This window comes from Podarcis gaigeae, assembly GCF_964106915.1.
Source record: "Podarcis gaigeae genome assembly, chromosome: 14".
Classification (NCBI taxonomy): Eukaryota; Metazoa; Chordata; class Lepidosauria; order Squamata; family Lacertidae; genus Podarcis; species Podarcis gaigeae.
Genome location: NC_139690.1, coordinates 54,204,743 through 54,276,831, shown reverse-complemented (window position 1 = coordinate 54,276,831; position 72,089 = coordinate 54,204,743). Strand labels below are relative to the sequence as shown.

At 48.3% G+C, this 72,089-nt stretch overlaps 1 protein-coding gene across 1 annotated transcript; it reads right to left on the bottom strand.

Moving 5' to 3' along the window:
* Nucleotides 1-20,722: 20,722 nt before the first annotated feature.
* Nucleotides 20,723-33,881, bottom strand: LOC310831530 (vomeronasal type-2 receptor 116-like; the record flags this gene model as incomplete). Its single annotated transcript, XM_083712142.1, has 5 exons — nt 20,723-21,624; nt 23,442-23,568; nt 24,370-24,597; nt 32,389-32,680; nt 33,724-33,881. The coding sequence occupies 5 exons, from the start codon at nt 33,879-33,881 to the stop codon at nt 20,723-20,725; spliced, it is 1,707 nt and encodes a 568-aa protein (XP_083568268.1).
* Nucleotides 33,882-72,089: the final 38,208 nt, after the last annotated feature.

The window sequence follows — 72,089 nt, the reverse complement described above, 5'->3', positions numbered from 1 at the left end:
AAAGCGAGGAAGGGGTGCCTAGCCGGTCTACCTGGCGGAAGGCAGGCAGGCAGGCGGGGGACAAACGCCCCGACTTCCTCCCTCCCTGCTGCTCGGCGCTTCTAAATCAAGGGACAGGATCCTGCCCGGTCTATCTGGGGGAGGGCAGGCAGGCAGGGGAACGGGAACCCTACCCCTCAACGGAGCCAAGCATGGCCATGCTGCCCCACCCGCCTGCCTGCCCGCGCAGCCGGGCGCCGGGCCAGTGGACGCAGCACTTGGTGGGCATGACCAGAGCCGTAGCTAGGTAATCTTGCGCCCCTGGCAGAACCATCCAGATTGCGCCCCCTAGCCACGGACAAGTTGGCTCTTCTTTCCGCCTCTCCCCTTTATTGCGAGGAGAACGAGGTTACTAGGCTACCAGGTTTTTTTGGGGGGGGAGCCACACACACAGTGGCGGAGGAAGTGGGGTGCGGTGGGGTTTTTCCACCCTGGGTGTCATGGGGGGGTGACATCGCCGCGCCTCCCACGGTCGCTGCAGGAAGAAGATTAACTGCAGAGTAGAAAGATTGAGAATGAGAGGTAGTCATTCTTTAGATAAAGATTGTGGCAAAATTAACTCTATAAAGAAAAAATCACACAAAAGAATGCCTGCAGTGTAAATAGGGTTCTCAAGATCATGAAGATTTTATATATTTTTAATCAAATGTCGATAACTGATGGCACTAACAGGCTCTAGGTGTACTCTGTATAAGAGAATGAAAACCAGTAATTTTCATAATTGTCAGGGGCTCAGGAGCAGAGGCACAGGAGAGGGAGGAAATGGAGAGCGAGGGGGAGGAATCCAAGGGGAGCGTAGGCGGTGACAGTGGTCAGAGGGATTCCATGAGCCTCTCCAGCGAATCGGAAGATTCACAGAAGGGAGCGCCGATGGCCAGGGCAAGGGGGGTGCCAAGGGGGAAACCCCAGAAGGAAGGGGCCAGCGGGGACTCCCAGAGCAGCAGTTGGAAATCAGGACCAGCTTCCCCACCAGAGCGCAGTGGGGGGGGAGGAGTCCCAGGCATCGGGACCAGTGTTCTCACCACCAGCGAGAGGAGATGAGTCAGGATTGACCACACCTCCATCGGAGAGCGGGGAAACGGTCAAGAGGAAAGTTACCGGCTGGGCGCGTGCGCCAAGTTCAAATGTACAGGCGAGCGGCACAGCAGGTAGCCCCGATAGGGAGCCAGGTCCTAAAGCCCGCCGGAAGGAGGGGCAAGACTCGGGGGGTCAGCGTCAGAAGAGTCCAGAAAGGAGGAAACCCCAGGAGGCAGAAGGACCCAGAGGAGGAAAGAACAACGGAAGAGGTGGAGTAAGGCTAGAGTCTTAAACTGGTGTCTAGGAGGCGGAGACTCAGATGGAGCTTCGCCGGTCTAGGTTCTAAGACGTAGAGTTGCACGCTGCGGTTTGGAAATGGAAACTAATCTTCAATAAAGACTTTTATACGTTATTACTGACTAGCGTTGGTCCTCTGTGAGCTGGGACCTAGAGGCAACTCTGACAATAATGATAGGGGTTGTAATTTTCCTAGTGTGTTTTTGACTTCTGAATTTCCCTCACACATGAAAAAACTGTTAAGAGTCAACACACACATGTAATTCCTATATCCCAGTAAGTCCAGGTTAGCTCTGCCAAGAAGTGAAATTATGTTCACCCACAAATCATAACAGAATTGTTAGGAGATCCCTGTTCCTCTGCTAGAGCTTTAGTTCCCAGGATGGTTTAGCAATCAATCTCTCTTTATGAGTAACTCTGGGGATTGTAGGTTTCAAATGAAGGGCCAGTTCACACTTGATTTATCCTATACATTTTATAATTAGCAACTTTATCCAATGGTGCTCAAGTAGGTTGGAGCAAAGAATAACTGTTTCCAAAAAGGAAACAAAATCAAAACCCTGTGCTGCTATTGTAATAAATTTGATTTCATTGAAACAGCAGGATAACTTCCTGGCTAGGAAAGATGATTATGAAGATGATGAAGAGAAAGGCTTCGTTGCCCAATATGCACTAAATTAAGCAGCTGAACCTGCAGTATACTTCATAATAATTTTACTGTTTAGTGACTGCACACCCAAACTTTTTTCCCACCTATTTCCTGCTTTTTGGATTTTTATTATATCTTCAAACAGTCTTGTTTCTCCTGAGCACTGAATTGTTTCTGGGGTTCACATGATGTGAATCCAAGCTCCATTAGCACATCAGTTCCCATCGCCCTCAAAAGCAACGAAAGGGCAGTATCTGGCAAGAAGGTTAAAAGAGGAATAGTATATCCTCCAAGTGTCCTGATTTTCCAGGGACAGTTCCCTAATTCCAAAACCCATCATGGCTTCTGATTTGATCCTGGATTGTCCCTATTTCCCAAGCCAGTTCTGCCAGCACCAATGCAGGGAGGAAGATGAGCCAGGGCTTGTCCTGAGTGGTGGCAACAGTGGAGGTGGCCAGGAAGCCTCCTCTGGCCTCTCCATGGCTGCCACTGCTGGCCTCCTCCCTTGGGCAGCTCATAGCAGCTGCTGGGGAGCAGGTGGGGAAGAGAGGCTGTCACTGCCCAGGCCAACCCCAACAAGACACACTGACTTTGAGGGGCAAGTAGAAGCAGGACTCCCCTGGGTTGGGAGAAAGGGGAAGGGGAGCAGAGGGGAGCACAAGGAGTCTTGATTTTTTTTTAATAACAAAAATGCCTTGTTCATCCGCATCTAATCTTGTCCCTTTCTAACATTTATTTTTGGGTGTGTGCTTTTCTTTTGAGGCTGCCCAAATACCTTGATTCTAAATCTCCATTTTGTCCAGGAAAGCATAGAAAGTGATAAATCTGGAGACCAGGGAAGTTGTATTCTATACCAGCTGACTTCATTTTACATTGATCAATCAGAGGGACTCTTGCTCCATATATAAAAAGTGTAAGAAATCCAGATCCTGGAAATGTTTCTCTGACATCATGATCCACTGTCCGATTTAGCCAACCACAGCTACAACCTCAATTTGACTTATTTAGAACCCTACACTGTGTACTGAAGCAATGGCCACTACTTAGGGCTGCCATACATATGGGTTTTCCAAAACTTGTCCGGGAATTGGGCAGCAAAATGGCGTCCAGACTGATTTCCACTGAATTGGCAAAAATACCTAATACCATATTCTGACAATTCAGAATATGTACAGTTAATGACTTCACTGTGCCTGTGGTTTTATTGCATGTAATTGATGTTCGTGAAACTGAGGTTTTATGTCTTAAGATTTTATAGTTTTATGGCAGGATGCATGGTTGGTTTGAGATGAGAAAGCCTGAGTAACAGAATGCAGGCCTGGCCTCTGATGCTGCCTTCAGGATTTGAGATGCCTTTCACTCCTAATTTATTCCCAACATAAATTGAGCTATATGAGGATAAGGAAAACCCTGAATAGAAGAATCAGCTTTGGGTCGTATTCCAATCTCTCTGGAAACTGCCAAAATAGAAGTAGGAATGGGGGTATTTGTGGCACATTGACTGAGTCAAGAACCATGGTGTCAGAGCCGCCCCTAGGTCCCAGCTCACAGAGGACCAACGCCCGGCTGTAGTTATGTACAAAAGTCTTTATTGAAGTTCAGTTTCCATTTCAAAGCCACGGCGCACAGCTCTACGTCTTAAACCCTAGACCGGCGAAGCTCCGTCTGAATCTCCTCCCCTTCCACACCAGTTTAAGACTCTAGCCTTGCTCCACCTCTTCCTTAGCTCCTTCCTCCTCTGGGCCCTGCTGCCCGCTGGGTTTTACCCTTTCTGGACTCTTCTGACGCTGACCCCCCTGATTCTTGCCCCTCCTTCCGGCGGGCTTTAGGACCTGGTTCCCTATCCGGGCTACCTGCTGTGCCGCTCGCCTGTACATTTGAACTTGGCGCGCGCGCCCAGCCGGCAACCTTCCTCCTGACCGTTCCCCCGCTCTCCGATGGAGGCGTGGTCAATCCTGACTCATCTTCTCTCGCTGGTGGTGAATGCGCTGGCCCCGATACCTGGGACTCCTCCCCCCCACTACGCTCTGGTGGGGAAGCTGGTCCTGATTTCCAACTGCTGCTCTGGGAATCCCCGCTGGCCCCTTGCTCCTGGGGTGTCCCCCTTGGGGCCCCCCTTGCCCTGGCCACCGGCGCCCCCTTCTGTGAATCTTCCGATTCGCTGGAGAGGCTCATGGAATCTCTCGAGCTACTGTCATCTTCTCCTACACTGCCCTCGGATTGCTCCACCTCGCTCTCCATCTCCTCCCCTCCCTGCGCTTCCGCTGCGTCCCTGACATCCATCCCCCCTCGAAGCCCCCTTCCCCCCTCTCCCTCTTCTGGCGTGGGTTCCGGGTGCTCCAATGCTGTGGGGGTGAGTGCCGGATACAGTTCTTCCCCCCTGGCATGCTGCCAGTCCGTGACGGGCACATCGACGTCGATCTCCTCCGCTTCCATTTCTTTGCAGGTGTGCTCGAACCCAGGGTCCTCCCCCAACCCGTCCATGCCCTCCTGTCCCCCCATCTCCTCGGGTGAGGCTGCGTGCCAGGGCCCTCTTAGCAGTTCCCTGCGCCACTCCTCCTCGGGTTGAGTGTCCCACCAATAAGAGCGGTCCGTACCAAAGCCTGAGATCGACCCCTCCGGAGAGGTAGTCTCTGGCGCCATTTCCTCAGCTGAGGAGAACCCCTGAAACGTGCTGGCTGAGAGTGTGGGTGTGAAAAGATATTCATCAAAATAATCTGCCGGCATGGGTCTGTGTGGGAAAAGTGCATGGAATTCGTCTTTGAGCAATTGCTCTTCCACGGCATAGTCCGGTACCCATCTGTTGGCGCTGTCCGGGGTGTCTTCCCTGGCGAGGAGATATTCAATCCCTTCCTCCCCCCCATCTCGAGTCTAAAATCTCTGTGGCCTCGTTGAGTGGCTCCACCCTCGGCGACCTCCCCGTCTTGGGCGCTTCCCTGAGCGGGTCTGGTGCTGTCCCTGGCGCCTGAAACCTGTGAGGTGCCTTGTAGGGCGTGAGCACTGATCTATGAAAGACTGGGTGCATTCTGGATCCCTCCGGGAGTGTCAACCAGAAGGCCACTGGATTGATCTGTGCCTCGACTTGGTAAGGCCCTAGCTGCTTGTGTCCGAGCTTCTTCTTAGCTAACGATCTGGCCGGTACTGCCTGGGCTGCTAACCAGACCCAGTCTCCCACCTGGATGTCTTCCCCAACCCTTCTGTGTCTGTCTGCCTGCATCTTGTAGGTGTGTTTCGCTAGGTCTAACTGCCTTCGGAGTTGCTCGTGGTCCTCCTGCAACTCCGTTGCCAAGGCCTCTGCTCCCTGCAGTTCATCCTCAGACATGGAATACAGTTTCCCCGTCGGCAGCGTCGCCCCCGGCAGGAGGTCAATCTTGCAGTCGTAGGGCCTGTGGGGAGGCAGCTTGTCCGCTTCCTTCTCGCAGAAGACCTCCAAAAACTCCTTGTACTTGTTGGGTACCGCTTGCAACATGCCTAAGTGTAGCTGTGGTCCATCCTCGTGCCCCTCATCTTCCTGGTTAGCGAGGATGCAGTGTTCTGCGCAGTAGGAGGAGCAGAAGGTCAATTGACGCTGGTACCATGCTAATGCCGGGCTGTGCCTGTCCAGCCAACTCATGCCCAATACTATGGGCGTGTCCGACAGGTGTGTGACGTTGAAGCTGATGACTTCGCGGTGATTTCCAATTTACATCACCATTGGCGGTGTTTGCTGCACCACTTGTCCTCCCAGTAGCTCTCTGCCGTCTACCGTGACGATGTTCAGGGGCATCGTGGCTGGTAGGAGCGCTACGTTATGTTGCTTGAGAAAATCCACTCCTATAAAGTCCGCATTACTACCCGAGTCAATGGTGATAGGGACTTCCATGGTGAGCCCATTGGGAAGCTGGAATGATGCGGTGAGCTGCACCACTGGTTTGGGTGGGAGGGGGTCTGTGGGCTGTAAAATTCCTGGGGACTGCTTCACTGACTCGTCTGGCTGGGCCCCAGTGCCTCCGCTTCCAGCCAGACTCCGTCGTTTCCCTGCAGTGGTTCTCCCTGCTGAACTGCTTCTTTTACTGTTGCTGAGGCTGCAATGTGCTTGTGGAGCCTCTGGGGACACTCTTTCGCCATGTGCTGAGCACTGTCGCAGATGTAACACTTCCTGCTCCCTCTAGGAGGCTTCGCTTTGACTGCTCCTGGTGTTTGGGCTCTGGTTGCTGTCTGAGCCCTGGCACCACCTATCTCCATCGGCTCTTCTCCCCCTCCCAGTGGAGGCATGGACTGGGCGCGCGCTGTCTCTCTGGGAAAGAAAGGAGGTGATCTGGCTGGTGTGCGTCCAAGGGCGTTCTTCCAGACGCACCCCTATCGCCAGCGCTCTCCGGACGACTTCCTGTGTGGTCTGGGGTCTCTCCCCCCTCGCAATTTCATCTTTAACAGCCCCATCCAGCCCCTCCCAGAACAGGTCTCGGACGGCAGCTGAGTCTTTTTCCCACCCAAGCGCGTTGACCAAAGCAAAAAAGCGGGAGTGATATTGTCGCACAGTGGCTTTCCCTTGTTTCAGTCCATGTATCTCCCTTCTGGCCACATCTACATCCACCGCTGATAAAAAACAAGCGTCCATCGCCTTAATAAAGGCATCCGCATTTCGGAGGGCTGGGTCATTATCGCGCCATAGATTGCGCAGCCACGCTTTAGCTTCCCCATGGAGATGAGTCAGTATGAAGCCCACTTTTTCCTCCTCATCTCTAAAGTCCTTCTGCAGCAACTTGAGCGCGAAAACTACGTCTGCTCTGAAGTTAGGATACTGCTGCAGGCTCCCATCGAAATGAGACACGAGGCTGCCTCCCCTCTTTCCTAGACCAATCCCCTCTGGTCTGGCACCCGGTAGCCCCTGTTTGGTCAACACTTCCAACCTGGTTTGCAGATCCCGGCAGGCAGCGGCTGCATCATCCTCTCTCTTTCTGGATGCTCCTATTTCCGCGTTAAGCCTTGTGACTGCTTCTTGCAAGGCTGTTATTCTTTCATCGGTACTCATCCTTCCCGATCTTCGTGAGCTAGCAAAGCACCAAGCTTTGTCCCTCGCTGCGCCCCTCACGCTGCGAAGGTTTTTTAAGGAGACGGAGCTTACTGTCAGAGCCGCCCCTAGGTCCCAGCTCACAGAGGACCAACGCCCGGCTGTAGTTATGTACAAAAGTCTTTATTGAAGTTCAGTTTCCATTTCAAAGCCGCGGCGCGCAGCTCTATGTCTTAAACCCTAGACCGGCGAAGCTCCGTCTGAATCTCCTCCCCTTCCACACCAGTTTAAGACTCTAGCCTTGCTCCACCTCTTCCTTAGCTCCTTCCTCCTCTGGGCCCTCCTGCCCGCTGGGGTTTCACCCTTTCTGGACTCTTCTGACGCTGACCCCCCTGATTCTTGCCCCTCCTTCCGGCGGGCTTTAGGACCTGGTTCCCTATCCGGGCTACCTGCTGTGCCGCTCGCCTGTACATTTGAACTTGGCGCGCGCGCCCAGCCGGCAACCCTCCTCTTGACCGTTCCCTCTCTCTCCGATGGAGGCGTGGTCAGCCCTGACTCATCTTCTCTCACTGGTGGTGAATACGCTGGCCCCGATACCTGGGACTCCTCTCCCCCACTACGCTCTGGTGGGGAAGCTGGTCCTGATTTCCAACTGCTGCTCTGGGAATCCCCGCTGGCCCCTTGCTCCTGGGGTGTCCCCCTTGGGGCCCCCCTTGCCCTGGCCACCGGCGCCCCCTTCTGTGAATCTTCCGATTCGCTGGGAGAGGCTCATGGAATCTCTCGAGCTACTGTCATCTTCTCCTACACTGCCCTCGGATTGCTCCCCCTCGCTCTCCATCTCCTCCCCTCCCTGCGCTCCTGCTGCGTCCCTGACACATGGTGACAGGAGTTTCCCTAAGCAAATACGCATAGCCAAATTCTCTCGAGATCTCTATCATCAGCATTTGTCTAGATGCACAATGAAGAGATGGCCATACTCTTTCATTTTGCTTTTCTTATGAGCTGCTCCCTGTTGTTCAGCTCAGGCCTCAGCAGAACGATGTAGCATTTTGGAGAAAAGATGCAACCCAGTAATCCAGCACCGGATGATAAGATGGAGAAGATCTCCACAGCCACCATGTATTTCCCTTTAGTGCTTAGGTAAGTTGGGAGAAATGATAACCAAACACTGCAAAATGCCAACATGCTGAAGGTGATGAACTTGGCTTCATTGAAACTATCTGGCAACCTCCTGGCTAGGAAAGCCACAAAGAAGCTGACAAAGGCTAGCCAGCTCATAGAGCCCAAGACACAGTAAAACATGGTAACTGATCCCTCATTACATTCCAGTATGATTTTCCCTTTCAGTGAGTGTGTGTCCCTATCTGGGAATGGAGGGGAAGTGCTTAACCACAGAGCACAAATTCCGGTTTGAATGGAGGTGCACGAAAGGAGAAGAGCATTGGCCGGCCCTTTCCCCACCCATCTTCTCACCCAGGATCCTTTAAAAAAAAAAAAAAAAAAGTTTATTAAGATTTTCAGATACAATTGCAAAAATAATAAACAATATAACATGTATCATAACATAGTTTCAAGGCTTCTTTGGACTCCCTCACGTCTCCCGCTCCCACTTACATCGTTATAAATTTTTACCAGCAATTTATCATCTTGTTTACATTCTTGTGTCCCATTCATTTAATTATAATCCAATAATTCTCCAAAAAGTTTATATTTCCCTCAATCTCATTTATCATCCTGATTCCATCTAATTTAGTGGTGCACAGTTGTTTATGATCTAGCATCCTTCTTAACATTCAACCAAATTACAGTATTTTTGTAAGTAAATCTTAAATTTCTTCCAGTCTTCTTTAACCCTCACCTCTCCCAGGTCTCGGATTCTGCCGGTCATCTCAGCTAGTTCCATATAGTCTATCAGTTGCATCTGCCATTCTTCCAGTGTGGGTAGATCTTGAGTTTTCCAATGCTTAGCGATGAGTATCCTTGCTGCCGTTGTTGCATACAGGAAAAAAGTTCTGTCCTTCTTTATCACCCTCTGGCCGACGATACCCAGAAGGAAGGCCTCTGGTTTCTTAGAGAAGGTATACTTAAATACCTTTTTCAGCTCATTATATATCATTTCCCAAAAGGCCTTCACTTTAGGACAGGTCCACCAGAGGTGAAAGAATGTTCCTTCATTTCCTTTACATTTCCAGCATTTGTTATCAGACAAATGGTATATTTTGGCAAGTTTAACTGGGGTCATGTACCATCTATATATCATTTTCATTACATTTTCCTTCAAAGCATTACACGCAGTGAAGTTCAGCCCAGTGGTCCACAACCTTTCCCAGTCCTCAAACATGATATTATACCCAATGTCCTGTGCCCACTTTATCATAGCCGATTTAACCATTTCATCTTGTGTATTCCATTTTAACAGCAAGTTATACATTCTTGAAAGTACCTTAGTCTTAGGTTCTAACAGTTCAGTTTCCAATTTCGGTTTCTCCACCTGGAACCCTAACTTTTTGTCATTTTTAAAAACTTCTTTAATCTGAGTGTAGTGTAACCAGTCTCGCACTTTATCTTTCATTTTCTCCAAACTCTGTAATTTCCAATTGTCTCCATCTTTTTCTAATATTTCCCAATATTTTGGCCATTTGGTCTCCATATTGGGTCTTTTTCGGGCCTTAGCTTCCAGAGGTGATAGCCACCTTGGAGTTTTGTTTTCCAATAAGTCTTTATATTTTGTCCAGACATTAAACACTGCTTTTCTGACAATATGGTTCTTAAAGGCCTTATTGATCTTAACTTTGTCATACCATAAGTATGCATGCCAGCCAAAAGCATTGTTAAAACCTTCCAGATCCAGTACGTCAGTGTCTTCGAGAAGTAGCCAGTCTTTTAGCCAACAGAAAGCTGCGGCCTCGTAGTACAACTTTAGGTCTGGCAGGGCAAAGCCCCCTCTTTCTTTCGCATCAGTTAATATCTTAAACTTAATTCTGGGCTTTTTGCCCTGCCAGACGAATTTAGAGATGTCTCTCTGCCACTTCCGAAAGCACTCCATCTTGTCCACAATCTGTAGTGTTTGGAACAAAAACAACATTTTTGGCAATACATTCATCTTAATAGCAGCAATTCGGCCTAACAAAGAAAGTTTCAATTTTGTCCAACTGTCTAAGTCTCTCTTAATTTCTGACCAACATTTTTCATAGTTGTCCTTAAATAGACTCAGATTTTTTGCTATTATGTTTACCCCTAGGTACTTTACTTTTTTAACCACATTTAATTCTGTCTCTCTCTGAAACCGTTCTGACTCTGTATCTGTCAAAATTTTTTCCAATACTGTCAGAGCTGCCTCTAGGTCCCAGCTCACAGAGGACCAACGCCAGTTTGATGTAATGTACAAAAGTCTTTATTGAAGTTTAGTTTCCATTTCAACGCCAGAGCGTGCAGCCCTACGTCTTAGACCTTAGATCGGCAAAGTCCCGTCTGAATCACCTCCCCTTCTGCACCAGTTTAAGATCCTAGCCCTGCTCCACCTTCTACGCTGTTCTCTCCTCCTCTGGGTCCTCCTGCCCACCGGGGCATTGCCCTTTCTGGACTCCTCCGATGCTGAGTCGCTCAGCTCCTCCCCCTGCCTCCGGCGGGCTTTGGGACCCGGTTCCCAATCCTCATTCTCTGCTGTCCCGCGCTCCTGTACATTCGAACTTGTTTCTCGCGCCAACCCAGTGACCTTTCTCCTAACCGTTACACTGCTTCTATCACTGCTTCCCTCTTCCGTGACACTGGCCGGATCTGACCTCCCCTCCGTTGCCTGACTCTCCGATGGAGGCGTGGTCAGCTCTGCCTCGTCTCCTCTCCCTGGTGGGGAAAGCACTGGCCCCGATACCTGGGACTCTTCCCCCCCACTCTGCTCTGGTGGGGAAGCTGGTCCTGATTTCCAACTACTGCTCTGGGAGTCTCTGCTGCCCCCTTGCTCCTGGGGCGTTCCCCTTGGGAACCCCCTGCCCCTGGCCACTGGCGCCCCCTTTTGTGAATCTTCCGATTCGCTGGAGAGGCTCATGGAATCCCTCGGACCACTGTCCCCTCCTACGCTCCCCTCGGATTCCTCCCCCTCGCGCTCTATCTCCCCTCTTCCCTGTGCCTCTGCTCCTGAGCCCCTGACACATATGTAAAGGTTTGCAAGTGAATGTGGCAATAAGAGGCTGTTTGAGTGTTTAAGGCTAATGGGACTTTCAAATGGTCAGGTTCCTAGAACTATCAAGATACGGACTTCAGCAAGATGACAGTTCTTTTTATTTATTTTATTTAACAACAGCAAAATGAGCTGTTTAAACCAGGCCTGAACCAAGACTGGAATGTTTGCAGCCACCTTATGTGCATTCAGATCAAGCTTCTTCAAAACAAATCAAATAGAAACAGTCTGAATTATAATAATATTCATCGCATTGCATTTAAGGAAACTACTATTTAAGCAGAAAGCATAAACCATGATTTAATCAGGAATTTCCTGGTGTACCAGAGAATCAATCAGTCAGTCCAGTCCACCAGCTCAAGTTAAAAACATCAAGAGGTTTTTAAAGAGTATTTTTTTTAGACACTCTTTCATTGGCTGCTACAACAGATTCCATTTGATGGATGTTTGTCAATATCTTGAAGTATTAAAATTGTTGTCAGGGGTTCAGAAGGAGAGACACAGGAGGGGGAGCAAATGGAGAGTGAGGAGGAGGAGTACGAGGGGGGCGCAGGCAGTGACAGTGGCCAGAGTTATTCCACAAGCCTCTCTAGCGAATCGGAGGACTCACAGAAGGGAGCGCCGGTGGCCAGAGCGAAGGGGGGTCCAGGGGGGAAGCCCCAGGAGGAAGGGGCCAGCGGGGAGTCCCTGAGCAGCAGCTGGAGATCAGGACCAGCGTCTCCACCAGAGCGCAGTGGGGAGGGGGAGTCCCAGGAGTCGGGACCAGTGTCCTCACCACCAGAGGGAGGAGAGGAGTCAAGTTTGGCAACACCCACATCAGGAAGCGGGGAAACGGTCAGAAGGAAAGTCACCGGCTGGGCGCGCGCGCCAAGTTCAAATGTACAGGAGCGCGGCACAGCGGGGAGCCCGGGAAGGGAGCCAGGTCCTAAAGCCCGCCGGAGGGAGGGGCAAGACTCAGGAGGCTCAGCGTCAGAGGAGTCCAGGAAGGAGGGAACCCCAGAGGGCAGAAGGACCCAGCGCAGGAAAGAGCAGCGCAAGAGGTGGAGCCGGGCTAGAATCTTAAACTGGTGTGGGTGGAGCAGTGAGTCAGAGGGGACTTAGCCGGTCTAGCGTAGAGACGTGGGTCTGCGCGCCCAGAGCTTGGAAATGGAAACTAAACTTTAATAAAGACTTTTGTATATAACATCCACTGGGCGTTGGTCCTCTGTGAGCTGGGACCTAGCGGCAGTCCTGACAATTGTTTTTTCCCTTTTTCAGATGTGGATGTTTGTGCCAATTGTCCTGATGACAAGTATGCAAACAAGGGCCAAACTCAGTGCATTCCCAGGGTTCCAAGTTTCCTCTCTTACAAAGAAACTTTAGGATTCGTTTTAGCTATCTTTGCCATTTCTTTCTCTTTAATCACTCTTTTAGTACTTGGAACTTTTGTGAAGCACAAGGACACTCCCATCGTCAAAGCCAACAACCGCAGCCTCACCTACGTCCTCCTCATCTCCCTCCTTCTCTGCTTCCTCTGCTCCTTGCTCTTCATTGGTCAGCCCGGAAAGGTGGTCTGCCTTCTCCGGCAAGCAGCCTTTGGCATCATTTTCTTGGTGGCCCTTTCCAGCATTTTGGCCAAAACCATCACTATGGTTCTAGCATTCATGGCAACGGAACCAGGATCCTGGGTGAGAGACTTCCAAAGGCGGCGCGAACGGTAATGGCGGTCCTCTTCTACTAGTGAGGAGGAAGCTCCGCGGAAAAGGGTCGTCTGCTACGGTGAAGCGGAGACCCACTTTGGAAACCCACAGGCAGCAAGAGCCGGTGGTCTTGAGACTCGGTGGGCGCCAGAAGCGACCCCCAAAGCGCTGAAGGAACCCCGTAAGGGGCTCCGGAACGTGGAGGGGGTAGCGGCGCTGTGAGTCGTTTCGCAATCCGCTGAGTGAAGCCGCGCTGCTGTTGCCGGTGAGCGCTGACCTCTCTTCCTGGAAACTTTTGATTCGGAAAAGCAACAACCCGTGAGTAAAGAAGGACTTTATAAAATTTGAGACTAAAAATTACTGAATTTGGCTGAAAGCGGAGCGACGTAATACAGGAAGTCCGTCTTCCGCTGTCACTGAACTTCAAAGCAAAGAGCTGGAGGAGTGGAGGCAAAGAAAGAACTTTTAACTTAACTGATCTGAGCACCCACTGAACTTTCTTTTAAGTAAAATAAGGACTTTAAGCACTTGATTTCTTGCTTCCTATTTGCATTGTGATACCTTTCTTCTGTTGGAACTACAATTTGAGTAAGAAACCCAGGGGCTGGAGCTGCCTGAGCAACTGAGCAGTCAGTTTGCAGATCTGGCTACTGTGAATTAAAATTTGCAACAATCTGAGGGAGTTTGGACTTGCTACTTTGAAGCATCATTTGAAACACCAGTATGCACTGTTTGAAACAATGTGGCTGCTAATACTAACTCTGCTTAAAATCTGTTATTGAAGGTTCCTGGACATTAAACTTGATTTTAACAATTTTACCAGAATTGATTTCTTCCCTAAAGACATTTTAAGCTCCCCCTAGAGGATTTGGGATTTACAGCAGTGACATTATTTTACTTTCCTTTTCCCGGCCTCCTGTTTGACTGTCACCATCTGGGCTGCTGCTTTCTCATGGGAACAACTCAGCTTGACCTTGACTTTTAGATAACTTTGGAATGAGTGGCGCAAGAAAGAGGGGAAGAACTAGACAAACAACTTTAACAACTTTAACCTCAGCCTCACAGACACGCAGATCATCTGTACCTACTTTGCCTTCAGAGGAAGAAGCTGCTTCTCTGCCATACGCAGGGGAGGGAGAAACTGTGCAATTACAATTGGAAGATATGGCCTCAGGAGCAACTGCTTCTATTTTAGAGAAAATTTATGAAAAATTGGAATCTCTGGATAAGAGAGTGGAATCTCTGGATAAGAAAGCTGATGAGCAAACAGCTAAAATTGATCAAAACACAGAATGTTTAAATAGATTAACTGGACAAGTATCACAGAACGTGCAAGCAATTGGACAACTGATGGAGGCCACAGTAGAAAATCGGAAATTGGCTGAGGATACTAGCCAAAGACTTGGAAATTTAGAACAAGAGGTAAGACCACTCTGCAAACAAGTAGGTGAACACCAGACCTATCTTTCTATGATAGAACTGCGGAATCGGGAGAGTAACCTAAGGATAAGGTCGATACCAGAAGCGGAAGAAGGCAATTTAGCTGAGTTTTTGACTAAAGAATTTTCCAAGTTTTGGAACTTAGAGGAAAAGGACTTTAAAATTGTATCAGCTTTCAGGCTTGGAAGACTTGCAAAGAAAGAGAAGCCCAGAGACTGTTTGATAACATTGAGATCAAAGGAGGAAAGGGATAAGATTTTGGGCCTACACTACGATAAGTCACTGGACATTTTGGACAGAAGAATTGAAATTTACAAGGACATTCCTAAACAACTGTTGGAACTTAGATCTGCCTATCTTGAATTGGTCAGATTGCTGAGGAGCAACTCAATCATCTTTAGGTGGGAATTTCCCCAAGGACTATCCTTTACCTTCAGAGGGAAGAAGGTTAAAATTAGAACATTGGAAGATAGAGATAAATTTCTGACTGCATACGGAGAGGACCTTCAAAAAGGAATTGATTTACCTTCTGGGCCTGGAGCACCGGCGGTACCTGCACCCATTATTTGCTTACAAGAAACACATGTGACTAGGCTCCATAGAAAAGTGCTAATAAACAAAAGACTTGGCCAGGAATTTATATCTTCGGACAGAGTAAAGAAGAGAGGTGTGGTGATATATGCAAAAGAGAGCCTGTCACCTAAATTTTTATTTAAAGATGAACATGGAAGAATTTTGGCAATTGAGATACAGCATAAAGGAGAGAAGCTTTTGATATTAGGAATCTATGCACCAAACGAGGGGAAATCGGAATTTTATAAGAAGCTGCATGAGACTATGCTGGACTATCTGGATTACAACAACATCATTATGATGGGAGATATGAATGGGGTCGTATCAACTAACATGGATAAGTCACAAAGCCAAAATGTTACAAAAGACGGCAGACTACCAAAGACCTTTTTTGAAATGACAGACAATATGGACCTGATTGACATTTGGAGAACAAAGAACCCCTTGGGAAGAGAGGGAACATTTTTCTCTGAAGCCCAGCTGACTTGGACAAGAATCGACCAAATATGGATATCTAGAGGTCTGGCACCCAAGGCCAGAAAGGTGGAAATCTGCCCAAAGACCTGCTCCGACCATAATGCAGTAAAGATGGATATGACACTACTACCAACCGGCTCCTTTAGATGGAAGATGAATGACAATTTGTTTAGAGATCAGGAGATTATTAAGAAGGCCCAAAAAGCTTTGAAAGACTACTTTGAGATAAATATGAACACTACGGTGGAAAAAAGAATCATCTGGGACGCAAGCAAGGCTGTGATGAGGGGTTTTTTGATACAACAGAATGCTGTAAAGAAAAGGACACAAAATGAGAGGAAAGATAAGATCTTGGAGAAAATTAAAGAATTAGAGAAGAAGTTAAGATTAAACCCGAAGTCACAGCCGACTCTGAGAGAAATTAAACTTTATCAAGCACAATACTCTAAATTGATAAACCAGGAAATAGAGTGGATGATTAAATTAATGAAACAAAAAACTTTTGAATCGGCAAACAAATGTGGAAAACTGCTAGCTTGGCAGCTGAAGAGGAGACAAAAACTAAATACAGTTACAAATTTAGAGATTGAAGGAAGAAATATTCAGAACCCTGTGGATATTAGAAAGTGTTTCCAGAGATACTTCAAAAAATTATATACTCAAGGGCCGCAAGATGAGGTTGAGATTAAACCATTTTTGGAAAAAAAATGGATTACCAAAATTGTCACAAGAAAATAGATCAATCCTGAATTGTAAAATAACATGACAAGAGATTGAACAAGCCATTCAGAACATGCAATTGGGCAAATCCCCAGGGCCAGATGGGCTGACCTCCAAGTATTATAAGACATTAAAAGACTATTTGATACAACCACTGATGGAGGTTAGCAATGAAACTATGGAGGGGAAGAGGGCGCTGGAATCGTGGAAGGAAGCTTTTATCACATTGATACCAAAATCAGAAGCTGAAAAGACACAACTTAAGAACTATCGTCCCATTTCTCGTTTAAATGTGGATTACAAAATATTTGCAGACATTTTGGCAAGTAGACTTAAAAAAGTTTTAAATGAAGTAATTCACAAGGACCAGGCAGGCTTTCTCCCAGGTAGACACTTGTTTGCTAATACAAGGAACATTATTGACATCTTGGAACTTCTGCAAACAGATATAAATACAAAAGCAGTGTTAATTTTTATAGACGCAGAGAAGGCCTTTGACAAAATCTCCTGGAAATTTATGAAGGGAAATTTAAAAGAAATGGGAGTGGGACGGGGTTTTGAGAATGGGATTGACACAATATATTCAGAACAAAAGGCTAAACTGATAGTTAACAATGTGGTTACAGAAGAGTTTAAAATTGAAAAAGGAACACGACAAGGCTGCCCTATTTCCCCTTTGCTATTTATTTCGGTTCTGGAGGTGCTCTTGAATATGATTAGAGGGGACCGGTTGGTGGAAGGAATTCAGGTCGGAGCGAAACAATATAAACTTAAAGCTTTTGCAGATGACCTAGTTTTGACCCTGCAGGAGCCAGAATCTAGTACGAAAAGAGTATTGCAACTGATTCAAGACTTTGGTCGGGTGGCGGGATTTAAATTAAACAAACAGAAAACCAAGGTATTTGTCAGGGGCTCAGGAGCAGAGGCACAGGGAAGAGGGGAGATAGAGAGCGAGGGGGAAGAATCCGAGGGGAGCGTAGGAGGGGACAGTGGTCCGAGGGATTCCATGAGCCTCTCCAGCGAATCGGAAGATTCACAAAAGGGGGCGCCAGTGGCCAGGGGCAGGGGGTTCCCAAGGGGAACGCCCCAGGAGCAAGGGGGCAGCAGAGACTCCCAGAGCAGTAGTTGGAAATCAGGACCAGCTTCCCCACCAGAGCAGAGTGGGGGGGAAGAGTCCCAGGTATCGGGGCCAGTGCTTTCCCCACCAGGGAGAGGAGACGAGGCAGAGCTGACCACGCCTCCATCGGAGAGTCAGGCAACGGAGGGGAGGTCAGATCCGGCCAGTGTCACGGAAGAGGGAAGCAGTGATAGAAGCAGTGTAACGGTTAGGAGAAAGGTCACTGGGTTGGCGCGAGAAACAAGTTCGAATGTACAGGAGCGCGGGACAGCAGAGAATGAGGATTGGGAACCGGGTCCCAAAGCCCGCCGGAGGCAGGGGGAGGAGCTGAGCGACTCAGCATCGGAGGAGTCCAGAAAGGGCAATGCCCCGGTGGGCAGGAGGACCCAGAGGAGGAGAGAACAGCGCAGAAGGTGGAGCAGGGCTAGGATCTTAAACTGGTGCGGAAGGGGAGGTGATTCAGACGGGACTTTGCCGATCTAAGGTCTAAGACGTAGGGCTGCACGCTCTGGCGTTGAAATGGAAACTAAACTTTAATAAAGACTTTTGTATATAACATCCACTGGGCGTTGGTCCTCTGTGAGCTGGGACCTAGCGGCAGTCCTGACAAATGCATACAAGCATTGCATCCTATGCAAATTAAGCTGATATCTTTAACATCATGCTCCCTACCCTTTTTGTCAGAAATCATCCCTTCTGGACATGGAGCACAATCATAGAAGCAGACTTCTCTCCCTCCTTCTTTTTCCTGCTGTAACCTGGATTGCAGTTGTCATTGCACACAGAATGAGGCAGCACCTGCATGAAATAATAAAAGATAGATTAGCAATAAGAGAGTAAGGCTGGATCTTGACACATCCAAGAAGCATTTCAGTTAAACATGTTGCAAACTTTGTATGAGAAATCGGGTTGGAAAAAAATGGAACTCCACAGGGCCATCTGGTGCCACAGTTTTATAATGTATTAAAAAGCATATAAAGCACTTTTTCTTTGCCAATGTAGCTAAGTCCTAAGAGAGGATGTTGAGAATAGCAATGCCAGGAAATTTCTCCCCCACTAAGGCAAGATCTTCCAGCAAGGGCAGCGTAGGATGAAGCAGGTCTTGGCTTCAGACGATGCTCAGTCCCCAAACCCTCGGCCAAATATACAAGTAACTTTCTTAGCCAAGGCTCAGAGAACTGAAGCTGACTGAGTCCAAGGAAGTGTTGTCTCCTAAAAGGGCATTCTGGGGCAATGGAGGGGTAGGACCAGGCAGGCAGGACTTAAGCTGATTCCTAAGCTCAGTCTCAGAGTAGTGAAACCCTGTTCAAGGAAATGGGAATCCTGCCTAAACAGTACTCTATCTTCCCTTCTTAAAGTTCATTCGTTTGGTCTTCCATGAATAGCACAGAGAACCAAGCTGAGCTCAGGGAACCCCCATAGGATTGCTGCCATGGGGCAAAATAAAACCTCTCCACATTAGATGCTCTACAATTCAAGGTGTTTGGTGGGGGGCACAAAGGCCAAATGTTTTGGAACCAGGAGATCTCAAAGATGGTCTCATCCCTTGGATAACCAGCTGAACACTGCACTCGGGAGGAAAGGGTCTCCTGCAGATCCCATTTCTCGACGGGTTCATTTCTGTTGGCACCCACCCTTTGGCATCTCTCTTCTCTATTGAAGGCCTTCCTTTTTCAACAGACCTTTTCAGTGGGGATATTCATGTCAGTTTGCATTTCTTGGTACAGAAAGTACTGATCTGATATGTAGAGAAATTTCCTATTCTAATTAATTCAAGAGGGTTCTGGAAGCTTCTCTGTGTGAAAGAAACTGGTGCAATCTGTAAGTTTCTAGCTGACACGGAAGTTTCTATTCTCAAGATAACCTGCACAGAGGAAATGATGATGCAGGTGAATGACAGAGCCCTACCTGTGACCAGATCCACTGGTCAACAACACAAGGGTTTTATATCTTTCTTTCTTGTTCAGATTCTGACTGATGGTCTTGCCAATGACACACATTGTGTACGAGGATGGAAACCAGTAATTTTGACGATGAGAGGTGTGATGATAATTTCCCCTGAGTATTGATGTTCCTTGAAATTGCATCATGAGAGATTGAAGTAGTAGGGGTTTTTTCTATCTGAACTCTACTATTTTTTTCTTCCTTGAGTGAAATGCAGTTGGTTGCACTTAGCTAGGAAGGCTGCTTTGTCCCTGACTAGAGATAAATTATCACACGTGGCTCACACATACTTGGCATACATCAACATCATCATCTTTACCCAGCCTTCTCCATAAAGTTCCCAGGTGAGTTGTACACACACACTGTTAAAAATCTGGGCTTAAAGCAATGGGCACCCAAGTGGTGGCTGCAGACACCCAGGGTGTCATCAGTGCCTCCCATGGAGCCCATAAGGGATATTATTTTTCCAATTCTGATGGTTTATGACATTTGTTTGCATAATGCACAAGAATATCTAAACTAGCAATTTTGGCATGGATAGGTGTTATTATAATTTCCCTTGTGTGCTGATGACATTTGAAGTTGCATAATGAATGGCAAAATTTTTCCTTTCTTTTCTTTTTTGAACTCTACAACAATTATTTTCTTCTTTGAGATATATTTAGTCAGTGGCACTTGATGAGGAGGTTGAAGGCCGCTTCTGTCCTAAGGAGAGGTTGCAAGGTAAAGGTAAAGGTACCCCTGCCCGTATAGGCCAGTCTTGTCAGACTCTAGGGTTGTGCGCTCATCTCACTCTAGAGGCCGGGAGCCGGCGCCGTCCGCAGACACTTCCGGGTCATGTGGCCAGTGTCACATCGCTGCTCTGGCGAGCCTGCACCAGAGCAGCACACGGAACGCCGTTTACCTTCCCGCTATAAAGCGGTACCTATTTATCTACTTGCACTTTAAGGGTGCTTTCGAACTGCTAGGTGGGCAGGAGCTGGGACCGAAAGACGGGAGCTCACCCCGCCGCGGGGATTCAAACCACCGACCATACGATCGGCAAGTCCTAGGCACTGTGGTTTTACCCACAGCGCCGCCCGCGTCCCCTAGGAGAGGTTCTAGTTATTGCTAAATTTGTTCCCTGCATCACACCCTAAATTCCAGGGGTGCCAACTTGAATAAAATATGGGGGGGGGCAGGTAAGCCCCACCCCACATAATTGGTCACAAGAAGTGGCACACTCACAGCATTTGAATGGCAGTGCCCATTGATCTGAGGGGGCCTGGACCCCTCTAATATTTTTTGATCAATCTATGTTTTTGGCAGTTATGCACAGTTTCTGGCCCTGATTTATAAATCTGGATCAGACTCTATAGGGTCCAAACTAACCCAAACCTGATTTGCCCTGCCCTGCATCCACATCCAGATCATGATCATGGTCCAGAAAATAGAGTTCCCCCATCTGGAGGTGGTCAAGAATAAGACACCAACACAGAGGAAACTGATGAGACACAAATTTATTCAAAGATCAAGATCAGAGGTCAGAGTGAATGATATCCCAGGACTCCTCAAGCTCTAAGATATAGACACACACACACACACACACACACACACAAACACACTATTTTCTTCCCCTTATTAGGCTTTCCTTGTTGTTCAGGTCAGACCTCAGCACAATGATGTAGCATTTAGGGAAAAAGATGCAACCCAGTAGCCCAGCACTGGAGGACAAGATGGAGAAGACCTCCACGGCTACCATGTATTTCCCTTTGGTGCTCAGGTAGGTTGGAACAAAGGTCAGCCAAACACTGCAGAAAACCAACATGCTAAACGTGATAAATTTGGCCTCGTTAAAACTGTCAGGTAACTTTCTGGCCAGGAAAGCCACAAGGAAACTCACAACGGCCAGAAAACCCATATAGCCCAAAGCACAATAAAACATGGCAGCTGAACCCTCATTGCATTCCAGGATGATCTCACTCTTCAGTGACTGCATGTCTGTATCTGGGAATGGAGGGGAAGCACTTAGCCAAAGGGTGCAAATGCCAGCTTGAAGGAAAGAGCAGGAAAAGACCACGCAATTGGCCAGCCCCTTCCCCACCCATCTCCTCATTCTGGATCCTGGCTTGGTTGCCATGAATGCTAGAACCACAGTGATGGTTTTGGCCAGAATACTGGAAAGGGCCACCGAGAAGACGATGCTGAAAGTCATTTGTCGGAAGAGGCAGGTCCCTTTTCCAGGCTGACCAATGAAGAGCAAGGAGCAGAGGAAGCAGAGAAGGAGGGAGATGAGGAGGAGGTAGGTGAGGCTGCGGTTGTTTGCTTTGACGATGGGAGTGTCCTTGTGCTTCACAAAAGTCACCAGCACGAAGGTGGTGATCAGGGAGAAAGCCAGAGCGGAGACAGCTAAGCTGAGCCCTAACTTTTCTTGGTAGGAGAGGTAGCTCAGCCCCCTTGGAATACACCCTGTTTGGTCCTGGTTTGGGTAGTTTTCTTCTGCGCACTTGACACAGGCATCCATATCTGGAGGGTGGAGGGGGAGAAGATGGAACAATTAAAAATGTCAAGATAATGACCTACATCTACCTGAAAGAATCGGTTATGGCAGGCAGTGAAAGTGGTCTGGTTTGCCAGAGCTTGAATCTGGATTCTAAATAACCTTTATTATATGTAAATTTACATATAACTTAGACAATACATACAATACACACCACAACATAGACACACCATAGACACTAATTTCTGATTCCTCTCATTGTGCTATTTTACATTTTGTTAGTCTATACACATTTCATTGTTATTGTTTTCTTTCCCATTTATTATCAAGAAAAATTTACTATGTACTTTCTCTATAATTCAAGATTCATTCTAAGTCTGTCAGGAGATTAACATTGTCACAGTAGTTTTTAAGATATTCTTTAAATATTATCCAATCTTTATTAACTTTCTCTATTGAGTTTCCTCTTATTCTCCCTGTCATTTGGGCAAGTTGTAAATATTCTATCATTTTCTCTTGCCAATCCGTTTTTGTGGGAATGTTATCACCTTTCCAGTTCCTTGTTATCCAATTTCCAGCCGCTGTGGTTGCATACATAAAAAGAGGTCTAAGATTTTTCTTAATCTCCATGGACATGATACCTAACCGGAAGGTTCAGGTTTTTTTGAAATTGAGAATTTGAAAATCTTTTTGAGTTCATTATATATAACATCCCAAAACCCTCTTATCCTATTACACTCCTACCACGTGTGCATAAAGGTACCTACCTCATTTTTACACCTCCAACAAGCATTTGAACTATTCTTATACATCTTGGCCAATTGGGCTGGGGTTAGGTACCATCTGTATAACATCTTCATCACATTTTCTCTAAGATTATAACATGCATTGAACCTGATGTCCTTCTTCCGCAGCCTTTTCCATTCGTTCGTATATATATGGTGTCCAATATCTTGGGCCCACCATACCATAACCAATTTCTCCTCCTCCTCCAAGTCTGGAATAAGGCTTCTGAGCCCCTGTGTTCTGATTCAATACATGATATCCAATCACAGAACATTTCAGGATTTGGGCTACTGCCATTAGCCCTTAAACTCTAAATTATGATGCGTAGCTTGGGAGTTTAGACAGCCAATCACACTGAGAGTGGGAGTGGCCTAGCCCTTCAGAAATGTATAAAAGCAGTTGCTATGCCCCTGTTTGCCAGTTCTGTTAGTTCAATAAAGTTTCTTGCTGTTACCATTGTGTCTCGCTTCCCTGAGAATGAATCCCGCTTTCACAATTTTAAAATATTCATCTCATTGATCGCATTGCTGATGTGTGTGATTTAATGACCCCTTAATAGTCTGTGTTTTAATGGAAAATATATTGTTATTTAATGGAAAATATATTGGAAAATATATTGTTTAATGGAAAATATATTGTTATTTAATCCTATCTGTCAGGACCCCTGACACTATCTTTTTTCCAATTATCTCAATGCAGCATATATCACTCCTCTCATTAGATCTTCACAATATAAAGGTATGGTGACTTCTGTTTCAGTGTATCTGAAGAAGTTTGCATGCACACAAAAGCTCATATCAAGAACAAACTTAGTTGGTCTCAGAGGTGCTACTGGACATTTCCCGCCCCTCCTGTTTGGTAAGATAGTGACTGGCATAAGGTCAAAATGTCCTTGTTTGTTTGAAACATAATTTTTAAATAAAGCTGCTTGTTTAGTTTTCTTTAACGTATGTATTGCAGAATGCATTCAAGGGAACATACATTTTCCAAAGTAAGGAGGAGCGAGCATATTATGCTAAGTGAGTGTCTTGATATCTCTGTCCATGTTGCCTCTTACCCTTCTGATTAGAGATCGTCCCTTCTGGACATGGAAAACAATCATAGCAGCAGAATTTCTCTCCCTCCTTCTTTTTCCTGCTGGAGCCGGGATAGCAGTTGTCATTGCACACAGAAACTGGCAGCACCTGCACAGAAACACGAACAGGAGCTTAGTAGGAATATATGAACTCTCATGATGAAGAGAGTGTGCATGGGCCAGCTGGGTCTGTGGACCCTAAATCAGCATTTCTCAACCAGGGGCCATATAGCCCCCTGGAGGCCCCCAGGATATTCCAAAGGGGCCACAGGTGAAAACCGCATAAATAGGGGTCCATGACAAGAGACTAGGGGGCCAGGTTTCAGTTGTGTGAATTATTTACTCTGCCTAACGTGGAGTGGATTACTGTCATCATGCCCAGAATATGGAAATATCAAGCAGAGATAAAGTAATTAAACAAGAAAAGAGATAATGCAGGATTTGACCAAAACAAATTCTGGAAAAAGGAAGAAACTTTCAAAAGTGCTGAAACTTGTTTGCCTCTCTGTCATTCTGACTCCATTCTCCAGATGTTAGCAGATTATACTACACCTCCCATCATCCTTGATCATTGGCTATCCTGCCTGATGGTGATGGGAGTCGTAGTCCAACAACATTAGGGGACCCAGCGTTGATTTTGATTTTTTGGGGGGATGGATCTACACTCATGCTTTATAAGATTAAGAAAGGGTTAATGAAAGATTTTCAAAATGTAAGAGCCACATTACGTTTAGCTTAGAACGTTGAGAATGCATTATTAAAATGGGACACGAGAGGGGAACAGATGTTTTGTAAGTAATGAACGCTTTTTTAAGCAATTATGTTTTGGAATGATATAGTTAAAATCATTCTAATGACATTAAAAAGGTCAGTGTACATCCAGCTCTGGTCTCAGACTGCTACATCTCACCTGATTAAAGCTTTTATGCCACACAATCTGATCATCATAAATGGTTAACTCCTTGCCAAAAGGAGCCTGAGGGTTCAGTTTTCCAACTTTGGCTCTAACCACTGAACCATTGGGGTAAATCCTCCAGTTTGTAACATCGAAACCAACAACTAATTCTGCATTTTCATTAAAGTATACAATATCTCCAGCACTGTTGTTGAATACAATGCTCTGTAGAAATTGATGGACCTGGATTGAAGAAAAAAATAGTCTATGGCAGAAAATCTTAAATTAACTGGAGATTCAAACACCCATTGGACAGAGAATTTACTTTTTTCTCAGAGCCAAATTAATCTGCAGGAAGAATCAACTCGGTATGGATATCTAATCAGTATGGGTATCTAATGAACTAACATTAAGAACTAAAAAAGTGGAAACACAACCTAGGGCACTCTTGGAGTATAATTCATTACTGTTGGAACTAAGAAGAGAAGAAAATTCACCTTCAGGTAGAGACTAAATGAAGGCTTATTAGACAATAAAAATTACCTTGCAGAAAGCAGGGGAAAACCCTGAGAGATTATTTTGAACTAGATTTGAAGCAATGTGTGGATATAAATGTGGTTTGGGGCACAATTAAAGCAGTAATGAGAGGTTTTTTTATACAAAAAAATACTCTGCAAAAAAAAGAGAGAGAAGAGGGAAGAAAAAGAAAGAGTTACTAGATGAACTGATTAAACACGAAAAACAAATAATTAAAAAACCAGGAAATGAATCAACAAAACAGAATATAAAGATGTTACAAACCTAATTTTCAATGTTGGTAAATCAAGAAATTGAATGGAAAATAAAATTGATAAAACAGACAAATTTTGAGTTTGCAAACAAACCAGGAAAATTGCTAGCATGGTAGTTTTTTTTTAAAAAAGCAAGGAAGTTAGATGGGAAATGAAGATAAAATTGATCCATATTTAAAGCAGAATGACCTACAAAAGATTCCAAAAGAAAAGATAAATCTTTTAAATGCACCAGTAATGATGATGGAACTGCAACAAGCAAGAGGACAAGCTAAATTAGAGAAATTGCCATGACCAGATGGACTTTCAGCTAAATATTTCAAAAAATCTGCAAGATCAGTTGGCACAACCATTGAAAGATGTAATGAATAGGATAATGAATTTGAGCCAATTGCCAGATTCTTGCTTCTATTACATTAATTCCGAAACAGGATTCAGATTTACTTTTAGTTAAAAATACAGGCCGATCTCACTATTGAATAATGACTGCAAATTATTTGCCAATATTTTGGCAAACTGTTTGAAAACAGTGTTAAAAGAAACAATCCACCAAGATCAAGCTGGCTTTCTACCTGGCTGCTAGATGAAAGATAATATAAGGAATATAATAGACATAAAAGAGTATCTGGAGGCCAGGAATGAAAAGCAAGTGGCTTTGATGTTTATTGATGCAGAGAAGGTCTTTGATAATGTTTCTTGGACTTTTATGAAAAAAGACAATAGAAATGATGGAATTTGGAGAGCCATTCCTTAGAGAAATTGAATCAGCAGAAAGCCATGCTGATTGTGAATAATGTAGGAACTGAATAATGTGGAATTACAAAGGGAACAAGACAGATTTGTCCCATGTCACCATTACTGCTTATACTAGTCTAAAAGATCCTGGCGAGAAATATAAGAGCAGATGGAGGAATAAAAGGAATTACGGTGGGGAGTAAAGCATATAAACTGAAAGCTTTTTCAGACAACCTTATGATAACAGTTGAAGAACCCCTGGTCAGCATACCAAGGCTGTTAGATAAGATTCAGGAATTTGGGCAAGTAGCCGGTATTAAGCTATATAAAACAAAAACTAAAACATTGGTGAAAAATATTACAGAACAATCTAAAGAATCATTACAACAGATCACAGAATGATAGAAAAGAAGGTTAAATATTTAGGGGTATGGTTAACAGCAGAAAACTTAAAGATATTCAAAGATAATTATGAATTCAATTTGTCTGTCTGTCTGTCTTTCCTCTATCTATGTATCTATCTTTCTATCATATCTATATCTATCTATCTTCTTTCTATCTATCATCTTCTATCTTCTATATCTATCTATCTATCATCTATCTATCTATCATCTATATCTATCTATCTATCTATCTATCTATATCTATCTATCTATCTATCTATCTATCTATCTATCTATCTATCTATCTATATCTATCTCTATCTATCTATCTATCTATCTATCTATCTATCTATCTATCTATCTAATCTATCATCTATCTATATCTGTCAGGGGTTCAGAAGGAGAGACACAGGAGGGGGAGCAAATGGAGAGTGAGGAGGAGGAGTACGAGGGGGGCGCAGGCAGTGACAGTGGCCAGAGTTATTCCACAAACCTCTCTAGCGAATCGGAGGACTCACAGAAGGGAGCGCCGGTGGCCAGAGCGAAGGGGGGTCCAGGGGGGAAGCCCCAGGAGGAAGGGGCCAGCGGGGAGTCCCTGAGCAGCAGCTGGAGATCAGGACCAGCGTCTCCACCAGAGCGCAGTGGGGAGGGGGAGTCCCAGGAGTCGGGACCAGTGTCCTCACCACCAGAGGGAGGAGAGGAGTCAGGTTTGGCAACACCCACATCAGGAAGCGGGGAAACGGTCAGAAGGAAAGTCACCGGCTGGGCGCGCGCGCCAAGTTCAAATGTACAGGAGCGCGGCACAGCGGGGAGCCCGGGAAGGGAGCCAGGTCCTAAAGCCCGCCGGAGGGAGGGGCAAGACTCAGGAGGCTCAGCGTCAGAGGAGTCCAGGAAGGAGGGAACCCCAGAGGGCAGAAAGACCCAGCGAAGGAAAGAGCAGTGTAGGAGGTGGAGCCGGGCTAGAATCTTAAACTGGTGTGGGTGGAGCAGTGAGTCAGAGGGGACTTAGCCGGTCTAGCGTAGAGACGTGGGTCTGCGCGCCCAGAGCTTGGAAATGGAAACTAAACTTTAATAAAGACTTTTGTATATAACATCCACTGGGCGTTGGTCCTCTGTGAGCTGGGACCTAGCGGCAGTCCTGACAATATCTATCTATCTATCTATCTATCTATCTATCTATCTATCTATCTATCATCTATCTATCTATATCTATCTATATCTATCTATCTCTATCTATCTCTATCTATCTATCTATCATCTATCTATATCTATCTATCTATCTATATCTATCTATCTATCTATCTATCTATCTATCTATCTATCTATCTATATCTATCTATCTATATCTATCTATCTATCATCTATCTATCTATCTATCTATCTATCTATCTATCATCTATCTATCTATCTATCTATCTCTCTCTCTCTCTATCTATCTATCTATCATCTATCTATCTATCTATCTATCTATCATCTATCTATCTATCTATCTATCTATCTATCATCTATCTATCTATATCTATCTATCTATATCATCTATCTATCATCATCATCATCATCTATCTATCGTCTATCATCTATCTATCTATTGTCTATCTAGTACAAAAAAGGCAAAGGAAATAGAAAAACTGCAACAGTTGGTAATGATAAGCAGCCTAGCTGACCCCAAAGCCCACATCATTATTCCTTAAAATCTTATCCCCTTTGTTTCTGTTTTGTCCTCTAGATAGATGGCAAGAGAGTTCCCCCTGCAATGCAAGAATCTCAGCTCAAGCATCCATGACAGCTCTTCATGTCGGAAAGTTCTTCCTGACAAGTATAATACAGTGATTAAGGATAAGAATAAAAACAACAACATGGGAGGGTTGGGAAGTAAATATATATATATGAGTATGTGAAATAAATTGATTTAACGTTCTTGAAAAACCTAATAAATACTACTACTACTACTAATAATAATTTATTATTTGTACCCTGCCCATCTGGCTGGGTTTCCCCAGCCACTCTGGGCGGCTTCCATAAAAACCAGAAATACACTAAAATATCACAGATTAAAAACTTCCCTGAACAGGGCTGCCTTAAGATGTCGTCTGAATGTCAGGTAGTTATTTATCGCTTTGACATCTGATGGGAGGGCGTTCCACAGGGCGGGTACTACTACTAAAAATAATAATGAAAGTTCTTCCTGATGTTCATTCAGAATCTCCTTTCTTGTAACTTGAATTCCTTGCTTTGGGTCCTACCCTCTAGAGCAGGGGAAAGCAAGGTTGTGTCAGGAGTCTCAGTTTCCCACTTGATAACATAGCAAGCGTGGTTAATTAAAAGGTAAGATTTACTGCAAAAAGAGAGTTCTCCAGACGTCTCTAACATGCCGCCAGCCTAATCAATCATGATGACTCTTCTGACTGCCTCCTGCGAGACCAGAAGCAGCTGAACTTTCACTTATGACATCTTGTTTTGGTTCTTGTCTTGTAGCCCTCCCATTCGCCGAGACTGTGGAGAGATAGGGTCAGCTCCCGTCTCTTCTCCACTCTCTGAGAAGCTGTCTTTTAATTCTTTACCACTTGCTAAACTGCTTCCTTCTTTTTGTACTTCCCAAGAGCATTGGCAGGGTTCCGGCTCACGACCCTCTCTGTTCCTGGCTGTTTCCTTTAGCTGGTTGCAAACTTTCCCTGGGGGCTGGCTCATTCATGATATCTTGCACCATATTCCATGGGACAGCCTATGGATACTTGAAGATAGTTATCTCATTCCCTCTCAGTCTCTCCCATCTCTCCTAAGTGTTCCTCATATGGCTTGGTATACCTCCTCTGCACGCATTGCACCATCTGCTGGCAGGAATTTCAAAAAGCCAGCTCTCTTCCCTCCATTCCTCCTCTCCACCACTGCACCTCTCTCCTCTCCTCCTTTCTTACAAAAATATGCTTTCTTGTAACTTGACCCCTCTGGTTTGGATCCTACCCTCCAGAGCAGGAGAACACAAGCTTGCTCCATCTTCCAGTGTGGAGCCTGTGTGGTGTACTGGGAGCCAGTGTGGTGTAGTGGTTAAGAGCAATAGATTTGTAATCTGGGGAACCCGGTTCACGTCTCCGCTCCTCCACATGCAGCTGCTGGGTGACCTTGGGCTAGTCACACTTCTCTGAAGTCTGTCAGCCTCACTCACCTCACAGAGTGTTTGTTGTGGGGGAGGAAGGGAAAGGAGAATGTTAGCCACTTTGAGACTCCTTCGGCTAGTGATAAAGTGGGATATCAAATCCAAACAACTACTACTACTACTACTATTCTTCTTCTTCTTCTTCTTCTTCTTCTTCTTCTTCTTCTTCTTCTTCTTCTTCTTCTTCTTCTTCCATTAGACAGCTCTTAAGATACCTGAAAATGGCTATTACATCTCCTCTCAGTCTTCTCTCATCCTGACTGTAGGGAGGCAGCCATGGGGTGGGAACATGGTTACCTAAAAAAAATCTGGTTTAATTACCTGCCATGGTTCCACATTCTGAAATGCCGATTTTCGTCCTACTTCCAATCTTCTATGCATGGATTTGAATTTGAATATAGCATTCAGAGCATGTGCCACAGCATAGATAGCATTGTAGACATTGTAGCTGTGGCCAGTCATTTTCATTTCAAACAAACCTCCAGGAAGACTCTCCAGATTCTCTTCCCCAGTGCAGGTTTTATTATCCTCTCCTTCCCACTCCTTGGACGTTGTTAGCAAACAGTCAAAAGCCTGTTCCCAGAAGTCTTGAATAAAGCCATCTCTTTTGAACCACAAAGGTCTTACCATCTGAAGGAACTTTTGGAAACCCTCAGGCTGATTTGAGTGAACTGTGAAAGATATGGACCCATGGAAGGTTTGTAAATCCCAAATCTTTTGAATAGAGTGTGATGCAAAATCCCAGTGAGATGTAACAATCCAGACTTTTCCAAGAGGTGGCAATTCCATGAATGGTGCTACAAAGAACAACATTCTCAAAACCTGAAAGGATGGCGGTTCTCCATATACAAAAAATACATTGGCTTTCTCCTTGAAGACAGTTACATAGTGTTCTATGCGTTGTGAAACATATTCTATCATCTCATCCACATAATTCCATTTTGGTATTCTCATGATGAAGGCATAACAGATGCCGTTTTCATCAAGCATTGGGACCATTGTCAGCAAAAACCTGTCCCCATTGTCATCATCCACAGCCAATAGTCCAATCCATGTCCATCCAAAATGTTTGAGTAACTGCACAACCCCGATGTGCTGTTGGGCTTCATTTGGGACCATCTGGTACAAAAAGGGGTATAAAGTGTTGGCATGTTGTATTGGCAAAAATGATCCATAAGTGAGCTGAAATAAAATGCACAAGTATTCTTCACATGGTCTTCTCTGTTTTGCCACCAAACCATTTAGCCACTATCACGTCACCCCCAGAAGTTTATATACAATAGAACAAATGTTCCAGAGCATGACCAGACCCGTCTCTGGCAGTCAGAGCTGAAACAGGGAATTGGTGAGCTGAGCCAGAAGGTTGGAAAGGAAAGATCTCAGCACAGAGCTGTTAACTTAGGTAGTGTCCAGAGCAGACAGAGAAGATTACATCTACAATAAGAGCATCCACCATCTCCTGAAACACTTTTTTTGCATCTGGATTTTTGTCATGCTCCGGGGTAGACGCTTCCCTGCCTTCCTCGCTTGATACTGCCTTCTGGTAGCAAGGAGATTTGGCTTCCCACAGATTTGGCTACAGTAGGAATAGGGCTCCCTGCTATGTCTCTGCTCATTTAGTGCCCACAGTTTTCATTATGCTGGTTTGGTTCATGTAGCTACTTCAGTCTGGCCCTTAGTGGGTACGATGGCCATGGATGTTGTTGAGCTATATGTCACCTATCATAGCTGCGACGATGGTATGGGCTTTAAAATGGAAAGTTACTTTTCTTATTTCCTGGAAAGAAGGGTTTGATGAAGTTTTGGTATTTGATAAGAATGGCCAAAAAATACATTTTATTTAAACTCAAAAGTGGCAATTAATATAGAAATAGATGCTGGGAAAACTGGAGGTCCTTTATACAATATTGCCATGGAAAGAATTATCTCGTGCAAAACCAACTTCAAGTACATTTTTAATTTTTTTCTGAATAAATATTATACTTACATTTACTTATGTAACATTGTGATACAAAGTTATTTTGAGGGTAGTTTTGTTGATTGTTGAAAATAATTCTTAAAGAAATAAGATTTTTTTTTAAAAAAAAGTATTAAAATTTCTTCTCTAACTTTGTTTTTTAATGCCAGTGCAGGGAACAGAATAATAATAAAAAACCCATCACTTAAATATGCTAGAAATGGCGCAGATAGTTCCAATATACAACAATCATCTTGGATAGGATGGGAACTGCAAACACGGTGAGAGTGAGCTGAGCAGAGCTATGAGGTTCACGTCAAAGATTGAAAAACCTGAAGAGAACTCTGGAGTGAGAAGTTTATAGAAAGATCAGTACTGAAGACTGTTCACAAGCTCTTGCCTGTGAGTCATGAGATCGGCTTCTGCAAAAAAAAAATGTGCAACTTCCTCAAACCTCCCTCTTCTGATTGATTTTAAGAAATTTTCCATCTCTAGCTGCCACTATCCAACTTTAGGTCCATGAGACAAAAGGGGAAATAGGGGAATATGACAAGGCTTTAATATTGGGAAGGAGGCAATTAGTGGGCCAAGTGAGTCATTGATGTGAAGAGGGACTTGAAGTGGCTTGAGGACTATTGCTGATTCCTCCAGATATTTGGTTGTCCTGGGTTTCTCTACAGGGCCCCACATCTTTCCCTCAGAAGAGTTCTCCCCAGCCTCTGTGTCCCACAGCATCCTGAGAGTTCCCAGCTCTGGAGTAAATCATGGATAAAAATGTTGAACCACATCTGGAGAGTGACAAAGCCCTGAGTCACTTCACTGCAAATTTATCTGAAGTCTGATTTACCTCTATGATCAGCCCAGTTTCCAAAGAGCTGTGAATAAACCTGGTAGTATTATCACTTGGACTGCATTTAACCAGTTGGCTATCCAAAATATCACAGGCCATGTTTTTGAAATCATGATATTGTGCCACAACTCTGAACTATCTTTACTTGCATGCACACAGCTTACCTGTGGAGTCTTGTAGATGGCTGAAATGACGGCCACGTTGGCAGAGATTTCAGAGATGCATCCTCCAACGAGAGCTATCAGGTTGTTGTGGTTGTGACACTTGAAGTTGGGGACAAAGCGATGCTGTGCAGAAAAGAGGCTGAGGGTGGCCTTATAGGTCATCTTTGCAGTGTAGTAGCTATTGAGGGTGTGAAATCCCAGAGAGAGATTCGATAAAATGTTGGGATTTTCATTGATCTCTTGGACAGCAAATGCTAAGGCCAGGATGTGCTGGTAGTTCTTTGGCACTGAACTGTAATAAAAGTAGTAGATGACACAAATACTGAGAGAAGCAAGAAAAATATGTGTGTCCTCTTCATCTCTCAGCTCATCTTTCAGTTATTACAAACAATAAATAAGATAAAATTGCATCAAGTAAGAAGGGATTATTTATTATCTGCATATAGCAAGGTAACTGAAGAGCGTCCCCCACTTAGTGATGAAATCAGAGAAGACAGGAAGTGAGAGGTACAACTGGAAGTCTATATATTTGCAAACAGTGTAATACAATATGTCTTATGACCAATTTAAAAATTACATGCACACACACCCCATAATATATTACCTCTACATATTTAAATGCACCAGAAGAGGCATCCAGAGAATATTTCCAAATGCTCCTCTCATACACATACTATCATCAGATTTGATTGTGGGTCCAATGTATTGTATATTGTATTATGCATATTGTCTTATTTAGATGATGTTAGCCGCTCTGAGCCTGGCTTTGGCTGGGGAGAGCGGGATACAAATAAAAATGTATTATTATTATTTATTAATGTATTTGGAGTAGGCTGAAGGAAGGGCAGGAAGAAATCAAGAGGAAGGATGGAATAGGGTGGTATACCTAGACCAAAATAATATGAAATGAAAATTTAAAAGACCAGGTGACTGAAAGACAATGGGATGGGATACAGATGAAGGCCAAGGATGGTAGGGAACAAAGAGTAAGAAGAAGTAGTGTGGAGAAAAACAAATACATGCAAATTCCTCCACCTAGAGTCACAAATAGCCCAGTGGAAGTACTGAAGATCCTTACACTTCAATGGCACTTGTGTGAGAAAACTCACTAATGCTTTGTGTTAACTGTATAATGCGGAAGGCTAAATAGATATGAATAAGCTTCTGACACAACACTTTTCTCACTCCAAAAATGAACCCTTTTCCTTAAAGACATATTCCCAGTAATTATATTCTGAACATACGTTGCAACAAGTGTGTGTGTGTGTGTTTATGCGAGACAGAGAGAGAGAGAGAGAGAGAGAGAGAGAGAGAGAGAGAGAGAGAGAGACTTACATTGGCTCATCAATCACAATCTGTGTCGGCTGTTCCATGAAAGAGAGGAGATTGTAGAGCAAGAAGACCTGAGAAACAATTTCACTGATGACCAGGTCTCCCGGCAGGTAAAACTCATGAGGAATAGGGAGGGGATCGTCACGTATGCTGCAATTCATGGAATATGCCTGGCAAACACTATGACACAGCAGCACAAGCAGCAATATCACAACCAGCAGGATCCTTCTGTGAAAAGGGTCTTCCCACGAAAAGCAGCTTTGCATGTTTCCCGCTGCAGAATTGTATGTGGCTTTGATCAGGACTGATTTCAGCAGGAGCTAGCTTTCATGAAAATAATCTGGATCAAATCATTTTTCTGTTGACTTTATTCTTTAGTGGTGAGTGGTATAAAAATACCTCATATACAGCTAAAGTTATCAATGACCTGATGTGAAAGCAGGCAGAAAGGGTCAAACTTTGCAAATCAGTTTGTGCAAAGGAACAGAAATAATGCCAAATTAGGATTTCAAATAAAATCTGGGAAGTGGAAGATACAGCAGACAAAGAGAAATGCATTAACATGTGAAGCAGGAATGATGATTAACAAATGATACAAAATCTTGCCTATCTCTTGTTCTAAAATAATATGAGGCTTTTGTAACTTCTTTCAGAAACTGATGGTTGATGTGCTTAAGATCCCTGGAAGAACTTTTTGTTGTCAGTCGGATGGAAACCAGCAATTCTGGTAATGATAGGGGTGACTATTCCCCAGGGTGCCCCTTGTTTTTGAAGTTGCATTTTTATTGAAACTGTGAGGACTCCACCCACTTCACCTCCCTGGAGTCCTACAACTCATATTTTCTCTTTTGAAGAGTAGTTAGGAATATGTGACACTTAGCTCAGTAGGTCCAAGCTGCCTCTGCTCAAGTTAGAGTAAATTTATCTACATATTCCTGATATTGGGCATTGCCCTGAATTTTTTCATTTTTGCTATAATGTGAAAGTCCAAATTTTAACGTAGAATCACAATCTGGGAAATGGTTTTTATTTAGGAGCTAGCAGTTGTAAATAAATCAGGACATCAGTAGACATGGATTAAACATTTGCAAAGAGCAACAAAAAGGATAATTTTAAAAGGGGAAATAGTCTGTAAGCTTGGTTGTGTAATGTATAAAGCGGTTGGGTGTCTAAAATCTCTGTGCAGTATATCACAAGTTTAATTGTTTAGTAGTTGGAAAATTGGGTAAAGGGATCTGGAATGTAAGATGTTTTGGTTTATTTAAAGAACGAGAAGAGGGGGTGGAGGGAGGTCCAGGGATGGGGTGGTGGTGGTAATAATGTTTTCTTTTGGTTATTTTTTAAAATGTTAATGGGAAATGTGTGGGGTAATTTGGTATTGATACAATGTGGCATATATTGGATTTTTGTTATTGAAAACTAATAAAAAATTATTTTACAAAAAAAAAAGGTCTGGGGCCCAAACATTTTAGAATCTATATTTTGACCATATTCAGATATCTGGAAAGAGGTTCATCAGCTGGATTTTCAAAACCCATTTAAAAATATCTTCAGGACCTACAAAACTCAATACAGTGACAAGTGATGGCTCTATTAGTTTTTCAGTCTACATTATTTCTCTACTTTGCTACTCCAAATCCTCTGGGAGGTCATAGGAGAGCATGCATATGCTGGGGGAACAAGAATGACTTCCCTAGAAAACTCTTTCTCTGAGACTGAAGTCTACCTATCAAGACCTTCTGATGGGTCCCTGACTGTGAGAAGTGAGGTTACAGAGAAGCAGGCAGAGGGCCTTCTTGGCAGTGGCGCCCGCCCTGTGGAACACCCTCCCATCAGATGTCAAGGAGATAACAAGTACCTGACTTTTAGAAGGCAACTGAAATCAGCCCTGTTAAGGGATGTTTTTTAAGGTTGATGTTTCATTGTATTTCTTGGGAGCTGCCCAGTATGGCTGAGGCAACTCATTTAGATGGAGGGCATTGATGATGATGATGATGATGAAACAAGGAAGCCATTCAGACTGGTGTTTCATTGTAGGGGTATTTTGTGACACGTTCTTAATGTACTGGTGCATTGTTTGCATTTTTATTCTGCTTCAGTGTGGTCTGTGATACTTTGCCTGTTCAACTACATTATTGCAGTAGGGCAAGCAAAAGCAGGACACAAATATACCAAGTATAGATAGGTAGCCGTGTTGGTCTGCCATAGTCAAAACAAAATAAAAAAATTCCTTCCAGTAGCACCTTAAAGACCAACTAAGTTAGTTCTAGGTATGAGCTTTCGTGTGCATGCACATGGTATCTGAAGAAGTGTGCATGCACATGAAAGCTCATACCTAGAACTAACTTAGTTGGTCTTTAAGGTGCTACTGGAAGGAATTTTTTTATTTTGTTTTTACAAATATACCAAAGCATTTATGGTATAATAAGTTGCAGAAAATTATGTGTTATGTGACTGGAAGTGAAACTATGACCACCTGAAAGATTTTGTGGACATGATGAACATGTTGAACATTGCCAGGGGTTCAGGAGCAGAGACACAGGAGATGGAGCAAATGGAGAGCGAGGAGGAGGAATCCGAGGGGGGTGTAGGCAGTGACAGTGGTCAGAGAGATTCCATGAGTCTCTCCAGCGAATCGGAAGATTCACAGAAAGGAGCGCCGATGGCCAGGGCAAGGGGGGTGCCAAGGGGGAAACCCCAGAAGGAAGGGGCCAGCGGGGACTCCCAGAGCAGCAGTTGGAAATCAGGACCAGCTTCCCCACCAGAGCGCAGTGGGGGGGAGGAGTCCCAGGCATCGGGACCAGTGTTCTCACCACCAGAGAGAGGAGATGAGTCAGGATTGACCACGCCTCCATCGGAGAGCGGGGAAACGGTCAAGAGGAAAGTCACAGGCTGGGCGCGCGCGCCAAGTTCAAATGTACAGGCGAGCGGCACAGCAGGTAGCCCGGATAGGGAGCCAGGTCCTAAAGCCTGCCGGAAGGAAGGACAAGACTCAGGGGGGTCAGCGTCAGAAGAGTCCAGGAAGGAGGAAACCCCAGGGGGCAGAAGGACCCAGAGGAGGAAGGAACAGCGCAGGAGGTGGAGCCGGGCTAGGATCTTAAACTGGTGCGGAAGGGATAGTGACTCAGAGGGGACTTCGCCGATCTAGAGTCAAGACGTAGGGCTGCACGCTCTGGGGTTTGAAATGGAAACTAAACTTCAATAAAGACTTTTGTACATTACATCAACCGGGCGTTGGTCCTCTGTGAGCTGGGACCTAGAGGCAGCTCTGACAAACATGTTCATGAACAAGATCAAGATGTTGAGAGGGGGCCTATAAATATTGTCAGGGGTTCAGAAGGAGAGACACAGGAGGGGGAGCAAATGGAGAGTGAGGAGGAGGAGTACGAGGGGGGCGCAGGCAGTGACAGTGGCCAGAGTTATTCCACAAGCCTCTCTAGCGAATCGGAGGACTCACAGAAGGGAGCGCCGGTGGCCAGAGCAAGGGAGATTCCAAGGGAGAAACCTCAAGAGGGAGGGGCCAGCGGGGAGTCCCTGAACAGCAGCTGGAGATCAGGGCCAGCGTCTCCACCAGAGCGCAGTGGGGAGGGGGAGTCCCAGGAGTCGGGACCAGTGTCCTCACCACCAGAGGGAGGAGAGGAGTCAGGTTTGGCAACACCCACATCAGGAAGCGGGGAAACGGTCAGAAGGAAAGTCACCGGCTGGGCGCGCGCGCCAAGTTCAAATGTACAGGAGCGCGGCACAGCGGGGAGCCCGGGAAGGGAGCCAGGTCCTAAAGCCCGCCGGAGGGAGGGGCAAGACTCAGGAGGCTCCGCGTCAGAGGAGTCCAGGAAGGAGGGAACCCCAGAGGGCAGAAGGACCCAACGCAGGAAAGAGCAGCGCAAGAGGTGGAGCCGGGCTAGAATCTTAAACTGGTGTGGGTGGAGCAGTGAGTCAGAGGGGACTTAGCCGGTCTAGCGTTAAGACGTGGGCCTGCGCGCCCAGAGCTTGGAAATGGAAACTAAACTTCAATAAAGACTTTTGTATATAATATCCACTGGGCGTTGGTCCTCTGTGAGCTGGGACCTAGCGGCAGTCCTGACAGTAAGTCCCCTCTCTATTTTTACCAATTTTGCAACCTCGTGGAGTGCGGGAAAGCAGCGAGGGGTGAAGATTGGTGCTTCGCGAGCTCACGAAAAACAGGGAAATGACTACCGAAGAGAGGATAGCGAGTTTGCAAAACGCAGTGACGCAGTTGACTGCAGAAATTGCGGCTTCCAGAAAGAAAGAACAGGAAGCAGCTGCTGCCTGCCAGGATCTGCGAACCAGGTTAGAAGTGCTAAGTACACAGAGGCTACCCGCCACCAGACTAGAAGGGATTGGGCTGGGAAACAGAGGAGGGAGCCTGGTATCTCACTTCAATGGGGACCTGCAGGAGTATCCTAACTTCAGAGCAGATGTGATTTATGCATTGCAGCTGCTTGACAAAGACTTTAAAAATGAGGAAGAGAGAGTGGGATTTATTATTTCGCATTTACGGGGGGAGGCGAAATCGTGGCTGCGCAATCTATGGAGAGACAAGGATCCAGCCCTCCAAAATGCGACTGCCTTCATTAAAGTGATGGATGCGTGTTTTTTATCTGAGATTGATGTGGATATCGCTAGGAGGGAGATTCACGGACTAAGACAAGGTAAAGCCACTGTGAGGCAATATCATTCATGTTTTTTCGGATTGGTGAATGTACTAGCCTGGGAGAAAGAATCGCCTGCCGTCAGAGACCTGTTCTGGGAGGGGTTGAGCGGAGCTGTGAAAGACGAGATCGCAAGGGGGGGAAGACCCCAAACCACCAAGGAAGTGGTGGAACGGGCACTCTCCATTGGGGTTCGGTTGGAAGGACGCCCTTGGGGCAGGGAGGAAGGGCATTTGGGACGCACGCCAGCGAGAGGACTGCCTCCCTTCCCCAAGGAGGCGGCGCGCGCTCGATCCATGCCTCCGCTGGGAGGGGGAGAGGAGCCGATGGAGATAGGTGGTGCTAAGGCTCACTCCACGGTCGGAGCCCTAACTCCGGGAGCAGTCAAGATGAAGCCTCCTAGAGGAACCAGGAAGTGCTACATCTGCGACAGTGCTCAGCATATGGCAAAAGAGTGTCCCCAGCGGTTTCACAAGCATACTGCAGCCGCAGCGACAGTAACAGACGCAATTCAGCAGAGGGAGTCGCAGCAGGAAAACTCCACTGTCTGGCTGGAGATGGCGTCTCTGGGGACCAGCCAGACAAGTCAGTGAAGCAATCCCCAGGGATCTTACAGCCCACCGACCCCCTCCCACCCAAACCAGTAGTGCAGCTCACCGCATCCCTTCAGCTCCCCAATGGGCTACTTGTGGAAATTCCCATCACCATCGACTCGGGGAGCAATGCAGATTTTATAGACATGCAGTTCCTCCAGCAACATGGCATAGCCCTTCTGCCAGCGGCGGTACCTCTGAAAGTCGTCACAGTGGACGGCAGGGAGCTACTGGGAGGGCAAGTGCTACAGCAGACGCCGCCAATGGTGATGCGCATTGGAAACCACCGTGAGGTCATCAGCTTCAACGTCACCCGCCTGTCAGACACGCCCATAGTGTTGGGAATGAGTTGGCTGGATAGGCACAGCCCGGCATTAGCTTGGTACCAGCGGCAACTGACCTTCGGCTCCTCTTACTGCGCAGAACACTGCATCCTGGCGGACTTGGAAGATGAGGGGCACGAGGATGGACCACAGCTGAACTTGGGCATGTTGCAAGCGGTGCCTAACAAATACAAGGAGTTTTTGGAGGTCTTCTGCGAGAAAGAGGCGGATAAGCTGCCACCCCACAGACCCTACGACTGCAAGATCGACCTCCTGCCCGGGGCGACGCTCCCGACGGGGAAACTGTACTCCATGTCTGAGGATGAATTGCAAGAGCTCAGGGAGTTCATAGATCACAACCTGAAGCGGGGATTCATCCGGGAGTCCAAGGCGGCAGGAGGCAGTCCCGTGTTCTTTGTAAAGAAGCGGGACACGCCCCAAAAGAGGCTGGTCGTTGATTTCCGCTTCTTGAACCTCAAGACCAAGCCCTCAGCCTTCCCTATGCCCAAGATCGATGACCTGCTGGCGACGGTGAGGAAGGGTCGCATCTTTACCAAGTTGGATCTGCGCGGAGCGTACAATCTCATTCGCGTACGGGAAGGCGACGAGTGGAAAACAACCATGTTTACGCCGCTGGGCACTTATGAATACAGAGTTATGCCTTTTGGATTAAAAAATGGTTCCCACTGCTTTCAAGCCTTCATGCATCATGTCTTGGCGGGTCTCCTCTACAAGAAGTGCGTCTGCTTCCTGGATGACATCCTAATCTTCTCGGAATCGCCGGAGGCTCACGAGAGAGATGTTAGGGAAGTTCTGCAGAGGCTGCGGGAGCACAGGCTGTACGCCAAGCTGGAGAAGTGCCAGTTCGACAAGACGGAGGTGGATTTCTTGGGCTACAAACTGTCCGACAAGGGACTGGCTATGGACGGTGCCAAGGTACGTGCAGTACTGGATTGGAAGAGCCCACGCAATAGGAAGGAAGTACAGAGGTTTGTCGGTTTTGCCAACTTTTATCGCAAGTTCATCAAGGGTTTCGCCATGCAGACAGCGGCCATCACCGACACCCTCAGTTCCAAGAAGAAGAGGTTCATCTGGACGGAGCAGGCAGAGCAGTCCTTTCAGAAGCTCAAGCAGCTCTTCGCTTCCGAAGAGAACCTACTGCACGTAAATCCCAGCAGGCCCATGAGAGTGGAGACGGACGCCTCAGACAGGGCCGTGGGAGCCGTTCTGTTGCAGCAAGACCACCAGGGGGACTGGAAGCCGTGCGCTTTCTACTCCAGAAAACTCAGCAAAGCGGAGCAGAACTACACCATTTGGGACAGGGAGTTGCTGGCCATACATGCAGCCTTCAAGGCGTGGTGGCACTTCCTCGTCGGAGCCAAGCACACGGTGCAGGTCCGCACAGACCATAAGAACTTGGAGTACTGGCGCACGGCGAGGTTCCTGAACCAGCGACACATCCGCTGGGCGGAGTTCTTTGCAGATTTCGACTTCAGAATTGAGTACATCCCAGGAAACAGCAACGTCTTGGCGGACGCGCTGTCCAGAAAACCGCAGTATCTGGAGGCAGAGGCACCGGCGGCGGCCAAGCACATTTTCACACCACAGGCGTGGGCATGCGCGTCAGCCACGGTGGACCTGGACGCGGTGCGCCGCGCGCTGCAAACGGACTCGTTCGCCCGAGCCAAGATGGAGGAGGTGTGCAGTGGCAAGGCGAGGGGCGACGAATTCCAAGTGCGCGACGGCCTGCTCCTACGCAAGGGAGTCCTCTACGTACCAGGAGACAGCCTCCGCGCGAAGGTCCTGCAACAGCTGCACGACGCGCCCAGCGCGGGGCACTTCGGCAAGGAGAAGACGGTGGACTTAGTAGCCAGAGACTTTTGGTGGCCTAAGATGCGGGGGGATGTCGCGGACTATGTCAATAGGTGCGACACCTGCCAAAGGGCTAAGCCTGTGCACCAGCCGCCGGCGGGCCTGTTGGAACCGCTACAGACACCGTTCGTACCGTGGGAGAGGGTGGCCCTGGACTTTGTCACAGATCTACCCAGCTCAAGGGGCAAGACGGCAGTGCTCGTGGTAGTGGACCTGTTCACCAAGATGGCCCACTTCATTCCGTGCGCGAAGGTGGCCACGGCCGAGCAGACCGCTAAGATGTTCATAGACCACGTGTTCAAGGTGCACGGCCTACCACGGTCTATTTTGTCCGACCGGGGGCGCCAGTTCATCTCCAACTTCTGGCAAAAGCTGATGGGATTCCTGAACGTCAAGGTCAGCCTGGCGTCGGCGAGACACCCGCAAACTAACGGGCAGGCGGAAAGGGTCAACGCCATCATGCAGCAGTACCTGAGATGCTACGCGAACCAGCAGCCATCGACCTGGGTGGACTATCTACCGTTGGCCGAGTTTGCCTACAACAACACGAAGCACGGGTCCACGGGGGTGACCCCATTTTTCGCCAACTACGGGAGGCATCCCAGAACCTTCCCGGGTCTGGACACAGTGCGGGAGGGGGAGCCACAGGGAGCAGAGGAAGTGGCAGCGGAGTTGCAGGAGATCCACGAGCAGCTCAGGAGGCAGTTAGAGTTGGCAAAACAGGCTTACAAAGTGCAGGCAGATCGACACAGGAGGGTTGGGGAGGACATCCAGGTGGGAGACTGGGTCTGGTTGGCAGCACAAGCAGTTCCAGCCAGATCGTTAGCCAAGAAGAAACTAGGGCACAAGCAGCTAGGGCCTTACCAAGTAGAGGCGCAGATCAACCCAGTGGCCTTCCGGTTGACACTCCCGGAGGGTTCCAGAATGCACCCGGTCTTTCATAGATCAGTGCTCACGCCCTACAGAGAGCCCCACAGGTTTCAAGCACCGGGGAAGGCGCCAGACCCGCTCAGAGAAGCGCCCAAAAAAGGGGGGTCGCCGAAAGGGGAGCCACTTAATGAAGCCACTGAGATTTTAGACTCAAGGTGGGGGGAGGACGGGATTGAATATCTTCTCGCCACAGAGGACACCCCGGCCAGCGCCAACAGGTGGGTGCCGGATTACGCAGTGGAAGAGCAGTTGCTCAAGGAAGAATTCCACACACTTTTCCCGCACAAGCCTATGCCGGCGGGCTTTTTCGAGGATTGTTTGTTCACACCCACACTCTCGGCCAGCACTTTCTGGGGTTTCTCGTCAGCTGAGGACTCGGCTCCGGGAGGCAGCTCTCCGGAGGGATCACTTTCAGGTTTTGGCACGGGGGGATCTTATTGGTGGGAGGACCAACCCGAAGTGGGCTGGCGCAGAGACATGCCGAAGGGGCCCTGGGAGGTGGACCCCCATCAAGCAACAGGGGAAGGAGGGCTCTTGGGTGATTTGGGGTCGAGCGCAGATTTCGAGCACACCGCGCAGGAGATGGAAGCGGAGGAGGTCGTCGTCGACGAGCCCATGGGGGACTTCCCGGACTTATCTCGATGGTTGCAAGCCTCAGGGGACGAGCTGTATCCTGGACTCACCCCTACAACAATGGAGCACCCGGAACCCGCACCGGAAGAGGGGGAGGGGGGAAGGGGGGGCTTCGAGGGGGGGATGGATGTCAGGGGTTCAGAAGGAGAGACACAGGAGGGGGAGCAAATGGAGAGTGAGGAGGAGGAGTACGAGGGGGGCGCAGGCAGTGACAGTGGCCAGAGTTATTCCACAAGCCTCTCTAGCGAATCGGAGGACTCACAGAAGGGAGCGCCGGTGGCCAGAGCAAGGGAGATTCCAAGGGAGAAACCTCAAGAGGGAGGGGCCAGCGGGGAGTCCCTGAACAGCAGCTGGAGATCAGGGCCAGCGTCTCCACCAGAGCGCAGTGGGGAGGGGGAGTCCCAGGAGTCGGGACCAGTGTCCTCACCACCAGAGGGAGGAGAGGAGTCAGGTTTGGCAACACCCACATCAGGAAGCGGGGAAACGGTCAGAAGGAAAGTCACCGGCTGGGCGCGCGCGCCAAGTTCAAATGTACAGGAGCGCGGCACAGCGGGGAGCCCGGGAAGGGAGCCAGGTCCTAAAGCCCGCCGGAGGGAGGGGCAAGACTCAGGAGGCTCCGCGTCAGAGGAGTCCAGGAAGGAGGGAACCCCAGAGGGCAGAAGGACCCAACGCAGGAAAGAGCAGCGCAAGAGGTGGAGCCGGGCTAGAATCTTAAACTGGTGTGGGTGGAGCAGTGAGTCAGAGGGGACTTAGCCGGTCTAGCGTTAAGACGTGGGCCTGCGCGCCCAGAGCTTGGAAATGGAAACTAAACTTCAATAAAGACTTTTGTATATAATATCCACTGGGCGTTGGTCCTCTGTGAGCTGGGACCTAGCGGCAGTCCTGACAAATATGAATACAATAGAGAGGAAACATTGTCAGGATTTACAATCTCCCTCTCACACCAAGAGAAGGCAGGCTGGCAGTTTTATAATGTACAGATTTATTTGTTTTTAAACACTGGAGTTCAGTCTGAGCACACAGCTCAATATTCCTCAATAGATGGGTCAGTTGAGCCCACTGGAGGGTGGGGTCTTTTATAACAGGATTTACGCCATCGGCTGCCCCTCCTTCTGTAGACTTGACGCCAAGCCTGGACTCTGTTCAGCTTCCTAGTACAAGGAGACTCAGGAGCAGCTTGCCCCTCCTTCCCTGAGAGAGTGTCTGAGAAACGTGACCCCTCTGCCTGCCTTACACTGTCCTGAAAATTTACGACCTGTATTCCAGGACAGGAGGGGCTCATTTCACTCTCCGCATGTAAAGAAAGCAAGCTTCTGTCTCTTTTTGCCTGCAACTCCCCATAGTCGTCGGAGCCCTTGCTGTCACTCTGGGAAGGAACATTCCTGACACAGATGAAAAACAAATTTATCAAAGATCAAGATACTTCTCAATTTAAGAAGGATATGCCCATTATTTATTTTCATCCCCTTATTAGGCTTTCCTTGTTGTTCAGCTCAGACCTCAGCACAATGATGTAGCATTTAGGGAAAAACCCAGTAACCCGACGGAAGCATGGAAGGTGCTTCCATGGAAGGTGCTTTGCGAGAAGCAAAGCTACAGGGAACCAGGCAGAGGGCCTTCTCGGTAGTGGTGCCTGCCCTGTGGAACGCCCTCCCATCAGATGCCAAAGCGATAAATAACTACCTGACATTCAGAAGACATCTTAAGGCAGCCCTGTTCAGGGAAGTTTTTAATCTGTGATATTTTAGTGTATTTTTGGTTTTTATGGAAGCCGCCCAGAGTGGCTGGGGAAACCCAGCCAGATGGGCGGGGTACAAATAATAAATTATTATTGTTATGATGATGATGATGATGATGATGATGATGATGAAGTCAGGGTGGCCACTTTTAACTTTTAACTGAGTTAAGATTAAAAAAGGATGTGTACAAAAAATGGAAAAGGGGGGAAACTACCAAAGAGGAATTCAAACAAATAGCCAGCACGTGTAGACACAAAGTCAGAAAAGCTAAAGCACAGAATGAACTCAGGCTTGCTAGAGAGGTTAAAAGCAACAAAAAAGGCTTTTATGTGTATGTTCGTAGCAAAAGGAAGAAGAAAGAAACAGTGGGGTCACTCAGAGGAGAAGATGGTGAAATGCAAACAGGGGACACAGAAAGGGCTGAACTCCTCAATGCCTTCTTTGCCTCAGTCTTCTCCGATAAAGAAAACAATGCCCGACCTGAAGAATTTGGAGCAAATGATTCAGCAGAGGAAACACAGCCCAGAATAACTAAGGAGATAGTACAAGAATACTTGGCTAGTTTAGATGTATTCAAGTCTCCAGGGCCAGATGAACTGCATCCAAGAGTATTAAAAGAACTGGCAGATGTGATCTCAGAACCACTGACATTCATCTTTGAGAATTCCTGGAGAACAGGCGAAGTCCCGGCAGACTGGAGGAGGACAAATGTTGTCCCTATTTTCAAAAAGGGGGAAAGAGAGGACCCAAATAATTACCACCCAGTCAGTCTGACATCAATACCAGGGAAGATTCTGGAGCAGAAGCACTTAGCCAAAGGGTGCAAATGCCAGCTTGAACAGTCTGTGAGCACCTAGAAAGGAATACTGTGATCACCAATAGTCAGCATGGATTTCTGAAAAATAAGTCATGTCAGATTAACCTGATCTCGTTTTTTGACAGAATTACAAGCCTGGTAGATGAAGGGAACGCAGTGGATGTAGCCTACCTTGATTTCAGCAAGGCATTTGACAAGGTGCCCCATGATATTCTTGTAAAGAAGCTGGTAAAATGCGGTCTTGACTATGCAACCACTCAGTGGATTTGTAACTGGCTGACTGACCGAACCCAAAGGGTGCTCATCAATGGTTCCTCTTCATCCTGGAGAAGAGTGACTAGTGGGGTGCCACAGGGTTCTGTCTTGGGCCCGGTCTTATTCAACATCTTTATCAACAACTTGGATGATGGACTCAAGGGCATCCTGACCAAATTTGCAGATGACAGCAAACTGGGAGGGGTGGCTAACACCCCAGAGGACAGGATCACACTTCAAAACGACCTTGACAGATTAGAGAACTGGGCCAAAACAAACAAGATGAATTTTAACAGGGAGAAATGTAAAGTATTGCACTTGGGCAAAAAAAATGAGAGGCACAAATACAAAATGGGTGACACCTGGCTTGAGAGCAGTACATGTGAAAAGGATCTAGGAGTCTTGGTTGACCACAAACTTGACATGAGCCAACAGAGTGACGTGGCAGCTAAAAAAGCCAATGCAATTCTGGACTGCATCAATAGGAGTATAGCATCTAGATCAAGGGAAGTGATAGTGCCACTGTATTCTGCTCTGGTCAGACCTCACCTGGAGTACTGTGTCCAGTTCTGGGCACCACAGTTCAAGAAGGACACTGACAAACTGGAACGTGTCCAGAGGAGGGCAACCAAAATGGTCAAAGGCCTGGAAACGATGCCTTATGAGGAACGGCTAAGGGAGCTGGGCATGTTTAGCCTGGAGAAGAGGAGGTTAAGGGGTGATATGATAGCCATGTTCAAATATATAAAAGGATGTCACATAGAGGAGGGAGAAAGGTTGTTTTCTGCTGCTCCAGAGAAGTGGACACGGAGCAATGGTTCCAAACTACAAGAAAAAAGATTCCACCTAAACATTAGGAAGAACCTCCTGACAGTAAGAGCTGTTCGACAGTGGAATTTGCTGCCAAGGAGTGTGGTGGAGTCTCCTTCTTTGGAGGTCTTTAAGCAGAGGCTTAACAACCATATGTCAGGAGTGCTCTGATGGTGTTTCCTGCTTGGCAGGGGGTTGGACTTGATGGCCCTTGTGGTCTCTTCCAACTCTATGATTCTATGATTCTATGATTCTATTCTATGATTCATGAGGCAAAGGAAAGGGCATTTCTTGCTTTCATTGTTACACCTCTGGCTACTCTCATGGTTGAGCTGGAACTTTAAAAAGTCTGAAAATGTGGGGCTATACAGCCATTGCAAGATATAATCCATTAGCAGGTCCTTTTAGATGAAATATTTAGAATAGATTTCTTAAAACATTTATTCCGCTGTATGAAAAGACTGAGTAAAGAACCTAATAGATCTAGATCAGGGGTGGCTAGCCTGCATCATGGTGCCAGGATCTAGCCCAGCATACTATGGGATGTTGTCTGATTGGCCCCACAGATTAATCTTCCTTGCAAAGTGTGCTGTCCACATCAGATCAGTGTCTCCACCTGTGTTTTGTGTGAAGAGACATGCACTCAATCAGGAAATTTTACAGGGATGAAAACAGTAAGAATAAAGCACAATAATAAAACCTTTCGTATTGTACAATATAATAATATGAAGAGAGACAATATTGTTAAAATATGCAAACAGATGTGAACAGAAGTGAGGGAATAAGCAGAAGGTGAGAGACAATGAAGTACTGAATGCCTGGGAATGACATGTTCAAGACTCACTAAGGGAACAATCCCTGTGACATTGTTCTGTAAAAGCCCCACAAAGTCCGAATTTTGTGCCACTGAACATCCCAGTGGATTGTGCCCAAAAGCCACTGTCAGGGAACTGCCATTGGAGCCAGAGGAGGAGGGAGAGCTCCGGGGGGATGCCGGAGAGCGTCCCAGTAGGGAGAGAGGCAGCCCATCTGCTGGGGAAGGAAATCAGCGTAGCACCAGTGGAGAAGGGGGGCAGATGGGGGAATCAGCGAGGGGGCTCCATGACTCCTCGCTGGAGACCAGCGGGGAGAGCACGGGTCCTCCACTGCCCACACCCTCCCTGCACAGAAGACTTCCGCGCAGGGAGAGTAGGAGGAGACTAGGCGTCAAAGAACTTCTTTGCTGGAAGAAGTTCAAGAAACGCCCACTGACGGATTCTGCCAGCGATTGAGACAGCCATGGATGGGTGGCTGTCCGGACAGAAAAGGTTCATCCAGGTAACCCAGCCAGGTGTGGTGATGACTTACGCACGAGGAACCCCTAGAACCATTACAGCAATCCGTCAGTCACTGACGTTGGTTGTGCGGAGCCCCAGAGAGGCAGCACAATGAGCCGAACAGGGACAGCCGGAGAGCCGGCGCAACCAGCTGCAATGCTGAGTCTGGTAGAGAAGAATCGGGACTTGGAATAGCATGTAGCTATCCTGACGGCACGGCTGGACGAAAGACGGGCTCAGGATGCACAGGTCAGACCCACCCCCATCGCAAGGAAGGTATCGGGGCTGGTACACAAGTTTGGTGGGAAGCCCCAGGACTACAATGCGTTCCGAACGGAAATACAGAGGGAGATTGTAAATCCTGACAATGTTTCCTCTCTATTGTATTCATATTTATAGGCCCCCTCTCAACATCTTGATCATGTTCATGAACATGTTTGTCAGAGCTGCCTCTAGGTCCCAGCTCACAGAGGACCAACGCCAGGCTGTTGTTATGTACAAAAGTCTTTATTGAAGTTCAGTTTCAATTTCAAAGCCGCAGCGCGCAGCTCTACGTCTTAAACCCTAGACCGGCGAAGCTCCGTCTGAATCTCCTCCCCTCTGACATCAGTTTAAGATCCTAGCCCTGCTCCACCTCTTCCTCTCCTCTCTCCTCCTCTGGGTCCTCCTGCCCGCTGGGGCATTCACCATTCTGGACTCTTCTGATGCTGAGTCGCCTGACTCCTCCCCCTGCCTCCTGTGGGCTTTAGGACCTGGTTCCCAATCCTCGTTCTCTGCTGTCCCGCGCACCTGTACATTTGAACTTGGCTCTCGCGCCAACTCCGTGATCCTCCTCCTGACCGTTACACTGCTTCTATCACTGCTTCCTTCCTCCTGGATGCTGGTTGGACGTGACCTCCCCTCCGTTGCCTGACTCTCCGATGTAGGCGTGGTCAACCCTGAACCATCTTCTCTCCCTGGTGGTGAATACGCTGGCCCCGATACCTGGGACTCCTCCCCCCCACTACGCTCTGGTGGGGAAGCTGGTCCTGATCTCCAACTGCTGCTCTGGGAGTCCCCGCTGGCCCCTTGTTTCTGGAGTGTCCCCCTTGGGGCCCCCCTTACCCTGGCCACCGGCGCCCCCTTCTGTGAATCTTCCGATTCGCTGGAGAGGCTCATGGAATCTCTCGGGCTACTGTCATCTTCTCCTACGCTGCCCTTGGATTGCTCCCCCTCGCTCTCCATCTCCTCCCTTCCCTGTGCTCCCGCTCTTGAGTCCCTGACATGTACCCTTTGGAACTGCAGCATAATGACTTTGCTGATGACAGGGAAAGGATGGCTTACATTGTGGGGCATCTGGAGGATGGGGCACGCAAATGGATCAGGCTCCTAATGGCGACGCAAAATGATGCCTTGAAGGACCTTAAGAAATTCTTCCAGGCAATGAATGCGATGTACTCCAGCGAAGTGGAGCAAAGTGTGACTCGGCGGGAACTGATGCAGGCAGGGGAGCCAGTCCGTCAGAGACTACTGGTCGCGCTTTGCGATGTTAATCCACCGAATTGGCTGGGATCTGGACTCTGAACTGATACAAATGTTGTTTGAGGAGGGTCTGTCCCCAACAGTGAAAGACGAGTTGTCCCGCGTGCCCCGCCCACGGTCGATGGATGAGCTGACCAAGGCTGTGCTTGCTATTGGCGTACGCCAGGAAGCCCTGGCTCATGAGAAGCGCGAAATGAGAGGGGAACGTTGCCATGACTACCGCATTCCTGAGATACCGAGACAGCCTTCCCAGGCAGCGGAGCCAAAGGAAATTGATGGCGCGCGCGAGAGAGAGAGGTTTCAAACTCCAGTGAAGGTCGCAAGAGGGAGGGAAAGGATTGGAAAACCACCAAGAAGTGTTTCCTCTGCCAGCGACCAGGACATTTTGCTAAGGTCTGCCCTCAAAGAAAAGCCTGGCAAGGGATGGTGGGAGCTACTGGCTGTGAGGAGAAGGGGGAGGAGGTGCAGGCACAGGGAAACGGCAACACCTGGCTGCCGACCAGCAGGGGCAGCAGCCAGGCCAGCAACCAATTGAAGTGCCCCAGCCTGACCCTGCCAAGGCAGCTATAGCCATAGAAGTGGTGCTAGAACTCCCGAATGGGCACCCAGTCAAAGTTAAGGGGCTGCTGGATTCGGGGAGCTCCTGTAATTTCTTCAGCAGGAACTTTGCTCTGGAGTACCAACTCCACCTGCTGCTCCTGGATTTTCCCTTACAAGTGACCACCATCAATGGCAGGGAACTTCTGGGGGGGGGGGAGTGACACACCAGACCCCGCCAATGCGAATGAGGGTTTCCAGGCACATGGAGACCATCGCCTTTCACGTGGCCACACTGGCAGGACCCCCAGTAATACTGGGAATGAGCTGGCTGGCACTGCATGATCCAGTAGTGTCATGGCATCAGCGGTCAGTCACCTTTGGGTCAGCTTACTGCTTGGAACACTGTCTGGGGGGGAGGACCCAAGAATGACGGTGGCCAGGGTGGCTGGGCTGGCCGTGGAACAAAAAGGGGAGGTGCCACCCCAATATGCTGACCTGAAGGAAGTCTTCAGCGAGAAGGAGGCAGATAGACTACCCCCCCATAGGCCCTTTGACTGCCAAATCAACTTACTCCCAGGGGCTCAGCTGCCGGTGGGTAAGCTGTATGCCATGTCCGACCGGGAGATGCAGGAGTTGCGGCAATTTATTGACAAGAACCTGAAGAGGGGGTTGATAAGGGAATCAAAGGTGGTGGGGGGCAGTCCGGTGTTCTTTGTGGACAAAAAGGAGGCTAATCAGCCCAGATTAGTCGTAGATTACTGGGCGTTAAATCTAGTGTCAGAACCCGTGACCTTCCCAATGCCCAGGATTGACAACATTTTAACATGTGTGAGGCAGGGGAATTTTTTTACCAAGCTGGACCTCAAGGGAGCGTACAATTTGATTAGGATAAGGGAGGGGGACGAATGGAAAACTACCATGTTCACCCCCCAGGGGCTTTTGAGTACTTAGTCATGCCATTTGGATTACAATCGGGCTCAGCCTGCTTTCAAGCTTTCATGCACCACATGTTGGGGCCCCTGCTGTACAAGAATTGCGTAGCCTTTTTGGATGACGTCTTAATCTATTTGGACAATGAGAAGCAACATGTCAGAGACATCAGGGAAGTACTACAGAGACTGCAGAAGCACCAGTTGCGGGTCAAGTTGGAAAAATGCCAATTTCACGCCAGAGAGGTCGAGTTTCTGGGGTACAAGTTGTCAGACAAGGGCCTAGCTATGGACCCAAGCAAGGTGAAGGCAGTGCTGGAATGGAAGGCCCCCAAAACCCGGAAGGATGTGCAGAGGTTCTTAGGGTTCAGCAACTTCTACAGGAAGTTCATCAAGAACTTCGCTCACTTAACCATGCCCATCACAGATTGTCTCAGTAGCAAAAAGAAGTTCGCATGGACAGAAAGTGCCCAGCATTCCTTTGAAAGACTGAAGAAGGCGTTTGCTTCGGAGGAGCAGCTCCTGCACGTTGATCTGGAGAAGCCCATGAGACTGGAGACGGACGCGTCCGACTGAGCCGTTGGAACGGTCCTTTTGCAGCCAGGGGCCAAGCAGGGCTGGAGGCCGTGTGCCTTTTTCTCAAGGAAGCTGAGCAAGTCGGAGCAAAACTATACCGTGTATGACCGTGAACTGCTTGCGATCTATGCAGCCTTTCGACAATGGAGACATCTGTTGATAGGGGCGCGGCACAAGATCCAGGTCTGTACTGACCACAAGAACTTGGAATACTGGAGGACCGCACGAGTACTCAACCAGAGACAGATTCGATGGGCTCAGGAGTTCTCCAAGTTTTCCTTTGAGATACGATACGTGCCGGGAGAGGAAAACGTAAGAGCAGATGCTCTCTCCAGGAAGCCGGAGTACATGGAAGGAGAGGGACCGCCGGAGATCCGACACGTGTTTCCCGAGGACCGATGGGTATGTGGGGGAGCGTTGGTTGGGAAACGAGAAGTGACCGGGCTCACTAGAGACGATGCGTTCGCTCAAGCGAAAATCAGGGAACTCAGGGATGGAAGGGAAGACCATGGAGGGTTTGAGGAAAAAGAAGGGCTACTGTACTATAAGGGGGCACTGTATGTACCGGGGGAGACCTTGAGGGGCAAGGTACTCAAACAACTCCACGACAACCCAACAGCTGGGCACTTTGGACAACACAAGACCACACTGCTCGTCACCAGGCAGTTCTGGTGGCCAAAGGTGAGGGAAGATGTACGGGAATATGTACGGGGGTGCGACCAATGCCAGAGGGCAAAGGGGGAGAGGGCTACCCCCGCAGGGTTACTGGAACCCTTACCTACACCGGGAAGACCCTGGGAGGTGGTGTCCATTGATTTTATGACAGATTTGCCCAAGTCAAGGGGGAAGACAGCAGTCATGGTAGTAGTCGATCTACTGACAAAGATGTGCCATTTCATAGCTTGCTCACATGCGGTGACGGCAGAGGAGACAGCCAGGTTGTTTGTGGATCACATCTTCAGGCTGCATGGAGCTCCCTCGAGGGTCATCTCAGATACCCCAGCAATACCTACGCTGCTACATCAGCGAGAGACAGATTGATTGGGTAGAGAAACTAGCGTTGGCTGAATTTGTGTACAATAACGCTGAACATGTGTCCACGGGAACGAGCCCGTTCATGGCCAATTATGGGTGTCATCCCAGGGCCTTCCCGGGGAGGGGGGAGGAAGGATGGAGTGTACCCGTGCCAGAGCAGTTTGTAGAAGAAATGGATGCCTTGCACCAACAACTCAAGATGAACTTGGAGCAGGCCAAGGAAGTTTACAAGAGGCAGGCGGACAAGCACCATCGGGAGGGGGAGGCCATACGGGTGGGAGACCAGGTGTGGTTGTCAACCCAAGGGTTGCCCCTAAAGGGAGGGTGCAAAAAGTTGCAGCCGAGGCGGTTGGGGCCTTTTGAGGTAACACAGCAAGTGAACCCCATGGCATTCAAGCTCAAGTTGCCTGACAGCATGACGATACATCCGGTGTTCCACAGGTCCCTACTTTCACCGTACAGGGAGGGACAGGAATTTCCGGGGCGGGAGGGAGGAGTCACCCCCCACCCGCAGGTAGAGGAGAGGGAACACCGCAACCAGGCCACAGAAATACTCGACTCAAGGTGGCGAGGTCGCCAGGTGGAGTACTTGGTAGCTTGGGAGGGAGAACCCAGGTCAGAAAACACGTGGGTCCCTGCTGAGTCAATCAATGACGGCTATCTGGTGGAAGAATTCCACAGCCTGTTCCCAGATAAACCAAAACCACTAGTGAGATTCTGGGAGGAAGAATTTGGAACCACAGACAACGAAGAGGACTTTGTGGGTTTTCCTGCCTCTGAAGAGGAGGGAGGGGAGGTGTCAGAGGGAGAAGAATCAGACAGGGAGGCCCACCCCACGGGAAGAGATCGGAGCGGGTGGGAAGCGGGTTTTGAATCCTCAGAGGATGGTGACAGCTCCTTCAGGGGATTCCCCGCATCGTTGGCCGAGGAAAGGGACAAGATTTAGTCGGAAAATGGGCCGGGGTGGAGGGGGTCCTGGGGGGGAGGTGGATGTCAGGGAACTGCCATCGGAGCTAGAGGAGGAGAGAGGGCTCCGGAGGGATGCCGGAAAGCGTCCCAGTAGGGAGAGAGGCAGGCCATGTGCTGGGGAAGGAAATCAGCGTAGCACCAGTGGAGAAGGGGGGCAGATGGGGGAATCAGCGAGGGGGCTCCATGACTCCTCGCTGGAGACCAGCGGGGAGAGCACGGGTCCTCCACTGCCCACACCCTCCCTGCACAGAAGACTTCCGCGCAGGGAGAGTAGGAGGAGACTAGGCGTCAAAGAACTTCTTTGCTGGAAGAAGTTCAAGAAACGCCCACTGACGGATTCTGCCAGCGATTGAGACAGTCACGAGTCACGGATGGGTGGCTGTCTGGACAGAAAGGGTTCACCCAGGTAACCCAGCCAGGTGTGGCGATGACTTACGCACGAGCAACCCCTAGAACCATTACAGCCACCAACATAAAGAACACAAAATAGCTGGCAACTTCCAGTGACTGCTGGAAATATACTTTCATCATACTTAAACGCAAATCTTATTACTGTAGTATCCTGTCACATCTGAAGGAACAACAGAAGGGGGGGGGGGATGAAGTGTTCCTTACGCAGGTTTGCCAATTGACATTTGTGTGGGCACGTCTGTGAATGAGGGACTGTCATGAAAGAGGAAGACCTGAGAAACCATCTCTCCAATGACAAAGTCACCCGGCTGATAAAATTTGTGAGGTATAGGCAGAGGATCATCATCTAGGATGCAACTGATGGGCTGATTCTTGCAGACAGTGTAAGGAAACATTACAAACAGCAGCACTATTGCGACTCGGATCCTGATGACCAAACAGCCCCTCAAGTTGCATCTTGCCATGTTTCCATTGGATTCAGTCTCCGTTTTGCTTCAGTCTTTTGTGAATGGCAAATGAACCTGATGGTACATAATTTCGAAGCTTGGCCTGTGAGATTCCCAAATGTGTGTGTCCATTTCAAACTGGCAGAAATGTTTCCTCCTTACACATCCCCCTCCCACCCCAAATGGAAGTGGCAGGATAATGGAAATAATTGGAAAGCACTCGTCCAAAAGAGCACAAGATAAGAATCTATTTATAGGGTTAGGCAAGTATCAGTCAATACCTCCTTTTTGAGATGAAGCTTTTTATACCCAGAAACAAGGAACTGGAGAGGGAAGAAATGAGGAAATAACTGAGTTTTTCACTCTATAATTCTTTCGTTTTAAATCATGGAAGAATGAAATGGTGAAACAGCCTAAAATATTAAAAGGCTAACAGAAAATAAAATACAATACAAAGTTGAAATGGTTTTCTAACCTGGTTTTGAACAACATGTGTGGTTTTATAACACCTTTTAGAAGCTGTTATTCCAACAATGTTTACAGTTGTTGGAGAGATAATCATCTCCCCAATGCATTGTTGGTCTATCTGGCTTTGCCACAACATGATGAAACAGCCAGGATATTTCCCCAACGCCTGCTCCTGCTTTAGGCTACTTCTGGCCACTGGCCAGGTCTGACAAAATCAATTTTGTTTCACATAACAAATATGGCAAGATCTGCATTAGTTGCATGAAGAATGGACCACTGCAGCACACTCCATGTGGGGCTGCCTGCCACTGAAGAGTATGTGGAAGAAAATGCAACTGCTAGAATATTGTGGGGCCAGATATTAGATTCTGTGGCCTGATATTTGCTTCAATTTCACTGGCTTCTAATTGCCTTCAAAGGCTTAAATTGCTGGGGTTCAGATTATATTAACATTCTTACTATTTTGGGAAACATTATGTCCCCTATGAAAATATATTCAGCAATTTTAGGTGTTGTGTTGGAAAAATATGTTAACGGTAGTGTCAGGGGTTCAGGAGCAGAGGCACAGGAGTGGGCGGAGATGGAGAGCGAGGAGGAGGAATCCGAGGGGGGTGGAGGCAGTGACAGCGGTCAGAGGGATTCCACGAGCCTCTCCAGCGAATCGGAAGATTCACAGAAGGGAGCGCCGATGGCCAGGGCAAGGGGGGTGCCAAGGGGGAAACCCCAGAAGGAAGGGGCCAGCGGGGACTCCCAGAGCAGCAGTTGGAAATCAGGACCAGCTTCCCCACCAGAGCGCAGTGGGGGGGAGGAGTCCCAGGAATCGGGACCAGTGTTCTCACTACCAGCGAGAGGAGATGAGTCAGGATTGACCACGCCTCCATCGGAGAGCGGGGAAACGGTCAGGAGGAAGGTTACCGGCTGGGCGCGCGCGCCAAGTTCAAATGTACAGGCGAGCGGCACAGCAGGTAGCCCGGATAGGGAGCCAGGTCCTAAAGCCCGCCGGAAGGAGGGGCAAGACTCAGGGGGGTCAGTGTCAGAAGAGTCCAGAAAGGAGGAAACCCCAGGGGGCAGGAGGACCCAGAGGAGGAAAGAACAACGGAAGAGGTGGAGTAGGGCTAGGATCTTAAACTGGTGCGGAAGGGGTGATGAGTCGGACGGGACTTCGCCGATCTAAGGTTAAGACGTAGGGCTGCACGCTCTGGCGTTGGAATGGAAACCAAACTTCAATAAAGACTTTTGTACATTACATCAACCTGGCATTGGTCCTCTGTGAGCTGGGACCTAGAGGCAGCCCTGACAGGTAGTTTGAGGAATACTTTTAAAGAGAGATGGCAGATGGTTTTCATCACTGCAAAAACTTTGCTGCTGCTTCAAGCAATGGCAGAATTGCAGCGAGGAACTCAGTCCTGTTCCTCATTTGCCATGTAATAGTCCAGAGGAAGGGATGCAGGTGGCGCTGTGGGTTAAAGCCTCAGTGCCTAGGACTTGCCGATCGAAAGGTCGGCGGTTCAAATCCCTGCGGCGGGGTGCGCTCCCGTTGTTTGGTCCCAGCGCCTGCCAACCTAGCAGTTCGGAAGCACCTCCGGGTGCAAGTAGATAATTAGGGACCGCTTACCAGCGGGAAGGTAAACGGCGTTTCCGTGTGCGGCTCTGGCTCGCCAGATGCAGCTTGTCACGCTGGCCACATGACCCGGAAGTGTCTCCGGACAGCGCTGGCCCCTGGCCTCTTAAGTGAGATGGGCGCACAACCCCAGAGTCTGTCAAGACTGGCCCGTACGGGCAGGGGTACCTTTACCTTTACCTTTACCTAGTCCAGAGGAAATGATGTTACATTAGTGGACATTACTGGGATTCCAAAGGTGGAATTGACGTCTGGGGGGAATTTCCAAAAAACTAAAAAAAGTTGGCTATCATGTCTTCTCTCAGTCTCCTCTCTTCTAAGCTAAACTTCCATTCCTCATAAGGCTTGGTTTCCAGGCCCATAGTCGTCTTGGCTGCCCTCATCTGCACACCTTCCAGCTTGTCAACATCCTTCTTAAACTCTGGTGCCCAGAACTGGACACAGTATTCCAGGTGTTGTCTGACCAAGGCAGAAGAGAGTGGGACTATGACTTCCCTTGGTCAGGATGGTGTGCTTCTGTTGATGCAACCCAGAAAAGCATTAGCACTTTTTTTTGCTACTACATCACACTGTGGATTCATGTTAAGTTTGCAGACCAATAAGACCCCTGGATCATTTTCACATGTACTAATGGGCACTCTTTGGGTTTGGTCAGTCATCATCTAGTCCATATTTTACCAGCTTATAGGAAAGAATATTATGGGGGACTAGATACGCTACGTCCACAGCATTCCCTGATCCACCAAGCTTGTAACTCTATTAAAAAAAAGAAATGAGATTTGTCTGGCATGACTAGTTTTTGAGAAAGCCATGCTGGGTCTTAGTAATCACAGCATCCTTTTCTAAGTGCTCTCAGACCAATTACCTGTTCTAGAGTCTTTCCTGGTATCAACATCAAACTGACTAGTCGGTCGTTATTTGAGTCTTCTTTCTTTCCCCTTTTGAAGAAGGAGACAACATTTGCTCACCTCCAGCCCACAGAAACCTCACCTGTTCTCTAAGAATTCTCAAAGATCATAGACAAAGGCTCTGAAATTACATCTGTAAGCTCCTTTAGTACCTTATGTGCAGCTCATCAGGTCCTGGAGATTTACATTCATTTGAAGTAGCTGACGGGGTTGGCGCGGTGCTGTGAGTTGATCGCTCTTTCTGTGGGGTGAAGCCGCAAAGCTGCTGTCGGTGAGCGTTGACCTTTTTTCCTGGGACTATTCGGCTAGAAAACAATCACCCATGAGTAGGTGAAGTTTAATGAATCGGGGATCAAAAGTATTTAAATTTGGCACTGAAGCAGGAGGCGCAACCAGGAAGTCCGTCTCCCGGCTCTGTTTAAAGATTTAAAGCAACGACATTTAATTTTCTAATGCTTTGGAATTTGTGACTTTAAAAAGAACTAATCTAAACATCGACTGAACTGAGGTGCAGGAAGAAAATTTGATTTTTATCTTCTTACCTCTTTACTTGTGGACTTTTAAAACATTCAGAAATCCCGGTGACCGGGCTGCCAGACTATTGGAACTGTCAGGCTGTTTGAACTGTTACACTGAAACTCGCACTCTTTGGAGACATTGTAATTTTTTTTAGGATTAACTCTGCAAAAAGTTAAAGGACTTGGAAGGTTTTCAGGAGTTTGATACTGTTTGAGACTGTTATTAACTTTTAAGGGACACTGAGTAACTTGGAAAAATTTTATAACCAGTGACTTTTTAAAAAGATATTCACAGTGTCCCTCTAGTGGAATATTGAAGTCGTGCAACTACTGGGTTTCCCCCCCCATCTCTACACTTGGGGATTCCCATGGGAATTGCAAACCGTGAGACTGACCTTGGCACATAGACAGCAGTGGGATGAGTGGGAAGACAAGATCAGGCAAAGCCAAAACACAACAGTCTATAATCACACAGCTGCGCAGATCATCTGTTCCCACTGTTCCTGTGGCACAAGAGGAGGACTTAGAGCAAACCAGGCCTGAAGGAATGGCCACAGGAGGGGACTTTACTTCAGTGTTAGATAAAATCCTTGAAAAATTGGATGGCCTGAGCAAGCAAGTGACTGAACAATCATCTAAAATTGACCAAAACACAGCCAGTGTTAATAATTTGACCCAGCAAGTTAATTTAAACGCACAATCTATTGGCAAATTGTTGGAAGTCACTACATTAAATCGTAAAACAGCTGAGGAGGCTAAACAGAAAGCAGAGGCTGTGCAAGAGGAAATAAAACCTATGCGCAAACAGATTGGCGAACATCAGGCATATCTGTCTATGCTAGAATTAAAAAGTAAGGAAAATAATTTGAGATTGAGGTCAGTCCCAGAACTTGAAAAGGAGGATTTAATTGAGTATTTGATTCAAGAATTTGCAGAATTGGTCTCTGCAAGAGGACGAGGATTTTAAGATTGTAAGCGCATTCAGGCTTGGAAAGGGAGGGAGGAAGATTAAGTCGAGAGACTGTCTGATCTCCTTCAGAACGAAGGAAGAAAGAGACAAGATACTGAGTGCGCATTTTCAGAAGACCTTAGAGATCAAAGGCTTTAGAGTGGAAATTTACAAGGATATCCCGAAACATCTACTTGAACTCAGATCTAACTACGGAGATTTAGTGAAGTCATTGAGAAGTAACAGAATTGTTTTTAGATGGGAGTTCCCCCAGGGGCTATCTTTTACCTTTAAAGGCAAAAAAGTCAAAATTAAAACAGTTGAAGACAAGGAAAAATTTCTGAGTGAACACAAAGAAGACCTTCAGAAAGGGACTGAAGAAGAATTAAGAGCCTTAGGATCCGGGCCACTAAGTTCTGTACATACACCCTTGGGTCTTGACGAGCCTGAGAAAGTGATACCACCGTCAAAGGGAGAAGATCTTTTGGGAGCTGTAGGAGGAAAGTAAAACTATCTCAACATGTCTCTGCAACTATAAAGTTGGAACATTCATGGTTTTAACTCCCCGGAGAAGAGGAAGAAGATCTTTCATTTATTAAAAAAGGAACAATTGGACTTAATTTGCCTACAGGAAACACATGTGATTAGGCTTCACAGGAGAGTTTTAATTAATAAGAGACTAGGCCAAGAATTTATCTCATCTGACAGAGTGAAGAAGAGAGGAGTTGTTATCTATGCAAAAGAAAGCCTATCACCAAAATTTCTTTTTAAAGATGAACAAGGAAGAATTTTGGCAATTGAAATTCAAATACAAGGAGAAAAATTTTTGATTTTAGGAATTTATGCACCAAATGAGGGGAAGTCGGAATTCTACCAAAGGTTGCATGAGACAATGTTGGACTATATGGATTACAACAATATCATCATGATGGGCGATGTGAATGGGGTGGTATCTACGAATATGGACAAAGCACAAAGACAAAGCATAACAAAAGAGGGCAGGCTACCCAAAACTTTTTTTGAACTAACCGACAATATGGATTTGATTGACATTTGGAGAACAAAAAATCCCTTAGGAAGAGAAGGGACATTCTTCTCTGAAGCCAAAATGACATGGACTAGAATTGACCAAATATGGATAACTAGAGGACTGGCACCTAAGATTAGAAAGGTGGAAATCTGCCCAAAAACCTGCTCTGACCATAATGCGGTAAAGATGGATATGAAATTAACACCAACTGGTTCCTTCAGATGGAAGATGAATGACACCTTATTAAGAGATCAAGAGATTGTTAAGAAGGCCCAAAAGACTTTGAGAGACTATTTTGAAGTAAATTTGAAAACTACAGTTGAAAAAAGAGTAATCTGGGATGCAAGTAAAGCGGTGATGAGGGGGTTTCTGATACAACAGAATGCAATAAAAAAGAGAACTCAAAATGAGAAAAAAGATAAAATCTTGGAGAAAATAAAAGAAGGAGAAAAAAAATTAAGATCGAAACCAAAGTCACAGGAGATTCTGAGAGAAATTAAAGGATATTGGTCATAACATCATGTTCGCTGACTGGGAACAGTTATGGACCACCGGTGTGAAATTTACGGCATGTAATGCCTTAAAAGAAAATATTATGAAAATGATTTACAGGTGGTACATGACCCCAGTCAAGCTTGCAAAAAATTATCACTTGCCTCATAATAAATGTTGGAAATGTAAAGAAACTGAGGGTACATTCTTTCACCTTTGGTGGACGTGCCCAAAGATTAAGGCTTTCTGGGAAATGATCTATAATGAACTGAAAACGGTATTTAAATATACCTTCCTTAAGAAACCAGAGGCCTTTCTCTTGGGCATGGTCGGCCAATTGGTGTCAAAGAAAGATAGAACTTTTTTTATGTATGTGTCAGGGGTTCAGAAGGAGAGACACAGGAGGGGGAGCAAATGGAGAGTGAGGAGGAGGAGTACGAGGGGGGCGCAGGCAGTGACAGTGGCCAGAGTTATTCCACAAGCCTCTCTAGCGAATCGGAGGACTCACAGAAGGGAGCGCCGGTGGCCAGAGCGAAGGGGGGTCCAGGGGGGAAGCCCCAGGAGGAAGGGGCCAGCGGGGAGTCCCTGAGCAGCAGCTGGAGATCAGGACCAGCGTCTCCACCAGAGCGCAGTGGGGAGGGGGAGTCCCAGGAGTCGGGACCAGTGTCCTCACCACCAGAGGGAGGAGAGGAGTCAGGTTTGGCAACACCCACATCAGGAAGCGGGGAAACGGTCAGAAGGAAAGTCACTGGCTGGGCGCGCGCGCCAAGTTCAAATGTACAGGAGCGCGGCACAGCGGGGAGCCCGGGAAGGGAGCCAGGTCCTAAAGCCCGCCGGAGGGAGGGGCAAGACTCAGGAGGCTCAGCGTCAGAGGAGTCCAGGAAGGAGGGAACCCCAGAGGGCAGAAGGACCCAGCGCAGGAAAGAGCAGCGCAAGAGGTGGAGCCGGGCTAGAATCTTAAACTGGTGTGGGTGGAGCAGTGAGTCAGAGGGGACTTAGCCGGTCTAGCGTAGAGACGTGGGTCTGCGCGCCCAGAGCTTGGAAATGGAAACTAAACTTTAATAAAGACTTTTGTATATAACATCCACTGGGCGTTGGTCCTCTGTGAGCTGGGACCTAGCGGCAGTCCTGACAGTAAGTCCCCTCTCACCATTTTCCACCAATTTTAAAACCTCGTGGAGTGTGGGAAAGCAGCGAGGGGTGAAGATTGGTGCTTCGCGAGCTCACGAAAACCAGGGAAATGACTACCGAAGAGAAGATAGCGAGTCTGCAAAACGCAGTGACACAGCTGAACGCAGAAATTTTGGCGTCCAGAAAGAAGGAACAGGAAGCAGCTGCTGCCTGCCAGGATCTGCGAACCAGGTTAGAAGTGCTAACTACACAGAGGCTACCGGCCACCAGACCAGAAGGGATTGGGCTGGGGAACAGAGGAGGGAGCCTTGTGTCTCACTTCAATGGGGACCTGCAGGAGTATCCTAACTTCAGAGCAGATGTACTGTATGCACTGCAGCTGCTTGACAAGGACTTTAAAAATGAGGAAGAAAGAGTGGGATTTATTGTTTCGCATTTACGGGGAGAGGCGAAAACGTGGCTGCGCAATCTCTGGAGAGATAAGGATCCAGCCCTCCAAGATGCGGGTGCCTTCCTTAAAGTGATGGATGCGTGTTTTTTGTCTGAGATTGATGTGGATATCACTAGGAAACAGATTCACGGACTAAGACAAGGTAGAGCCACTGTAAGGCAATATCATTCACGTTTTTTCGCATTGGTGAACGCATTGGGGTGGGAGAGAGAATCGCCTGCCGTCAGAGATCTGTTCTGGGAGGGGCTGAACGGAGCTGTGAAAGACGAAATTGCAAGGGGGAAGAGACCCCAAACCACCAAGGACATTGTGGAGAGGGCACTCACCATTGGGGTTAGGCTGGAAGGACGCTCTTGGGACAAAGAGGAAGTGCATTGGGGCCGCACGCCAACGAAAGCACCACCCCCCTTTCCCAAGGAAGCGGCGCGCTCTCGATCCATGCCACCGCTGGGAGGAGGAGAGGAGCCGATGGAGATAGGTGGTGCTAAGGCTCAGTCCACAGCCGGAGCCCTAACGCCGGGAGCAGTCAAAATGAAGCCTCCTAGAGGGACCAGGAAGTGCTACATCTGCGACAGTGCTCAGCACATGGCGAAAGAGTGTCCCCAGCGGTTTCACAAGCACACTGCAGCCGCAGCAACAGTAACAGAAGCAGTTCAGCAGAGTGAATCACAGCAGGAAAACTCCACTGTCTGGCTGGAAATGGAGTCACTGGGGGCCAGCCAGACAAGTCAGTGAAGCAATCCCCAGTAATGTTACAGCCCACAGACCCCCTCCCACCCAAACCAGTAGTGCAGCTCACCGCATCCCTTCAACTTCCCAATGGGCTCACTGTGGAAATCCCCATTACGATTGACTCTGGGAGCAATGCAGATTTTATAGGCATGGACTTCATCCAGCAACATGGCATAGCCCTTCTGCCAGCGACGGTACCTCTGAACGTCGTCACGGTGGACGGCAGGGAGCTACTGGGAGGGCAAGTGCTGCAGCAGACGCCGCCAATGGTGATGCGCATTGGTAATCACCGCGAAGTCATCAGCTTCAACGTCACCTGCCTGTCAGACACGCCCATTGTGTTGGGCATGAGTTGGCTGGATAGGCACAGCCCGGCATTAGCTTGGTACCAGCGGCAACTGACCTTCGGCTCCTCCTACTGCGCAGAACACTGCATCCTGGCTGACTTGGACGATGAGGGGCACGAGGATGGACCACAGCTGAACTTGGGCATGTTGCAAGCGGTACCTAACAAGTACAAAGAGTTTTTGGAGGTCTTCTGCGAGAAAGAAGCGGACAAGCTGCCTCCCCACAGACCCTACGACTGCAAGATTGACCTCCTGCCGGGGGCGACGCTCCCGACGGGGAAGCTGTATTCCATGTCTGAGGATGAATTGCAGGAGCTCAGGGAGTTCATAGATCACAACTTGAAGCGGGGATTCATCCGAGAGTCCAAGGCGGTGGGGGGCAGCCCTGTATTCTTTGTAAAGAAGCGGGACACGCCCCAAAAGAGGCTTGTAGTTGATTACCGCGTCTTAAATGCGAAAACCAAGCCCTCAGCCTTCCCCATGCCCAAGATCGATGACCTGCTGGCGACGGTGCGGAAGGGGCGCATCTTTACCAAGTTGGATCTACGCGGAGCGTACAATCTCATACGAGTGAGGGAGGGTGACGAGTGGAAGACGGCCATGTTTACGCCGCTGGGCACCTATGAATATAGAGTTATGCCTTTTGGATTACAAAATGGCTCCCACTGTTTTCAAGCATTCATGCATCATGTCTTGGCGGGTCTTCTCTACAAGAAGTGCGTCTGCTTCCTGGACGACATCCTCATCTTCTCGGAGTCGCCGGAGGCTCACGAGAGAGATGTCAGGGAAGTACTGCAGCGGCTGCGGGAGCACCGGCTTTACGCCAAGCTGGAGAAGTGCCAGTTCGACATGACGGAGGTGGACTTCCTGGGCTACAAACTGTCCGACAAGGGACTCGCCATGGACAGTACCAAGGTACGGGCAGTGCTGGACTGGAAGAGCCCACGCAATCGAAAGGAAGTCCAGAGGTTTGTCGGCTTTGCCAACTTTTATCGCAAGTTCATCAAAGGTTTCGCCATGCAGACAGCGGCCATCACTGACACCCTCAGTTCTAAGAAGAAGAAGTTCATCTGGACGGAGCAGGCAGAGCAGTCCTTTCGGAAGCTCAAGCACCTCTTCGCGTCCGAGGAACACCTGCTACACGTGAACCCCAGCAGGCCCATGAGAGTGGAGACGGACGCGTCAGACAGGGCCGTGGGGGCCGTCCTGTTGCAGCAAGACCACCAGGGGGACTGGAGGCCGTGCGCTTTCTACTCCAGGAAACTCAGCAAGTCGGAGCAGAACTACACCATCTGGGACAGGGAGTTACTGGCCATACATGCAGCCTTCAAGGCGTGGGGGCATTTCCTCGTCGGGGCCAAACACACGGTGCAGGTCCGTACGGACCATAAGAACTTGGAGTACTGGCGCACGGCGAGGTTCCTGAACCAGCGACACATCCGCTGGGCAGAGTTCTTTGCAGATTTTGACTTCAGAATAGAATACATGCCTGGAAACAACAACATCATGGCGGACGCGCTGTCCAGGAAACCGCAGTATCTCGAAGAAGAGGCGCCGGCGGCGGCCAAGCATATTTTCGCACCAAAGGCGTGGGCATGCGCATCAGCCACGGTGGACCTGGACGTGGTGCGTCGCGCGCTGCAGACGGACTCCTTCGCGCGAGCCAAGATGGAGGAGGTGCGTAGCGGCACGGTGAGGGACGACGACTTCCAAATACGCGACGGCCTGCTCATCCGCAAAGGAGCCCTCTACGTGCCGGGAGACAACCTCCGTGCGAGGGTCCTGCAACAGCTGCACGACGCGCCCAGCGCGGGACACTTCGGCAAGGAGAAGACGGTGGACCTAGTAGCCAGAAACTTTTGGTGGCCCAAGATGAGGGGGGATGTCGCGGAATACGTCAAGAGGTGCGACACCTGCCAAAGGGCCAAACCAGTACACCAGCCGCCGGCGGGCCTGTTGGAACCGCTACAGACACCGTTCGAACCGTGGGAGAGGGTGGCCCTGGACTTTGTCACGGATCTGCCCAGCTCGAGAGGCAAGACAGCAGTACTCGTGGTAGTAGACTTGTTCACCAAGATGGCCCACTTCACTCCTTGCGCGAAGGTGGCCACAGCCGAGCAGACCGCCAAGCTGTTTATAGACCACGTGTTGAAGGTGCACGGCCTACCACGGTCCATCCTGTCTGACAGGGGGCGCCAGTTCATATCCAACTTCTGGCAAAAGCTGATGGGTTTCCTGAACGTCAAGGTCAGCCTGGCGTCGGCGCGACACCCGCAGACTAACGGACAGGCGGAGAGAGTCAACGCCATCATGCAGCAGTACCTGAGATGCTACGCGAACCAGCAGCCCTCGACCTGGGTGAACTACCTACCGCTAGCCGAGTTTGCCTACAACTACACGAAACACGTGTCCACGGGGGTGACACCGTTTTTCGCCAACAATGGGCGGCATCCCAGAACCTTCCCGGGTTTGGAGAAAGTGAGGGTAGGGGAGCCGCAGGGAGCAGAGGCAGTGGCAGCGGAGTTGCAGGAGATCCACGAGCAGCTCAGGAGGCAGTTAGAGATGGCGAAACAGGCTTACAAAGTGCAGGCAGACCGACACAGGAGGGTTGGGGAAGATATCCGGGTAGGAGACTGGGTCTGGTTAGCAGCCCAGGCAGTTCCGGCCAGATCGTTGGCCAAGAAGAAGCTCGGGCACAAGCAGTTAGGGCCTTACCAAGTAGAGGCGCAGATCAACCCAGTGGCCTTCCGTTTAACACTCCCGGAGGGGTCCAGAATGCACCCGGTCTTTCATACATCAGTGCTCACACCCTACAAAGAGCCCCACAGGTTTCAGGCACCAGGGACAGCGCCAGACCCGCTCAGGGAAGCGCCCAAAAAGGGGGGGTCACCGAGGAGGGGGCCACTCAACGAAGCCACTGAGATTTTAGACTCAAGGTGGGGGGAGGACGGGATTGAATATCTTCTCGCCACAGAGGACACCCCGGCCAGCGCCAACAGGTGGGTGCCGGATTACGCATTGGAGGAGCAGTTGCTCAAGGAAGAATTCCATACACTTTTCCCGCACAAGCCTATGCCGGCGGGCTTTTTCGATGATTGTCTGTTCACACCCACACTCTCGGCCAGCACTTTCCGGGGTTTCTCGTCAGCGGAGGACTCGGCTCCGGGAGGCAGCTCCCTAGAGGGATCGCTCTCAGGTTTTGGCACGGGGGGATCTTATTGGTGGGAGGACCAACCCGAAGTGGGATGGCGCAGAGACGTGCCGGAGGGACCCTGCGAAGTGGCGGCACCTCAGGCGACAGGGGGAGAAGGGGTTGTGAGTGATTTGGGGGCGGCCTCAGATTTCGAACACACCGCCCAGGAGATGGAAGCGGAGGGAATCGCAGTCGACGAGCCCATGGAGGACTTTCCGGACTTCTCACGATGGCTGCACGCCTCGGGGGACGAACTGTATCCTGAACTCACCCCAACAACTCTAGAGCACCCGGAACCCGCACCTGAAGAGGGGGAGGGGGAAGGGGGGGCTACGAGGGGGGGATGGATGTCAGGGGTTCAGAAGGAGAGACACAGGAGGGGGAGCAAATGGAGAGTGAGGAGGAGGAGTACGAGGGGGGCGCAGGCAGTGACAGTGGCCAGAGTTATTCCACAAGCCTCTCTAGCGAATTGGAGGACTCACAGAAGGGAGCGCCGGTGGCCAGAGCGAAGGGGGGTCCAGGGGGGAAGCCCCAGGAGGAAGGGGCTAGCGGGGAGTCCCTGAGCAGCAGCTGGAGATTAGGACCAGCGTCTCCACCAGAGCGCAGTGGGGAGGGGGAGTCCCAGGAGTCGGGACCAGTGTCCTCACCACCAGAGGGAGGAGAGGAGTCAGGTTTGGCAACACCCACATCAGGAAGCGGGGAAACGGTCAGAAGGAAAGTCACCGGCTGGGCGCGCGCGCCAAGTTCAAATGTACAGGAGCGCGGCACAGCGGGGAGCCCGGGAAGGGAGCCAGGTCCTAAAGCCCGCCGGAGGGAGGGGCAAGACTCAGGAGGCTCAGCGTCAGAGGAGTCCAGGAAGGAGGGAACCCCAGAGGGCAGAAGGACCCAGCGCAGGAAAGAGCAGCGCAAGAGGTGGAGCCGGGCTAGAATCTTAAACTGGTGTGGGTGGAGCAGTGAGTCAGAGGGGACTTAGCCGGTCTAGCGTAGAGACGTGGGTCTGCGCGCCCAGAGCTTGGAAATGGAAACTAAACTTTAATAAAGACTTTTGTATATAACATCCACTGGGCGTTGGTCCTCTGTGAGCTGGGACCTAGCTGCAGTCCTGACAGTATGCGACAACAGCAGCAAGAATACTCATCGCAAAACATTGGAAGACACAAGATTTACCCACTCTGGAAGAATGGCAGATGCAAGTAATAGACTATATGGAGATGGCAGAAATGACCGGCAGAATCCGAGACCTGGGAGAAGAGTCGGTGGAAGAGGACTGGAAGAAGTTTAAAGATTACCTGCAGAAACATTGCAAAATTTATGAATGTTAAAGTGATGTTGGATTTAGAGAGAATATGGCATCAGTGATTTAGTTAAAATGAGTATGCAAAAATTCTGAAAAAGAAAAGGGGGAAAAGATCAGAGTAATATTATGTCAAATTTAAACAAAATGGCATAAGGGCTTAAGTTATTAAGAAATAGTTAAAATTTGATAATGAAAAGAGAAGGAAAACTGGAGACATAATAGGTTGAAATATATAATTATAAACGAGGTCTGAAAGAGGGTTAGAATTTGCTGAACTTGATTGTGTAAAGGGGAACACAGAAAAGGGAGATGTGAGGAAGTCAAGAAGGAAGGTTACATAGTGTAATGAGATATGGGGCTGCTTGTGCGTGAGTGCTTAGACTCTCAGAGTTTTGTAATCAGTTTCAAAACTCTCCCTCTCCACGGAGCCATCGGTGCATGGCTGCCTTAATCGCTGGCAGAATCCATCAGTGGGCGTTTCCGGAATTTCTTCCAACATAAAAGTTCTTTGACAGAAACTCTACACCTTGATTCTCTACGTGACACCTTCCTGCGCAGAGTAGGTGTCCCAAGGGGAGGTCCTGAGCTCTCCCCGCTGTTCTCACTGGAAGCGTTTCGGAGCCGTTCCTCCGACTCGGTTTCCGCTGAAACTCTCCCTCTCCCCCTGCTGGTTCCCTCCTCCGCATCCGAGGGTCTCTTAGCATCCTGGAGCCCCTCCACCACCTGAAGCTCCGATGGCAGTTCCCTGACATATAGATAATAAGTAAAAAAAAAAAAATGGATTCTCTTTTGTTTATGTTTCATTGTCCTTTTCTGTCTTTTTATGATGTATCTTCTTTTTTTGTCTGTTGTATCTTTTTTCTCTTTGTATGTTTATTTTATTATGTAAAGCCTTAATAAATATCTTTAAAAAAATAATAATGAAGTAGCTAGTTGTTCCCTTACCACCTCTTTTCCTGTCTTGGCCTACAGCTCCCTCCTTACATCATTAATAATAATAATAATAATAATAATAATAATAATAATAATAATTTATTATTTGTACCCCGCCCATCTGGCTGGGTTTCCCCAGCCACTCTGGGCGGCTTCCAACAAAGATTAAAAATACATTAAATTATGTTATCATGAGGTTGGGCACTGCTTTCCTTTTGGGTGAAGACAGAGACAAAGTAAAGGTTGAGCACTTTTGCCTCTTCTCTGTCACCCAGTAGAATTTCTTCATCTTCTCCACCCAGAGACCTCCCACTTGTTTGTTCTTCCTCTTGCTTCAGACATAGCCAAAGACACATTTATTATTATTTTATTTATTATCATTTTTAACCTCTCTTCATCTAGTTATGAGAGTTTGTTGTTTTCTATGGCAGCCTTACTGGGATTTTATGGAGCCTTTCACTCCAGTGAACTGATGCCAAACCACAAGACGTCTCTGGCAGAGCGCTGCTTTTTGGAGATGTGGTGATCACTCCACAGGGGTGCAATTGCATTGGAGGCAGACTAAGGCCAACCAAAGGGGCTTGGGAGCTGCTGTTGAGTTGGCCAGTTGCCTACACCCCTTTATTTGTATAGTGGTGACCATTAAGGGATACGTTGACTCAGCCCGCGGGCAATGGCCCCTTCTTAATTCATGTGTGTCAGGACTGAACCCCTGACAATGTGGATTGGTCCCCACTTACACAGCACTGACTGTGGTCCCCTTCGTTCCAAACACACAGTCTCTTGGTGATATCATATTGTCAGGGGTTCAGAAGGAGAGACACAGGAGGGGGAGCAAATGGAGAGTGAGGAGGAGGAGTACGAGGGGGGCGCAGGCAGTGACAGTGGCCAGAGTTATTCCACAAGCCTCTCTAGCGAATCGGAGGACTCACAGAAGGGAGCGCCGGTGGCCAGAGCGAAGGGGGCTCCAGGGGGGAAGCCCCAGGAGGAAGGGGCCAGCGGGGAGTCCCTGAGCAGCAGTTGGAGATCAGGACCAGCGTCTCCACCAGAGCGCAGTGGGGAGGGGGAGTCCCAGGAGTCGGGACCAGTGTCCTCACCACCAGAGGGAGGAGAGGAGTCAGGTTTGGCAACGCCCACATCAGGAAGCGGGGAAACGGTCAGAAGGAAAGTCACCGGCTGGGCGCGCGCACCAAGTTCAAATGTACAGGAGCGCGGCACAGCAGGGAGCCCGGGAAGGGAGCCAGGTCCTAAAGCCCGCCGGAGGGAAGGGCAAGACTCAGGAGGCTCAGCGTCAGAGGAGTCCAGGAAGGAGGGAACCCCAGAGGGCAGAAGGACCCAGCGCAGGAAAGAGCAGCGCAAGAGGTGGAGCCGGGCTAGAATCTTAAACTGGTGTGGGTGGAGCAGTGAGTCAGAGGGGACTTAGCCGGTCTAGCGTAGAGACGTGGGTCTGCGCGCCCAGAGCTTGGAAATGGAAACTAAACTTTAATAAAGACTTTTGTATATAACATCCACTGGGCGTTGGTCCTCTGTGAGCTGGGACCTAGCGGCAGTCCTGACACATATCAAAAGATTTACTTATCCATCCGTCGCTCTCAGTCGCAGAGATCCATTATTCAGCAGCCTCATCTGTCGTGCATTGCTTGATATATGTGCTTCATGTTCATTTCCAATCATCTGTTTCCAATTATAAATCCAAACTGAAGCAACCAGCACGCGCTAATCGGAATCGGCGTCAGGAAGAGCTGACTTCACCGAGGGCTCGTGCCAAGTGTTCTGCACCCCCATCTCTCGGATCAGGGGGTGCATTATGAACACCGCTGGCAAGACAGGGTCCCCCATATCCTGGGGGGAAGGGAAGGCTGCCTACTTCCCATAGCAGCCCCTAAACTACCTCGAGTGGGTCAGAGAGATGTTATTGTCGGCCATCTTCCAACGCGCCCCCTGGTGGACTCCTATTTTAATGTAGATTAAATGGAATGAAGAGAGGCAAGTGTCAGGGATGAGAGGCTCGGGCACAGAGAGTCAGTTTTTGATGGGAAGAGACTCTCCTTTTTCTTTTCACTTGAGCTAAATCAAACTAAATATGGAAGCCCATGGCTATCTCAGTTCAGCAAGGGAGCACCACAACTGGAAAGAGTTTTCACTTGCACAGTTAGTATCCCTTTGAGGAAGATTATACACTGTATGTAATAATAATAATAATAATAATAATAATAATAATAATAATAATAATTTATTATTTATACCCCGCCCATCTGGCTGAGTTTCCCCAGCCACTCTGGGCGGCTCCCAATCAGTGTTAAAAACAGTACAGCATTACATATTAAAAACTTCCCTGAACAGGGCTGCCTTAAGATGTCTTCTGAACGTCAGGTAATTCTTTATCTCTTTGACATCTGATGGGAGGGCGTTCCACAGGGCGGGCGCCACTACCGAGAAGGCCCTCTGTCTGGTTTCCTGTAGCCTCACTTCTCGCAATGAGGGAACCGCCAGAAGGCCCTCGGAGCTGGATCTCAGTGTCCGGGCTGAACAATGGGGGTGGAGACGCTCCTTCAGGTATACAGGACCGAGGCCGTTTAGGGCTTTAAAGGTCAGCACCAACACTTTGAATCGTGCTCGGAAATGTACTGGGAGCCAATGCAGATCTCTCAGAACCGGTGTTATGTGGTCCCGGCGGCCACTCCCAGTCACCAGTCTAGCTGCCGCATTCTGGATTAATTGCAGTTTCCGGGTCACCTTCAAAGGTAGCCCCACGTAGAGCGCGTTGCAGTAGTCCAAGCGTGAGATAACTAGAGCATGCACCACTCTGGCGAGACAGTCCGCGGGGAGGTAGGGTCTTAGCCTGCGTACCAGGTGGAGCTGGTAGACAGCTGCCCTGGACACAGAGTTAATCTGCACCTCCATGGACAGCTGTGAGTCCAAAATGACTCCCAGGCTGCACACCTGGTCCTTCAGGGGCACAGTTACCCCATTCAGGACCAGGGAATCCTCCATACCTGCCCGCCTCCTGTTCCCCAAAAACAGTACTTCTGTCTTGTCAGGATTCAACCTCAATCTGTTAGCCACCATCCAACCTCCAACCGCCTCCAGGCACTCACACAGGACCTTCACCGCCTTCACTGGTTCTGATTTAAAGGAGAGGTAGAGCTGGGTGTCATCTGCATACTGATGAACACCCAGTCCAAACCCCCTGATGATCTCTCCCAGCGGCTTCATATAGATATTACAAAGCATGGGGGAGAGGACAGAACCCTGAGGCACCCCACAAGTGAGAGCCCAGGGGTCTGAACACTCACCCCCCACCACCACTTTCTGGAAACGGCCCAGGAGGAAGGAGCGGAACCACTGTATGACAGTGCCCCCAGCTCCCAGCCCCTCTAGACGGTCCAGAAGGATGTTATGGTCGATGGTGTCAAAGGCCGCTGAGAGATCCAGCAGAACTAGGAAACAGCTCTCACCTTTGTCCCTAGCCCGCCGGAGATCATCAACCAGCGTGACCAAGGCAGTTTCAGTCCCATGGTGAGGCCTGAATCCCGATTGGAAGGGATCCAAATGGTCCGTTTCCTCCAGACGCGCTTGGAGTTGTTCAGCAACCACCCGCTCAATCACCTTGCCCAAGAATGGCAGATTTGAGACTGGGCGATAGTTGGCCAAATTGGCCGGGTCTAAAGATTTTTTTTTAAGAAGCGGTTTAATGACCGCCTCTTTCAGCGGGTCTGGGAAGGCTCCCTCACAGAGGGAAGCATTCACCACCCCGCAGAGCCCATCACCCAGCCCTTCCCAGCTCGCTTTTATCAGCCAGGATGGGCAAGGATCAAGGAGACAGGTGGTCGGTTTCACTCGTCCAAGCAGCCTGTCCACATCCTCGGAGGTAACAGATTGGAATTGATCCCATGTAACAGGACCAGACAGAA